This window comes from Lactuca sativa, chromosome 4 (assembly GCF_002870075.4).
Source record: "Lactuca sativa cultivar Salinas chromosome 4, Lsat_Salinas_v11, whole genome shotgun sequence".
Classification (NCBI taxonomy): Eukaryota; Viridiplantae; Streptophyta; class Magnoliopsida; order Asterales; family Asteraceae; genus Lactuca; species Lactuca sativa.
Window position 1 is genome coordinate 94,688,938 of NC_056626.2, and position 72,089 is coordinate 94,761,026.

At 34.7% G+C, this 72,089-nt stretch overlaps 1 protein-coding gene and 2 long non-coding RNA genes across 6 annotated transcripts; all 3 read right to left on the bottom strand.

Annotated features, from left to right (window-relative positions):
• Window positions 1–20,119: 20,119 nt before the first annotated feature.
• On the bottom strand, window positions 20,120–21,184 carry LOC111897145 (uncharacterized). The gene is made up of 2 exons (XR_002852100.3): window positions 20,877–21,184; window positions 20,120–20,634 (listed from the first exon to the last, which is right to left on the bottom strand). It is a non-coding gene; the product is annotated as an uncharacterized LOC111897145 (long non-coding RNA).
• A 9,427-nt stretch (window positions 21,185–30,611) lies between these two features.
• On the bottom strand, window positions 30,612–31,832 carry LOC111897150 (NDR1/HIN1-like protein 12). The gene has a single exon (XM_023893112.2). It carries the CDS (start codon window positions 31,417–31,419, stop codon window positions 30,706–30,708), a length of 714 nt encoding a protein of 237 aa, XP_023748880.1. The 5' UTR covers window positions 31,420–31,832; the 3' UTR covers window positions 30,612–30,705.
• Window positions 31,833–56,567: 24,735 nt separating this feature from the next.
• LOC111897133 (uncharacterized) lies at window positions 56,568–58,108 on the bottom strand. 4 transcript variants are annotated; one of them, XR_002852095.3, is made up of 4 exons: window positions 57,934–58,108; window positions 57,274–57,850; window positions 56,807–57,156; window positions 56,568–56,701 (listed from the first exon to the last, which is right to left on the bottom strand). It is a non-coding gene; the product is annotated as an uncharacterized LOC111897133 (long non-coding RNA). The 4 variants fall into 4 exon arrangements; XR_006191302.2 differs by lacking the exon at window positions 57,934–58,108 and having other exon boundaries at window positions 56,807–56,907; window positions 57,091–57,156; window positions 57,274–57,926; XR_006191301.2 differs by lacking the exon at window positions 57,934–58,108 and having other exon boundaries at window positions 56,807–56,907; window positions 57,086–57,156; window positions 57,274–57,926.
• Between the last annotated feature and the right edge of the window lie 13,981 nt (window positions 58,109–72,089).

Below are 72,089 nucleotides of genomic sequence, written 5' to 3' on the forward strand. Positions count from 1 at the left end.
ATATAATAAAGGAAGTGAATGTTAATTAAAATGAGATATATATTCCATAATTATTACATGAGTATATTAAAAAAAATTAATATCAAGGTGTAAACATTAAGCATTTTTAAGTGAAATTTCAGAATACATACAAACGATGATGTTGTACAATAAAATATAAAATTGAATAGACTGAATAAAAACACTATTAAAGCAGTCAATCTTGAAAATAACATAGTTATAAAAATTATAAAGTAAGATAAAAATTATAAGATATTAGGAGATCTGTAAAACGTACATTTAATAAAAGCGTTACGGTTATTAGAAAAAATAAGACCGTTAAGATTAGTGAAAATACAATATATAAACTAGATTATCACAATAGTAATGAATGTCATTATTTGATATTTCATATAATTGACAGATATATCAAATTACATTGATGATATACTAAAATTATTCAAAGTTGCGCCAAAACTAATGCAAAGTTCTTGCGAACACTAAATAAATAAGAACAAACATAAAAGCTAACATTTATATTTATAATCAATTTAAAATAAACCAATCATGATTTAGAAAAGAATCTCTATTGATGATATACTAAAATTAAATCTATATAACATTTAACATTTTATAAATTATATTACATAACTTTATTTGAATAAATGAAATAGTTGTCAATATTTAATGCAATAGAAAAATGGTATATTGGTTGTCAATATATGTTTAAATTAGGTAACATTATTATGCAAAGAACGTCTAATTAAAATGCTTATAAATATATAAATACCATAACTATATGAGACGAGGAAAGTCGTTCAACTAATAAAACAAAAAATGATGTCTACAAAGAGATCTTTCAATGATTATATATATTTATCGTTTTCAATGTATTTTCTACACATTTCAATAATACAAATAACCATATATTTTTTTATAATCATTATACAATATCTATAAATGATTATATGTTTTTTTATGCGTTTCCCGCGTTTAACGCGGGCTATAATCTAGTTAATTTATAAATTAAAATGTTATATTATTATTTGTGTTTTTAAAAAAATGTAATCTTAGTTCTCTTCTTTTTTCTTATCTCAAAAATACTAGCCATTCTCCAAAATCTTTTTGAAATTAATTATTTTTTATGTTATTTGATTAATTTATTCATATTTGTAAATTGTGATTGTGCTTTTTTTGTACTTTGAAATTTTATTTATGTTTGAAACTAATTTATATATTATAATCATTAGTTAATGTATTTAAATTTTTGATTTTAAATAAGTAACCCAAGTTTAACTCATTTATTTAATAAGTTAGATCGAGAACTATATAAATTGTTCAACCCGGTGGCAACCCATTTATCTATAAGGTTGGGTTGGATTGGAAATACCAACCCATTTAAATAAACAGGTTAGATTTAGTTGATATTTTCAACCCAATTAATAAATAGGTTGAACCCAAACCCGACGTAGGTCGACCCATTTACAGCTCTATTTCCACTTATACTTTAAGCTAAGACTCTCTTAAATTACATTTTTGGTCCTTAAGTTATGCTCAATATATAGTTGTGGTCTTTAATGGAATCGTATTGAATTTTTAGTCTTTATTTTTATGATCTCTAAGGATTATGGTTCTTGTACCAAATTAAATAACCATTTAACCCTTTATCTTATTCCAATACATATACAATGCATACAAACAATGACACATATTTCAATATATATGTAGTGCATACAAACAATGGCTTGCAATTTTGTGTCGTTTAACATGACTCAAAGCGTAGTGTTGTTTTGTCATCAACAATTGGTTCGCAGCTTGCACCGTTCCGCCATTAACAGTTGACTTGCAACATTGCATCATTTTGTCAACGACTCTAGGTATCTAGAGTCGCAACCTAGGGTTGTTATATCATCAACCCCTCCAACTTGACACATCAACCCAACATAAAATCAAGCAAATAACTCAATTCCATACCAAAGTTTATGCTAATTGTGATGAATTACTTCACAAATACATAGTTATACGTAGTCGATAATAAGATAGCCAGTCGAACAAATGTTCCTACTCAAGAGCAAAGAGCAATTAACCAGAAAAGGACCATGCAATAAGGTCAGATCAAGAATTCTCATGCTATCTAATTTTAATTGTGTACAACCCTATGATATTCACATAATCCTCAACCAAACAAACTTGACAGATGTACTCACACAAGACTATCCTAGTCTATCACAAAATCGTTTACTAGTAGAACACAAACATCATATAATCCTATAACACATTGGACATATAATGCCATACATTGTATATTGAGAAATCTCACCTCAGTCTAGCAGCAGAATCTCAACAACATCTGCAATGAAACAACTAGCACGGACCACCTATCGACAATCAAAGGTCAAACTTTGGTCCTTAATTCATATTCTCAAAGTTTGAACATACGTCAAATCGCTTAAAAAGTCAAGGGTCAAGGGTCAACTAGACAAAGTCAATGGTCAATGGTTAACATTCAACACACCACGACCCAGCACTTGGTCGCGTTGTAGACACCAAGAAAAAAACTTTTGCGACAATCCTTGAAACTTTGTGTCATGACCATTCCTTGGCCACATCCCACTTTGCATGTTAGAACTAACTTCATGTTAAACATTTAATCTCTTAATACCAAGGTCTATATTCTTAGATATAAATCCAAGATGGGTCTTAATGGATAAAGTTTCCAGCTTTATTTAGATCCATTGCTCAATCACTTAAACTCTAATACAAAAGAGCCCTAAATGATTTGATTCCTTTCCATGGCTCCAAGGGAGACCACACATATACTCCACTGACCCTAAAAACTTCTAAAAATCATCCTAATCAAGCATATTGTTCTACAGTTCTCAAATTCCTCAAACATCAAGAAAAGGGACCAAAACACATCCATAACCTACATCTATGGATGAAATACATAAAGGAAGAGACTTTTTTGCTTACAATGGTCCAAAAACAATGTAGAAGGTTGGATCTTCTCTAAAATGAACTCCACAATGCACCAAATGCTTGTATCTTCACCAAAACTCTCTCAAGGCTCAATAATACACTAAGAACACAAAAAGGGGCTAGGGTTTTCTTTTATGGAGGTAGAGGTTGGAGAAAAGATGTAACATTCAAGTTTTGGGTAAGTTCCTTTTTTAGTCCGTAATGTTAATTTGTTATCAATATGGTCTTTTACTATTATGCGGGGCGTACTCTATGACTACGCTTAGCGTACTAGCCTTCTGATTGTCGCGGATTCCACCCACATACGCGGGGTGTACGTGGAGTACACATGGCCTACGCCGATCTGGGACAAACCCTAATTCTTAGGGTTTGTGGCCTATTTAAATGTCTTAAACTCATCTCTTGGACATTTTCGACCAACTTCCTCCTCCCCTTGCCCTGAAAACGAAACCCTAAGTAGCTTAGTGAGTTTTTGAGCTTGATAAAGAGATTTTTGGTGTCTTAAAGTGAAGAAGAAGAAGAGAAACACTTGGAGAAGTAGATTAAGCTTGTAGATCCAGGATCACCTTCTCATTTGGAAGCTTTTGAGGTAAAAAGCTCACACTTTTATGTCCATTTATGTTATATATTCTATATGCTGTTTCTTGGGCATTTTTTAACCTTTTCTGTTAAAGGTGGGATTTTGACCTACTCAAGAAGTAATGGATGCTAGATCTTAGCTCCATTTAGTCCCCATAATCATAAAAATACAAACTTATGGAGTATTTTGACACATGCATGTATTAAGAACTTTGTTAAGCTATTTTTGAGCTCTTGATCCCCATTAAGCCATGCATGCATGAAAAGTTACCAACTTTATGTGATAAGTCACCTTTAGGGACCAAATCTGAGAGTTTGGATAAAGGAATTAGCAGGTTAAGTGCTTAATGGAGTAAGTTGGCATACTGGGGAGTATACAGGGCGTACCTAGCTAGTACGCTGCGCGTACTAGCCCCAGATCGAGTACGCTAAGCATACGAGCAGAGTACGCCCCACGTACTCAACAGATGGGCCTTTGGGCTTAATGTCCTCAATATTGCACCATAGTGTGGATTTAGAAGTTTGTGCCTAGTTGGGCCAATAAACCTTATTTTAGGCTTTGGGCTAGCATGTTGGGCTTCCTTGGATTTTAGGACCATGATGGATTTTAGGCCCAATTTGGAAGATTGGGCCATATATTGGGCTTTAGGATTTGGGCCTTTAAATGGTTGAGTTGGGCCTTGGTTTTGGGCCAAATTAGATAAAGGGTAAATTGGTCTTTTACCATGATGATGGTCTAAATATCTTAGACTTTTGGTTATGGATTGGAATCCAATTAATAATCGGATGTTATTGATTATGATAGCGCGGGGATTTTCCGAGCTAGCAGTCAGAGATTCATTCGAGTGATTCAGCAGCTTGAGGTGAGTTTTCTCACTATGTGAGGAGGTCGAAGTCCCCAATGTCGGCCTATGGTTTATTATGTTAGGATGCTAGATGTCTGCGTGACTCTTGCATGTGTTATGTGTTGGTATACTTACCGGGCAAGGCCCGATGCCAGGCGAGGCCCGATGACTGTATTGTATGCTATTATCTTTGTGATTATCACATTTGTTTGTATGATTATGTGTTTATATGTATACCGTACAAGGCTTGATGACTGACAGATCTGTATACCGAGCAGGGCTCGATGCCGGGCGGGGTCCGATGTCGAGCGCGACCCATTATGTGTTTATTATGTATGGTATGTGGTATTTTGCGGAACTCACTAAGCTTTGTACTTATGGTTTTCATTTTATGTTTCAGATACTTCTGGTTTGAAAGGCTCTGCTCGGGATGATTGTAGAACACACACCACCTTATTCCGCATTTTGTGATTTACTCTGACGTTTTGTGATGTATTGATATGCTTTGTTCCACCTTGGTTTCATGATGATGTTTTGGATTACAGTTTTGTTAATTTAAAAATGAAAATTTTTTGTTTTATTTTTGGGATGTTACAAAATAACTAACACTAGAAGTTAGTGTCCTTATGTAGGGCTCAAGGCCCGAGAACTAGGGTTTAGGTTGATTGTGCCTACACGTTGCGACCCTCACCTGGTCACATCGCTACTTATCAACGTGGCTTGCTCCGTGTCCTCCGTAATACGTGTTGCGAGTAAGGATTTTTCCCAATTATCAACTGAGTAGGTATGGAAAACATGCGTTACAGGTACACACAACAATTATGGCAACAATAAGCATATCAAGTGATCTCATACTCCAATATATATATATATATATATATATATATATATATATATATATATATATATATATATATATATATATATATGGGACAGTTCAAATAAAAACACTAAATAAAGTGAGAACGTGAGAACAATTCTCAGCCAATCATTTTCTTTAATTAAGTTATATTTCGTAATTAATAAAAAATATTAATAAAATCTGGATTAATAATACGTAAGGGTAAAATGGTAATTGTATTTGGAGATTATTATGGAAATAAGAGAAATTTGTGGGATTCTTATTTGAAATTTGAAATTTGAAATTTCAAAATTTGTTAAATTTCAAAAAATATAAAACACTGAACTTTTAAATTTCGAGTTAATATGCATTATGGAATATATTATGTATTACTAAATACCAAATTAACAATGTATATTCAAAATCGAATATATATATATATATATATATATATATATATATATATATATATATATATATATATATATATATATACAAAAAAAGTTATACAAATTAATAACATAACGAAATTCTTGATTGAACAATGATATAAACAGAAATTTGTATATACAAAAATCATAACAAAATAATAACATACATACAAAAATGAACTTATTCAAAAAATAGCGTATACATACAAATTCAAGACAAGAAAATTATATAAGATCTATGTATTCTACTAATATTCTTTTGTTGGTGGACTTTTCTTTTTTAGCTTTACTATTTTCTTTCTTCGAGTTCTTTTAACCTGTAAATACAAAAAACATAAACAATAAGTTGTATGCACAATTCATAATGAAATAACAACAAAAATATTAATATGTATGTAGAAATTCAAAACAGAATACATAAACACTAAGTTATATCTAGAAATTCATAACAAAATAACAACATAAACTGTTAAAGACATAAAATTTTATTCCAGGGTAGATTCGTTATTAAATAATGACATAAATCTTTATTCTAATGAAGATTCAACCAACTTTTCATTTGGATACTAAATTCATTAAAGAATAGTACATAAGCATCTATTTCAATGCAGGTTCATTGTTGAATAATAACACAAAGATGTATATATACCATTCATAACAAAATAATAACACATTATTTTCATTGTCAAGATAATAAAGATTTATGTGATGTAGTAAAAGTAAGGCTAATCTTAACGTTATGGATAATCTAACAATCATAACTATTATAGAGCTCGTGTAATTATCAATCCATTAATCGAAGTTCATTAGAAATGTCATTGCATAAATTAAATCGTCTGGAATTGATCAATCATCAAAACCATGTTACTATAAACAACAACAATAAAGAAATTAAGAAAGAATATGATGAGATTTACATGATGAAATAACCGATTACTGGAAATCGCATTTATTTAATTTTTTCAATCATTGAGATAATTGGGATTTGTGTACCCACCGGTTAATCTAAACTTTGATAATGTAATTACAATATTGTTTGTAAAAAAATTCAAATATCGATAAAGAATTAAAGAGTTCAAACTTCAAACACATATGTATGAAAGTATACAAAAATGTTATTGAAAACCAACCTGACATGAATTTTTTTGCATGGCCGATGGCTATATGTATTTAAATTAGATATTTATTTGTTTGCACTGCCGATGGATTACCTCTACGTATCAAGACAAAATAAGGATAGCGAACACGTAGGGGTTTAGACCCACTCCCATCGTCGACCCATCTGAGGCAAAATACGGCGACTCATTTAGGTAGAACACGGTAGTGATTTTCAGTGGATTTGGCAAGTAGATGATAAAAATTGTAACTTATAACGAGGTCTTTTTATTTGTTGTTTTTTTTATTTGTTCCAATATATATATATATATATATATATATATATATATATATATATATATATATATATATATATATATATATATATATATATATATATATATATATATATATATATATATATATATATATATATATATATATATATATATATATAGGGTAATGATCAAATGAGAACACCAAAAAGGTTGAGAACGCGAGAACACTTTTGCACCAATCATTTTATAAGGGTATATTAGTAATTGTATATTTAATTAAATTAAATCCAATTAAATTCAAATATTAATTTCCTAAAATTTAGCGATATTGATTACATTTACCTAAAAAAAGAGATTAACAATTTTTTTCATTTTTTTTATTAATGGATGATAAAAAATAATTTGTATTTATTTTTCAGTCAAATAAAAAAATTGTTTTTTTTTAAATTTATAATTCATTAGAATATTTTCAATCATGTATGAATAAAGCACATTTGTAATTATAAAAATATACGATTGTAATCATAAATGAGTAAAACATAATTTAGATATAAAAAAATTTCATTTATAAATGAATAAAAAAATCTACTAATCGTAAGTACTAACAATTAAAAACAATCAATACATTAATAATTCATTATATACTAACAATTAAAAACAATCAATACATTAATAATTCATTATCAAACACTATTATATTGATAAATAAATTTTCCAAAGACTGAGTTTATACAATTTTATATTTATATTCATAAATGAATATGTCAAGACTAATTTCTTACGTTTATACATGATTATATTCAATGATGATTAAACCACTTCAATGGAAAAAAATTAAAAAATTCATAATTGTGTCAACCATTTTCTTGAATCTGTCGCAACCTCATTCTTCTATTTGAACCAAATGGCTCGCGAGCTTGTGTAACGAGTAATAGTGATACCTAAAAAAATTCCAACATTTATTTTCCTTTGATCAATATCTACAAAATGAAAATACCATGTAACTACTATCAAATAATTAGAAAAATATTAAAATGAATCATTAGTAGCAAATCATATGGTGTTATAATCATAAATGAAATATTAAAATGAATGATTAGTAGCAAATCATATGGTTTTATAATCATAAATGATTATAACTATTACTCTCATCGTTTATGCTGCCGATAGTTATAATTATAAATGATTATTATTGGTCCCAATCATGGTATCACTGCTACACCCTCCCTCTTCTTGATCTAGTTTACCTATAAACATAATATCTAGCAACATATTTGATTTAGAAGCAGAATTCCAACAATAATATGTTTAGCCAAATCGGCGTACCAGAAACACGAATTGGAGCACCATAAACATGAATCGGAGCAACATATTGGATCGTCACTGGGTCGTACCAAAGAGCGTTTAGAACATGATTGGTATCATGAGATTCAAAGAGGTGACCAATAGTGAGAACCCTAGCCCAACCCAGAGGATTCGTCGGACTTGCTTGTATGCCAACACATCGATTTCTTCTTGTTTTGCTTGTAGCGTTTTTAGTTCTTCCTTACTCGGATCGTTTTTAGGCAACAGGGCAAGAGGAACTACCTTTCGAACCATATCCATTACCTGATTATCAACATTATATGATTACTTTGATAGATCATTAGATCTACAGACTTAATTTGATTTCCGGAACAATTCAAATCAATGGACAAAGTTTTATGAGTGTGTTCTTATCCAAACACTATTCAGAGCAATTGAGAGGAATGAATGTGTTCATAACAAACAAGGAAAATTGAATACTTGAGAAATCAGACGATTAATCAACAAATGTGATCTGATGATCAAATTCACTGAATAAGTAGACGAATGAATAAAAAATTTAGGGAAATCGGACAAAAATATTATCATATGCATACCTTATGAGGATGACGATATGCTTTATCTCTAAAGATGAAAATAACACAAGCGGTTTTGTTGATGAAGCCCTAGGTATACACGAAAGGAAGAAAGAGACGATAGAATAAAAGAAAATAGATGAGAGAGAGAAATTTTAGGAATCAGCTAAAGTAGAAATTACTGTTATATCCTTATGACAATTTTGAAGTTACACTTTAATGCAAGTAGTTTAAAATTTTTACAAAAACGACCCATTTGATAATAGCCTTAGATTTAGATATTTAAATGGTCCAGATCTGTTCTTGCGTTCTCAACCTTTTAGGTGTTCTCATTTGATCCTACTCATATATATATATATATATATATATATATATATATATATATGTGTGTGTGTGTGTGTGTTTGTGTGTGTGTGTGTGTGTATATATATATATATATATATATATATATATATAGAGAGAGAGAGAGAGAGAGAGAGATCATTTGAGAACTCATAATTTCTCGAGAACCCAATAACTAAAAGTGGGACGCTAGATCAATTATTTGGATGGCTAAGATAAAAAAATGGCATATTCATAATTGTCAACCATTTCAATGGCATCTTAGACTTTTTAAAAGATATTAGAAGGATATATTAGTAATTAAAATTATTATTTTCTAAAAATTAATAAATTGGTTAATTAAATAATTAACAGATACTCTTTCTATACCTCGTCAAATCTCCTCTCTCTCTCTCTCTCTCTCTCTCTCTCTCTCTCTCTTACACACATATATAACAAGACACATTCCCGTTTTCATGCTCAGTTACTATATCTACGCATAATCCAATTTTGACATGTTGCGTCTGAAAGGTTTTGAGCTTTACAACATTCCTATGGTGCACATGCAATCGTAACTGCTTTGGATCTAGGTTTTTCTCAAGTTATACATGCATAATAATTTTCCAAAGCAAAACCCTAATCTATCATACATATTTTCGGATTCAATAACTAAACCAAAGTTAAAAGAATACATTTTCCTTGTTGATTGGTTGATCTTGACCTTCAAGAGCTTAGTGCCTCAATTGTTGCACCTCTAATGGTGTCACAAACATCACTAGTAATTGGATGAACAAGAGAGAGTGGATGGAGGCTAAAGGTTTCGGCTAGGGTTCTTCTATCAAGCATTAGGGTCCGAAAACTAGTAGCCAAGAGGTCTATTTATACTTGTGGCTGCTAGGGTTTTAGGTGGAAACCCTATTTTGACTGCTTAAGCCTTAAGCAACCCATGGACACCTTCTAGAATACTCTTTTAGACGAATTCTATATGGGCTTCCCATAGAATTCGTCCAACCTTATTCCAAGGTGATCCATCAGCCCGATTCCAACTATAGTGATTTGCAATATCAGTCCCCATTCTTTTAATCAGTCTCTTTTAATCACTAAACTAATTCCAAATTAATTTCTGGTCAATACTAATTAAATAATATGATTTCTCAATTAATATATTTTTCTTATAATATATTAATGAATCATTTATCAATCTATTTCTCATTATTCATCCTGTCAAGTTGCTCAAGTGAAAGCAACCCAAAAGGACCATGCTACTATTGGGTCAAGTACATACCAATTATAGTTATGGGCTTAGATACCTAATACAACAACGTCGGCATGGTTGGTGTTTGGTTTGAGCTGACCAGGGTTTTGAAAACATTTTTGAATAATTTTGGAAGTTTTATCGAGTTGAGTTATGTATTGGTAAGATCTGTTTAGTTTCAATCAAGGTGTGGGATCTTGTATCGGTCATTCATGATGATGTTTATGTTAGTGGTTGAGGTTTGTCATTTTGGTTAGATCTACTGGTACCACTATTGGATTAGATGTCTAAGCCCATAACTATTATTGGTATGTACTCGACCCGAGAGTAGCATGGTCCATTTGGGTTGCATAACACCAGGACAATTTGTTAGGATGGACTCTTGAGAAAAGGTTATATATGATTTATTAATATATTATAAGTTATAATATATTAATATGAAATCATATGATTTAATTAGTATTGATCAAGAATTAGTTTGGAATTAATTTAGTGATCAAAAGAGACTAATTAAATCTATGGGGACTAGTTATGGTAATTAGTTATATTTATATGTGTTGGGCTTATGATCCGTGTTGGAATAAGTTTATGTATGGATACATAAAGAGTTGGGCCACATGAACCATGGATCATAAAACCCATGGGTATGGATTTGGGTTATACCTATGACCCTTGGAATCCTACATATAAATATGTGCTCTATAGCTAAAAAAAACGCCTAAACTAGTTCTTGGAGTTCTTGGAGGTGTTTTTGGTGCATGGAGATTCTCTCTCAAGAGCCACCTTTGTCCTAGGTGAGTTGTGAGTCATTTGAGACATTCATACTTTTGGTGCTAAGCGAGTCCACTCGGCGAGTCCACTGGGTGACTCGATGAGTTGCTTGAAGATTGTATTGGACTCGTCGAGTGCATCAAGGGGCTCGACGAGTTGGTAGTCCTGAATGCAGATTTTCGACTTTTTTTGGCCTGTTTTGGATTAGGATCATTACCACAAAATGTTTTTGTTCATAAAATTTGATTTTGATTCTATGGTAATGATTATCCTCATCCAAATAAAGGATAATTGTCAAAGTTTCAAGATTTGTATTAGTTTATGTGATTAGCTAATTTCTTGAAAATTGTTTATGTGAATTATCTTTACTTATGAGTTTAATCTTGTTCATAGAAAATTATTTGATTATTATGTTAATTGAAATAATTGATCTTAATGGTTTTTATGAACTCCATAACTTGTCCTCAAGTTATGGAAAATGAAGAGTTTTTCCTTTTAAAGGATTCATTTAAAGTTCATAGGTTATGAAAAATGAAAGGTCTTGTTTTTAAATGTTATCATAAAATAGTTTTATGTCTTCCATAACTTGTCCTCAAGTTATGGAACTTGAAAAGTCTTCTATAAAAACCATATTAAAATCGTAAGTTATGGAAACCAAAAGTTTTTGAATTATTCAAAACTTGCCCTAAAGTTTTGGAATTTGTAAAGTTATCCCCATGTATACTTTAATTCCAAATCAAACCCCTAGAATTTTAAAAGTTTAAAATTCAACCCTTGTACTATTATAATATTATAGGTTTAATATTTATACATATGTATAAGAACAAAGTCAGTCTTACCGTTAGTAGGCCTCATTCACGAAGCTGGTCTATAAGGGGGTATAAGGTTACTGCCTATAAAATGGCAGTTTAATGGGTGTCCACTCTCACCCACCGCTTCCTTGACTGGTGGAGGGTCGTTAGCTGAACTAGTAGGACAGGACATTAATTCTCTCATCATTAAAAGTATAATGATAAATATAAAGTAACTAAACTTTTATTAAATTCCTAATCTTAGTCACTTTAGGAAAATGTGAATTTGGTGTTAACCCATGAAATTGCACTTTGCACCTTGTTAAGTCGTTAGTGGAGCGTGTGTGGTTAACCGACACACTAATATGGGAGTGACAATGCGTAGCAAAGGGTAGCTTGATGTTAATCATAGAGCAATGGAGTGTGTGGTTAACCGGAACATTGATTAGGTGGTTGTAACATTAAGTGTACCAAGCTCATTTACATGACTATTCACTCCTTGTTTGTGATCTTCGGCATCCCAGTCACAAACTTGAAGGGCACAATCGAGATCTAAATAATCCATTGAATAGTTCAATGAATATCAAAAGATCTAGGAGTTTCAATTCATTTAAAATCTAATGTTAAATTTCGTTTTTCATGGTGGAAATTGGTAAATCGTCATTTATCTACCTTCAAATATTTTGTAGCTTGGATTACGGCATCCCTCTTCCAAGTTATAAAATATTGTGTTGGGTCCTAGCCTTAATATTTCATATTGGGTGTTATATTAAGGACTTAAATCAATTAAAGTTGAATTTCTCCCTCGTAGATGTCTAGTTATGACAACTATGGTCTTCCTTATCCTTTTGGATAAAGCTTTCCTAATGAAGATGATATCCCACATGGCGATCAAGGTGAAAGATTAATCCCTGTGTTGTGCAATAATGGGACTAGAAATCATACTTCACTTCCTCCACCTCCTCCGATTATTCTCCCTAACCCACCAATTCTTGAAAATTTCAAGTTCACTCAATCCCTATTGGCAAGAAATGTCTATATGTGCTCACATCTTGGAGATGAAGTCACATATTGACAAGCTGGGAGAGTTGGGTGTCGAAGTCTCGAGGAAGTTGGCTGTTGACTGGGTTCTTTAGTCACTCCCTGATGACAGATCACGACACGAACCTTATTGATCTTACTTATTTTCTTGTTGCTGTTGAATCAGCAATGATTTGGAGCACTGGTAAAGCAAATTTGATTGGAAGATCTACTTCCCAAACTTCCATGGACATTAACAATGGTAACATTAGAAGTCCAGAAAAGCTTTATCAACCCAATGGTAAAGAGAAAGGCTAAGTTAGTGATAGTCCCGTGTAACATTACCAAAGAGTCCATATTTTCTATTGCAAAAAAAAGAGCATTGGTTGTGAAGCTGCCCTATTTACCTGAAAGTTCACTAGGATTGTAAAAGTCAAAAAGTTTAACTATGCTTCGGGTAAAATCCACTATCTAACTCTATTAAGTTCTTGCTCTAGATTGATTTGAACTTCCTCTTAAACAAGAAGGTAGCGGTATTGGTCTTATAGGTGCTGACCAGGTGCTCAACTCAACATTGAATCCTTTCATAGCAGTTGAGTTTGATACTTATAGAAACGATTGGGACCCACCTGGTGATCATGTAGGTATCAATATCAATTCCATGGTATCAGTTAAAAATGTGACATGGTCAAATCTTGTTAATAATGGGCAAAGAAACGTAGCAAGGGTAAGTTACAACTCTAGTGCAAAAAGGTTAAGTGTTGCGTTTATTGGTTTTGATCAAACAGGAGTTTTCATACAGAGACTTAGCCAACTAGTTGATCTGAAAGAGTATCTACCAGAATATGTTAGTATTGTTTTCACAGCTTCAACCGGTGATTACTTTGAGATACACACTATTCATTCATGGGATTTCAATTCAGGCTTACCTACCCATGATGAGATCATTGGTCCGATTGGTTCAGAGATTAGTATAAATAGTTCTACACCCAGTCCATCAGTAGTGATGCTTTTGCAACCAGTACTCCATCAGTCACAAAGACAATTTAAAGTAGTTTTGGGTATTGGTCTTGGTTTAGGTTTACCTGAAAGTTCAGAAGGAAAATGTCGGGAGACAGGTCGTTAATGTTTCAGTTGTGGTTAGATGGGTCATTTTAGTCGGGATTGCACCCGTGGGTTGTCTCTGATGTGTTTTACTGTAATCAGGTGGGTCACAAGAACGCCGATTGTCCGATGTTGACGGCTGGAGCAATGAGTGCACCTTACTTTGAAGATCATTGACGGTTGTGAGGGTAGGGCAGGAGCCCCAACAACGAGGAGCCGAACATTGCACTGCCAGTCAGGGGAGGCCAGGGCTTCATCAGATATGATTGTGGGTATGTTGTCTTTTGCTTTCTTCTTATCATTATCAATATTTATATTGGTTTTCAATCTTTTTTGGGTTTGTATAAGCATTATCCTTTGTTTAGTTCTATACTTTTGCTAGGGCTATGTCATCAAGGATTATTATATGCCATTTTGCATGCCAAGAGTCATTAGTTGGTCATATCTTGCTGAGCGGAATTCAGTTTGTTTGGTTGTTGTTTTGGTTCTTTGAAGGGGTCAATTCAGGGGTATCATTTGGAAGGTCTATGGTCGGATCAACTAGTTAGTTCTTCAATGAAGTCAAAGTTCAGATATGATAGCATTTGTTCAAGTAGGATCGACATTCGTCTATGGCAGGAGCTTTGGGTCCAATCTCTACCGTTGCTAGGGAAGGAGCGGTAGCAAGAAGATGAAGGTTGCAACCACATAAGTTTTTTTGGTCATTGGAAGTACCTGTAGAATTTTATTATCGCAGGGGTGGAAGATGGTTACAATTCAGAGATTCTTCTGAGGATGGGAAGTTGGAGTGAAGATTCACCAGTTCAGAGCAAGGTTATGGTCTTTGTCACCAACATAAAGGACTTAAGGATTTGGTGATGTATCATGGGAATCGATTGGGGTTATCAGGTTTGCTGAGATTTCAGGGAGTATTCATCTGGATTTCAAGAATTGTGCGATCATCAAGATTGACTATTAATGGAACGCTAGTATTGGTAAGCGCAGGTTACTGGCGGTTCGAAATATAAGGAGGTAATATGGGTTGGGAATTCATCAAATTTTGTGGGTTGGGGGAGCTTCAATGAATCCAAGTGGGGGAGAATCGTTTAGATTTCCGGGAGCTAAATCAGGTGTGAAACTAGGATGAGTTTCACATCCCAGTCGGGAGGGAAGACGACTTAAGTGGTCGTTAGGATTGAAGTTGTGTAAGTTGGGAGTTCAGGAAACTTCCAACAGCTGGTTGGCGCCTTTTTTGTGATGTATAGCAGACATGTGGATGGATTTAGGTTGTGGGTTAACTTAGATCCTCTATTCCTGTTCTTGTTTGATGAAGGATTTTGGGTTCGAGGCATGACCCAAACACCTGATTGGGATTTAGTCGAATGCGGGTTTGACTCAAGATGATTATGGTTGATATGGTAGAGGTGTGGTAAGACCATGGGCGATGACCATGGCAGGATAGGTGTGTCGTAAGACTGCGGGGTGGTCGTAGCATTTACTGGATTGGCAGATAGTATGGAAGTGTTGTAAGACTACGGGGTGGCCTTAGCATTCACCAGGATATCAGGCAGTTGTGGAAATTTGTTGTAAGTCTACTATTGGATCGTAGCATTCAACCAATTGAGGTAGATCATCATTGGGGTAGTCTATAGTATAAAGGAGGATCAACTCGTGCCTTGGGCAAGGCGGCCAGTGGGGTCAGAAAGCATCTCTTTATTATGGGAGGAGGACCATTGGGGTATGAGGCAAGGTTGGGCCGATGTAGTCCTCGATGATGTGAGACTTGTGGGCGTGGCCCGTTCGTTGGTATAGACTGGGTGAGACTTATGGGCGAAGCCCGTATGATTATGGCAATGCAGGTGAGACCTGGTAGAGACCGGTTGGGTCAAGGAATTGGATTATGGTTTTAGTGGGATGGTCATGTGACTAGTGAGTGGCATATTGTGGTATATAGGCTAGGGTAGCCTTATCAGTTGGACCCTTAGGAACCTGGTGGTTAGACCAGGTGTGAGACTGGTAGTCTCAGCGGTGGATGGGGGATTTTTATATCCTAGTTTAGTGAATGGATGCCGTAAATAAGAAGATATCGAGTGAAATGCAAGTGTAAATCCTTGGATCTCAGCTTATGAGTTATGTATCGAGTTGGCTTTTGGTCGAGACTCGTATTGGGAGTTGTTAGTGTGTTTATGCAAGATCTTTACTTCAGTAAGTTATGGATTAAGGAATCTGTATAACAGGTTATCGGTTGGAAGTTTCAGGGTCAAAAGGATGCTTTCAATTATGATGGTAGGAGGAGACCCTTGTGATTGTGTTTCAGAATGGTTTTACCTGTGCAGAGGTCAGGCAAGTTATGGGGATTCAGAATTATAGAAGTAACGTATTGGATCAAAAATTATGGGATCAATGATTTGTTTAAAACTAGAAGGTTTGTTCGGAAAGTTGGTTTCTAGGAGGGTGGTAAGGAGTGATTTTTAGGACGAAATCTAATTTATGTGGGGGAGAGTTGTAACGCCCTATTCTGAATCGTTTCCTAATGCGGGGCGGTGACCTAAAGTTCGGGTATCATAAGGCTTAGAGCCTTTGGAAATGAGATATTTAGACCCATTTGGGTGTGGGTAATGTAATTTATGTGATCCGGAAGTTCGGTTTGTGTTTTGGAGCCAAGAGGTATATCGGTAAAGTGGCAGTTTGGGATTTTATGAATATTGGGTTTTTTTCGGGAATTTTTAAGGCAAGGATAAGTTGATAGAAGCGTAGAGCTTCTTGTTACCTTTCTGTGGATATAAGGATCGTCAGAATCAGAATTATAATGGAGAAGTTATGGATTTCGAAAGATTGGTGGTTATAGGGTGAAACCTAGTATGCGGGGCGTACATAAGTGTACGTTGGGCGTACTAGTGTTAATTCAAGTATCTAGGGCGTACGAATATGTACGATAGGCGTACTAAGCAGATGCATCGTTGGTGTTGTTTGGAGTACGTGGGTGTACCCGAATTACGCATGGCATACTCTAGTCAGGCCCAAACCCTAATTGAGGGTCTTGGACCCTATTTAAGCTCCTTAACTCACCACCAAACCCTATTATTATCTTCAGCCTCCATCCCTCAAAACCCTAGAAACGAAACCCTAGCCCCCATTTTAGTGGTTTTTGGCTTTTGGTGGTATTTCATGCTTTTTGGTGTTCATAGAAGAGGAAGGAACTTCTTGGAGAAGTGTGGGATTGCTTGAAGCCTTTGGATCCAGGCTTGTTGCATCTTGATCTACCTTTTTGAGGTATAAAGTTTCTATCTTGATGACTCTAGGTGTTAGATCTAGTTTAAGGAGTATTTTAGGTTCATTTTGGTCCTTAGAGTCATCCTTGTGAGTATGAGCTACTCCAAGAGCTTAGAATGTTGGATCTTGGCCTTTGGGAGGTCCCTTGTTCATAAAAATGTAATCTTGATGAATTATTTTGGACCATGCATGAATTTGAGTGTTTTCTATGGATTTTATTAAGGTTTTGGTCCTATTAAGCCATGCAAAGTAGTAACATTGCAAACTTTATGTTTTAAGACATCTCATTAGGGTCATATCTGAGTTTTGAATTCAATATCTTAACCATTAAGAACTTAATATGGATTTTTGTTCTCTGATGTGTACGTTGGGCGCACGTAGGAGTACGCTCAGCGTAATGGGTGTTTCGTGCCTCACTTAGTTGTACCTTGTGCTTCATTATTGAGTACGCGAGGTGTACGTCTCTGGTACACAAGGCGTACTCCCCAAAATGGTCATTTTGGACCTTGTTGGGCCATTGGACTTCTTATTTTGGGCCATGTTTAGGCTCTGGGCTTTCTTAGAATATGTCATATGATAGTTTTTAGGCCAAATTAGGAAGTTGGGCCGTATTGGGCTTTGGGTTGCCATTTTCGGCTTTTTGTGCAATTGGGTTGGGCCTTGGTTTTAGGCCAAGTAAGTAAAGGGTAAAATGGTCTTTTACCCATTAGGAAGTTAGTTTATGGAGTGGACCTCAGGTTTTGGGTTTTGGGATAATTATTGATTAAGTTTTGTATTTAATGTTAGTTGGCGCAAGGTTATCCGGTTCATCGGCCCAAGCAATCATTTGATTATCAACGGATCGAGGTGAGTTTCCTCAGTGTGTTTAGCGCGTCGAAGGCACCAATGACGATCCATGGTTTATTATGTTAGGATGTTAGATGTCTACATGACTCTTGTATGTGTTATGTGATGGAATGCTTACCGAGCAAGGCCCGATGCCGGCCATGGCTCGATGAGTGTATTGTGTGCTATTGTATTTGTGATTATCTCATGTGTCCGTATGATTATATGTTGATATGTTTATATGTGTACCGGGCGTGGCTCGATGCTAGGCGGAGCCTGATGATTGACAGATCTCAATACCGAGCGGGGCTCGATGACGGGCGGTGTCCGATGCCGGATGGGACCCGATGTTGGGCGAGGCCCGATGAAGGGCGGGGGCCAAGTATGTGACTATTATGTATGGTATGGGGTATTTTGGGGAACTCACTAAGCTTTGCGCTTACGGTTTTTATGGTTATGGTTTCAAGTATTTCCGGTTAGAAAGGGAAAGGTCCGACTTAATCTCAACACATCATGTTTCCGTATTATGATGATTTTGGGATTGTACTATGATAACTGTTTTTTTATAAAGTATTTTTGAATATTTAGAAAAAGGATATAGAATGTTGACTTAAAGACAATCAATGTTTTGGTTGAATTAAAAATGAAATTTTTACCTCATAATTTTGGAACGTTACATTTATGTTTCCCATGGCTTCAAGTAAACATATAATACCTTCTTTTTTCGACCTTGAGCCTTGACTTCAAGTAAACCACATGCTAAAAGCGAATGCTCTATCAATCCTTGCATTATGAGTTTGTGTATGGTTTGATTTTCATTTTATTTTATGGGTTTGATTCGGTTTGAGTTTCTAGGTTTGATTTGGCATCAGTGCTAGTGCTAAGGTTTTTTCTAAGTTTGATTCTTGTTTGTTTGATTTTCTGGTTTTGATTTGCATTTAACTTTTTGGGTTTGAGTATTTTTATTTGATTTTTTAGGTTTGTTTTGTCATCAACTATGACTCTTTTCTGGATTCCACATTATATATTATGATTTGAGAACTTGATGTCAGTTGTGCTTAGTTAGTTGCATTGGGTAGTTGAGCAAAACGTTGTTGGCAAAGTTGAAATCGCCGATATTGAAGGATGATAAATAAAATTGTAATTTATAAGATGTTTTCCAATTATACATTCAAGATCTGTACAAAATTGTAAAATTTTCATAACCACAAGCTAAGGGTAGGAAATTTCTAAAAAATGACACTCACATTTTTGCCAACAATAGTAGTGATAACAATTATAAGCACAAAATAAACCTAAAAACAATCATTTCAACAATATATAATACGTTTTTTAGTTTTATTTGAAGAAATTTGTTACCAAATGTTACCAAGTTTTTTCTGGTTTGGCATTTTTGGCTGGTATTACATGTAATTTTTTTTTATTAATTTAAAGATTAGAAAAAATAAAATGATACCACCATCTTTATCTCTGTTGTAGATGCTTCCTTTTAACCCTCTCTTTCTTCTTTTGAGGCTATATCTCCTTTTCATTTTCTTGCAATATGTTAATATTCCAAAGAAAATATGTAAAACATAAAACTAAAAGCATAGCTAGATTCATGCAACTGGTTAACTCATTTTTACAAATAAAAAAAATGCTATTTCTTTTTTAAGGAAATGTAAGGAACAAAAAAAAATGATAATGCATTTTCAAATCGTTTTATCAGATTAAAAAATAATAACACGTTTTTAGGGACAAAACAAATTCTACCTTACCAAATGTTTGATTCCTAGTTAAGTAATTTTCTAAACCATCTTTTGTGAAAAACAATTATATTATATGTTTTAAAGCAAACCTAGATTACACAATAACATATATGAACTTAAAAAGCTTGACTGGAAAGACAATCACTGAAATAGATTTGAAATGGTGGATATGATATTGCTTACTTTAATCCAATATCTAAAAAAACAGATCATTGCAGAAAAATGGAAGCTAAACGCTTGATTCATTAAAAGCATTCAAAGTTGAAACAGTCGGTGAATGTCTTACATAAATGGACATTGAACCTTCTTCGCCTCTTTAAGCGAGTTTGCATGGTATTTCGTTTTTTGCTCACTCACCAATAAAGAGCAGTATACGCTTGTACCCAAGGGAAAACCTCCAAAGGCATCCCGTTGGGGTCACAAATATTCTCATACAGGTGTCTTTTAAATATGTGAAGAACACTTTCCGATGAAAACCCACTTCAATTAATCATAACCCAGATTCATTAATTACTAACACAGCTTCAATCGATCGAAAAACAGGTGTTTTGTGCTCGAAATGGAAGTGTTCTAGCCTGATTCAAGTGTGTCGACAATTCTTTCAAGCATTTCATCAAGCACTTAATATGCATCTTCAAATCTGCCAAGTTTAAACAACAAAAACAATATAATAAGCCCCAAATTAATTTATTTTTAACAGAGCATGTTTGTCCGAAATTCGGAGCATACAATGGATTTAAGAAATTCATAATCAAAGTACAGCAAGCAATCATAATTATAGAAGAAAGAAACCAATTTGAAGGAGAATGTAGAAAATGAGAACATATACGGGAGACGGTTGGAGAAATAAATAGATTTTAGGGAAGAGAGTTGGAAGCTTACCTGTGACGTTGTTGGTGGAGGAAGACGCTAGATTTGTCGAGGAACTCGTAATAGTGGCGAAGGTGGGGTTTGCTCAAGTGTGGTGGTCGCAGGTGGAAAGCAAATAGAAGCATAGAAGGAGGCGATGGTGAACCGAGACGGGGGAGGCGGTGAAAAGATGAGGATGCATAGAAGAGGATCTGATGAGTTGGTTTCCTTTAACAGTTGACCTTTGAGATATTGATGACACTTTTATCATATGATTAAAAGTGATAAAATTCATAAACATAAAAAGTAAAGGGGGGAGAAAACAATATCAAAATGGTCAATAGAGAAAATAAGAGGACCAAAATAGACAAGAAAAGGGCAGGTTAACTGTTACTTTCCTTCATAACTTTAATATATATATATATATATATATATATATATATATATATATATATATATATATATATATATATATATATATACTGGGAAACTTAGGGGGGCCGTGATAATCACGGCCCTAAAGAATTGGTAAGTAAGCCAATTTTAAGTGATTATGAGAAAAATATAGATTTCAAAGCTAAGTTTGATCAAAGATGAATCCCAGAGCAACCTTCAAGTTAATGAAGTACTTATTTCCATATTTACCCTCATCAAAACAAATTGAAAAGCACATACAATAACACCTATAGTAAATCCTCCAATCATAAGTTTTACTGCTAAAAGGAAAAATTTGAAACCAAAGTGTGGAAGACAAACTTAATATCAATATTTTTGGCTTTATTTTTTATATTATTCCTTAAGTTTTATGAATGCACATGAATCTAAGTCAACCCTTGTGCAGGTTTGACCCCTAAAACCAACAAAAATACATCATATCAAGAAACACTAAAGAGTAATGAAGCTACTAATGGTAGTTTTAAAATTAAAACCCCTTACCTTTGACCTAACTACAATAGTTGTGAAACAACTATACTGCTACTTACCATTTTGTTCTTATTTCTTGAACTTCACAAGCCAGGCGTAAGAATCAATCTGTGAGGGAAAACTTGGGAAAACTTGATCAACCCAAACTTGGCTTTGTGTCCCCTTTTTGTTCCCATAATAGTCTTTTAGTTTATCAATAAGCATGAACATATTGCTATACATATCAAAGAACAAGCACGCCAGAAGCATCGACAAAATGCAAAAAAGTAGCAATGTACTGTCATTCGCTTGTCTAATATAGCATCTTATTTTCATTCTATTTCTTTAACTTTTAGAATTTTATTTTAATTTGCTTCTTATTAAACTATTGTATGATGAAAGTACAATTATATAATATTAATTACTTTAATCTCTATTTGTATAAGTTAATTTAAGTTATAAGTTAGTTATATTACTTTTCTTATAAAAGCATTTTCTTATAAAAGCATTGTAAAGCACAATTCTATAATTGGGTGAGTTTTTTTTTTTTTTTTTTTTTTTTTTTTTTTTTTTTTTTTTTCAAAATAGAGGCAATTATAGAATTGTAATTTCAAAGTGCAAAGCTTTAATGATAAAAATAAACTATGGTTAAGAAATGTTAAGAAAGTTAACTAAAAGGAAGAAGGTATGTTGTTATTTCTTGCTGAAAAATTGTCCCATGAATTAAGTGGCTCATTTTTCTAATCGTTCAATTAGACAAAAAGATCTTCAAATTCTCACTTAGTGAAGGATGAAATCTAGTTATGGAGGAATCCCCGAATTGTTTTCACCCGTTTAGAATACCAAACCCATTGTACCCGACTACAATCTAATGACACAAAATTCTAAGTCTGGTTCATTTGTGAAATCAGCTATTTTTCATTTCACATGTGATTGCATCATTGGATTACATACCAGAAAACATAGATTTTTCATTGAGTAAACGCAAATACTGGACATGTTCTAGGTAAGTCGGAATTAAAAAATATAACCTCTCGTTTACTTTAGTTGGCAAGGAAATTTTAATAAATGATCAAGTAGTATAAAAAAATTTGGGAAGAATTTTTTTTCTAGTCGAAATTACCTAAAAGAATACATTTTGAAAAAAAAAATAGTTGTGATAATAGTTTTTAGTTCCAATAAACAAAGTATGTATAACTAAGGTATCTTCTGTATGCTAATAGTTATGTTATTACGATTAGGATAATCTGCATGCATTGTATTCTTTGTTTTTAATTGTTTTTTTTTTGTATGTTTTATTGAATGATATACTATTAAAAATATTATTAGCATAAAAAGATCCAAATCTATGAAAATCACGCTAATTAAGCAACCACATTTCATCCGGTTAAACACATTTTCTAATATTTTACATATTTTAGGCATGGAATAAAATGTGGTTACATATTTCATCTACAAAAGCACTTTGTTGCATAAGTCGACAAAAGACTGGAAGTTGTAGCATATACAAGCATTTAATCCAAAACAAAATGTTATAAAAATAAGGAAGAAAATTCTACCACACAGTGTTGAGGAGGTGGAACAACATACATAGGTTGGTAAAGTTGAATATAAGATTACTAACATATTGACTTCTCTTGTAACGGTATTCCTAAGGTAATTGATACATCTGACATGATAATCCAAGATTAATTCATTACTCAAGAATAATTGAAGATAGATTAAAAAAGAATTCATTTATTTGTCAAGATAACATAGCAGATGGCACATCTAACAAGTTATGTTAGGTAGTGTTTGTTTTTTGTCTGTAGATCTGCATGACCTCTTCTGTCTGCGTCGCGCAGACCACACGCTGACATTAGCCTTCGCAGACTGTTTGTTTTTTTGAAGACTGCAGACCTAAAAATGTCTGCGCGCCCTCTTCCTGGCGCTGATGTGGATCAGAGTCTTCTAACATCTTCAGACATCTTCAAGCCTAAAAAAACATATATATCTTTATTTTTTTTTAAGCTTTTTTTAATTGATATTTTTTCCAACTTTATTAATGATAATCAATTTGAAATTTTTTTACAAAACTTAAAAAAAAAGTTTACGATACAAACATGATATTTTGACAAATTTATGAATAAAGATTTATTACAATAATAGTCGTTGAAGTTGTTTATATAAATATGAAAAAAAAATCATAATATATTCTTATATTTTTTTGCCAAATTTTGTAAAACATTATTTAATACAGTATTGTCAATTTCTCGAGAAAATATTTATGGTACGTTTTAAATGGATTTAATTGAAAAAATCGAAGTTTATTTCCATCCATTTATGTATCAAATTCTTTGATAACTAATTATAATGTTTAGTTATAACTTTGAAACCAAAGTTGTTGATTTTTATTAAATATATACGTTAATTCATATCATTTTTATTTTTATTTATTTTTATACAATAATACATAAAAGTTGATCTAGATTCATTAATTATTTATAACAAAGTCATAAAAATATTAAAAAATCACTTTGAAGTTTAAAAAAAATCAGTTTATTTTAATAGCCTGCAGATGTTAAAAAAACAAACAGTCTTCTTTTTTCAGACTGCAGACGTTTGGTCCACCTCTTTTACTGCAGAGGTCTACAGATGTGGTCCGCAGACTGCAGATATTTTGCCTCAGAAAAAACAAACAACACCTTACCCTTTCTGTTGCACCAGTGTTGAGAATATTTCATGTGAGTATACGCAAAAACCAACAAACTTATTTAATGAGATGATCTCCACAACCATTAAACTCAATAAAAACACAACTTACTTACCTGTTTAATATGTATAAAATGATACTTATTGAAACTCCCTACTTTATGGAGATATTATGGTAGGAAGTTCAAATAAATTAAGTTAGTTGATGCCCATTAGTTTACCTTAAGACTACCATGTGGGCCATGACTGCGTCATTCCTTGTATCACAATAAGGTTTACATTTTGATCCAGGGACAGGGTATTATTCTGATGGTATCCAATAATGTCAACCTGAATTCAAACAGAAGCGAATTAAATGGAGGATAACAATTAGGCATTTAAAGCTAATTAAAAACAAAAGTTGAATCACAAATTCCAAATTATAGAACAAACAATTGATCCCTAAGTATATAAGAAACGCCCTATATCATGCAATTAAACCATAGATCAAATACAAATTCCAATTGTCATAAAATTTTAGATTTACTTCATTTGAATTTCAACTTGAGGTTGTTAATATGGCCAAACCCCTACAGTAAATGCCCCAGAGCAAATAAGTCCTCAAATTTCACTAAAAGAAAAATGTTCAACACATAATCAAATATAGAAACCAAGAACAAGCTAAATATGTAATTCACATTACATCTCCTAGAATTGCACTCCATTAAGAAAATCAGGAAAAATGAAAACTTTTTTATTACCAAACCATTTAAGTTAATCAAACACATGAACCGATAAGATCTATCACATCGGAAACATATATTATTCCATCTTCAATTACTACTTACAACCATTACCTAATAAAGGGTGCATGTAGTACCTTGATTCCAGAAACAAATACTTGAGTCTTGCATTGTTGTACACTGTCATATTCCTACAACAAACAAATAAAACTTATTATCTTTCCTTTTTTTTCCATCAAACTTATTATAGGTGATAATCAATACAAGTGAGACAAGCATACCAACAAGTTATCTTTGTTTCCATGCGTACTCATTTGTTTTCTTTTCAATCTTATTTCAATCCATCTCTTCAATTACACCAACATGAATTATGATTTATATATTTTTTCATTAGTGAATATATATGTTCAATAACATGATATATGATATTGATTTTCAAAAATTTGTTTAAACCAAATAAGCACATTCGTTTGGAGTGGGTGGGGGAATTGTTAATCAAGTGAAGTATCTGTACTATTTTTAGAAAACACTTTTGTAGAGGGATTCGTTTTGATTGAGAATGAGTGGAAAGAAGGGATATTGATGGTGGTAGAAACATGGTAGGCAGGAATTAAATTGGGGTATAAGCCCTTTACCTAGGTTAACTTCAGACCTGCGATCATTAAATCTTCAATTTAATTAGCAAAATAATGCAGAAAGGTGACAAAATTTACATTGGATATGGTTTATAAACCCATAGAGTTAAGAGATTTAGGGCACATGCACTTGAAACAAAGCATATGTGTCGTCAAAAGAAAATGGTTGAACCATGATTCAGCCTCCAATCAAGCGTCAATTACTTGTGTACATGTATTTTAAGCATACAACTCACTGAAGCATGAAGCTTAAATGAGAACAGGATGCCAGCTGCCCCGAAATCAGGTCAGAGAAAGGAGGGAATAATGACTTCTAATTAGAGATGTAAATCACAAATCCATTTCGAGCTTCAAGATATATGCAGATGAAAGGCTTTTATTTAAAGCTCCACAATTGATTTAGGGCTTCAGAAATAAATTCAGTCTCCAGCGTTCACAGTGAGAACGAAAATTAATCAATAGAAAACCTAAGTTTTGGAAATTGTAAATAAAAGATATGAAATAATACATACCTTAAATACATAATAAAGATGGAGTCGGAGTCGGCAAAAGGTTTGAAATTGAGTAAAGAGGAGGTGGAAGAAGGAGAACGGTAAGGGGAAGAGATGGAGGAAATGTGGAGGGTAAAATAGAGGGTGCTGGCTTTAATAGGAAGCAGGTGGCAAGTAGCTTTGGAGGAAACGCCACCGACAAGAGAGATAAGCTCAGAAGTCTTCTGCTCAGCGTGAGGTCAGGATAACCGGAGAAGGAAGCACGCAGGCAAGGAGCTTTCCACCGTATATGTTAAGAATCGCCACCCAGCCTTATTGAGAAATCAACATGTTTTTTGACTTGGTGCTTGAAACCAAGCAAGAGCTGGCGAGCAGCTTTGGAGGAAATTTCGGGAAGGAAGAAAACCCAACAGTGAAGTATGAGGCCAGGAAAGATGATGGTGAGGCGGTGGTATGTAGACGCCAGCATGAGAAAAGTATGACGAAGATGACGATGAGGCGGTGATGAGCAGTTGCAAATGGTCGTATACGTTAAAAATGGCCTCCAAGCTTTTTTATTGGAGGACGAAAGCGGAACATCGACGTGGACATGAACGCAACTCTTGAACATATAGGTAATCTCTATACTAATAAAAGAGTAGCTCTTTTGGCATGTGTCACCATATTATAAATTTTAATTAATGTGTTGCCACTTGTCAATCTATTAGTTTTCCATTTTAAATTTATTAAACCTCATCATTAATGTGATTCTATTTTAAATTTTAAATTATTGTTTTCATTAATTCACAAATAAAAAATATCTAATATATATTAAAAATTAATTTTATATATTTATTTGAATCAATGATTATAATTTCATATAACTAATAAAAAATATCTCTTAAATTAATAATTTATTTAAAATAACTTATTAATAATTTTGAGTTTTTACTATAAAAGTTTGATTAATTTTATAACCGTGGTTCCCACGGGTTATAAACTAGTGATATATATATATATATATATATATATATATATATATATATATATATATATATATACACACACACACACTAGCCGTTTACCCGCGCAAAGCGACGGGTGCGGATCAACAAAATGACATAAAAAATTTATTAAATAAAATGACGAAAAGATAGAGATTTCTTATACCTGGGCTAGGATTAAACGTAAGACATTTTTGGGCTTATTCGATTTTAATAGAAGGAAAAACATAGGAGGAGGTAGTGAGCATGAGAGAGAACCAAAGTTTTGCGGTCAATGACAATGCATTCATGATAGACGAATACTAGATCAATGCGCCTCTTTCAGTTTATATGAAATGTTTTATAACGTATACATCGTATTAGACCGATTCAAATGGATATGAAGAACACTTGGTCAAAGTTTGACCCATTCAAAATCTTATCATCATCATCTTATTTGACTTTTTCATAAATGTTGACCGGATAAGATTTAATATTTACCGATTCAATTGGATATGAGGAACACTTGGTCAAACTTTGACCCATTCAAAATCTTATCATCATCATCTTATTTGACTTTTTCATAAATGTTACCCGGATAAGATTTAGTATTTACCGATTTAATTGGATATGAGGAACACTTAGTCAAACTTTGACCCATTCAAAATCTTATCATCATCATCTTATTTGACTTTTTCATTATTATTGACAGATTCAGTATTTAGCGATTCAATTGGATATGGGGAACACTTGGTCAAAGTTTGACCCATTCAAAATCTTATCATCATCATCTTATTTGACTTTTTCATAAATGTTGACCGAATAAGATTTAGTATTTACCGATTCAATTGGATATGAAAAACACTTGGTCAAACTTTGACCCATTCAAAATCTTATCATCATCATCTTATTTGACTTTTTCATAAATGTTGACCGGATAAGATTTAGTTTTTACCGATTCAATTGGATATGAGGAACACTTAGTCAAACTTTGACTCATTCAAAATCTTATCATCATCATCTTATTTGACTTTTTCATATTTAACCCATTCAATTTGAAGATAAGCTTAGAAGACCTATTCAAAATATGTCTTTGACCGGGTAAGATTTATTATTCTCCGATGTATAAAATTATTGTATATGATGCTTAAAAGGTTGTACCTCTTAAAATTCAGCAAAATCTTGTAAATGCTTTTTAAGGTATATATATATATATATATATATATATATATATATATATATATATATATATATATAATAGTCTCACTACAAGAAATACAACCATTACCGACGACACTAATAGCGGCGACATTACCTTTAACGGCGACAAATCGAAATGTCACCGCTAAAGGTCTTGTCGCCGCTATTGGTGTCGCCGGTAATACCTACCTATATGAATCCGCACTTTCACGTTCTGGTGAACGCCAACCGTTCGATCATTTTTCTAATCCAATGGTTGAGAAACTCGTGGAACGCACAAAACCAATACTGGCGACAATATGTCGCCGCTAAAGGTCGAAAAAAAACGCGCCTTCTTCTCCCTCTACGTATGTCACCGCTAAATATTGGATGTCGCCGGTAAAGATAGGATGTCACCAGTATTGGGTGTCGCCGCTAAAGGTCGACGCAGATTACACCCACTTGCTTCCTCTTTCTGCTTCAATCTACTCTCATTTTGTTTCATTTTCTCGATCATTTGCTCTAACGATTCTCCCTTCCTCCAACAATTCTCCTTCATTTAACAACATCTAGTAGAAGAGATACCATCGGCCACCGAAAACTTCCCCTGACACTGTTGCTGCTGTCGATTTCCTTCTCCTGGGTTCGTGTTTCCTTCCTCATCTCTTCCTTTCTTTCTATTTTAATGTCGATTTCCATAAAAATTTATGATTAATTGCATTTTTGTTTTCAAAAAGCTCTTTTCCTCTCCGATCACCACCATTACTGTCGACTGTTGCTGTCACCGACATCAACTACCACCACCACTGTTGCAGCACCGAAGACTACCACCACCAGTTGAAAGAGGGAAACGTTTTGGAAACCACAAGTGCATTTTTTGTAATTTGTTTTATATGTGTGCATTTGTGTGTGTATTTTGTATATATGTGTGTATTTCATATCTGTATGAAATATGTTATATGTGTGTGTATTTCAAATATATGTATGTGAAAATTGTGGGTATTTCATATATGTGCGTGTATAAAAAATACGTGTATATGTGTATAATGTATGTATGTATGTATTTGTATGCAATTTGGATTGTGTTTATTGTTGTTTTATGTGTATAAAAAGTATGTATATATGTGTATACTGTATGTATGTATGTATGTATGTATGTATGTATGTATGTATGTATTTATGTGCAATTTGGAGTGTGTTGATGGTTGTTTTATGTGTATAAAATGTATGTATGTGTGTATTTGTATGCAATTTGTAATGTATTTATATGCAATGTGTAAACTACAACGTCATAATGGAAAATGAAACAAAAAATAAGTAAAACGCTATTATTGAAAATGTTATTTAAAGTAAATTACTATAATGCTTCCTATGTAATGTATATTTGTAGATAAATTGGTAATTATTAGTTTATTGGTTTGTTAGTTTGATAGTTGGTTTAACATAAAAGGTTAATGTTAGTTGGTTTGTTAATTTGATAGTTTGTTGATATATAGATAAATTGGTAATTGTTAGTTTTTTTTATCATTTGGTAACTTTTAGTTTGGTTTAAGTTAATAGGTTAATTTACAAGTTTATATGTTGTTATTTACTATGTAGTTGGAGAATCTTCAATCATTGTCCAACGATCCGGAGTCAACTGTGGAAGTTATAGGATGGAACAACGGTGGCGGGTTTGATGACACGTCGTATTAGTTTTATCTTTTATTAGAGATTGTAATATGACATAAATTTATAAGAATTTTGTTATTTATTTTGGTGTATGCATGATATTATAAAACTTGGATGTTATGTAATCGTTTTTCTGCATTTAATGTTATTTTGTATCGGTTTTCGGACAACCGGGATTGACTACTTTTAAAAAAAATTAATGGTGAGCAATAGCGGCGATTTATCGCGGCTAATATCCTTTTTTTTCTTTTAGTGGAGCTAGATCTCAAATGGGAAATAGTCTCAATTTGGAATATATGATGCTAGTATCTTCTTAATAATGCTTTCATTGTTTGTACTAATATTTTGTAATTTGCTTTGTTACCTTGATAGTTGCATTGCTTTTAGTAATGATAATATCATCTACAGTTCTAAAAAAAATGTAACTTTTTAAATTTCCTAGTCAGTATTATTTTGATTTTCTATAAAAAAGAATATGATCCTTGTAGTTGTAGACACAAAACCCCGAGACTAATTACAATGAAACGAATAACAATTTTTACAAATAATTAAATTAAAATTTTCAAATTAAATAATAAGAAAGAAAATTGAACGACATGTATTATTTTCTAAGTGAAATAAACCGGGCATTTCATTTCTTTCTCACTTCCTATAATAAGCAACCCATCGGGTCCCACCTTGATTTGACAAGTCGCATGCATCTTGTGGTTCTTGCTTTCCCATGTGGCCACCTTAAACCTGATCGATGAAGCAACCTCCAGCCGAAAAGAAACACTCCCACGATTTCGATCAGCTATGAACTGTGCCCAACGTGCTTCATCTACCTGGAACGTAGACCCCTGTAGGTCGCCGTAAAGAATCGTCGTGTTCTTGGGTGATTGATAAAACGGAAACAATACTGGCTTTTCCCCAATGTTGAGATTATTCTGATAGTACAATGTTAGGTGCATTGTGTCGTAGTAAATCCCTATATTCAGATTAGCGTTTCTTACTGTTACATTGTAGGTTGCCATGGCAGCTGCAAAACCATTACCTTGTGCTAAACTGGGGATGGAGAATTCACGGATATGAAATCTTGGACGATGTGGGCGTAAACTGAGCCATAAGATGAATGTTATGAGGCCTACGATGAACAGAAGGCTAAGAAAAACAGAGCATATTAGCTTTGATACACGAGTGGTTAGACTTTCTTTGACACGGTGCACATAATACCGAGCGGTGTGATGCCGCCTTAACTGACGGCCATCGTTAGGAAGGGGGCGGTTAAGGCGGTCGTCAGGGGTGTAGTGAATTGGGATTTGCTGGTGTGGAGTGCTATTCATTGCCTCTTCAACAAGTGATTGATCGGAGGTTTTTGGTGAAGGTGATGAACAGAAGCCATCGGTGGTGTGGGGTTTCTTTATATGAAAAACAAGAATAAGGTGGCCGGAGATCAAAGGGATGCCAGTAGTCTTTTGGTTGTAGAAAGGAAAGAATATAAATCAGCTCATTGTAGTGTAGAATGGGTCATCTTTATATTCGAGGTGGTCTTTTAGGTTGCATCTTGAGGAAGTAGATGATGTTAGTCTTGTTCTAATTGGAAGTTATGCCACTCTAAGTAAATTTATATTGACACTTCCTGGATATAGCAACTTAGGTTATCATTTATGGCCGGGCATAAAACCTAAATTACGAAAAAATGTATAACGTGTTCTTCATAATTTATTAAAACATCTTTATATATAAAAAATTTCCACCGTTTATATTTCATTGCTAATTGCAACAACTGTTTAGCTTAAAGTCTAGTCGGTTTTTTTTTTTTTTTTTGATGATGTATCACACTTGTTTAGATGATATTTTCTTGAGATATTAACAAAAAAAAAATCAATAAATAAATATTTTTGAGCAATTTAAAATTCTTTTAGTACTTTTAACAAAGCTATTATATAACTTTTTTCAAGATAACAGAAAGAAGAATATTCCTCTTAAGGCTCAACAATGTATGTCACCATCGAACACTGTGGTGGTCGAGCTTAGGATGACAGCGTAGTATGCGATGAACACCATACCGATTGGGTGCGACGAGTTGTGGTGACCTCCCGTGCACGGCTACTTCACCACGTCTTTCTTTTCATTAGTACAAACAAAAGCTTATGTTGATGTAAAAAGTTTGTCACTATATGACGGATTTTTTTTCCAATCCAGCACGTCAGGAAAGAAAGGGCATGTCATACTTGATATGTTATGGCGACGTTTCGTTACGGTGATTATAATCCATTAAAAAAACCTTATTATAGGTAAAACCGTTATGGTAACAATTTATGTATTTTTTTAGATCAATTTTTTGATAAACTAATTTTTCCATCACATATTAATTTGTTTTCTTGACTATGGCTAATTTTTAGTGATGCATTTTTTTTTGTCATGACTATTGTTGATTTTTAGTCACACAGTTGTTTTTTTTTTTTTTTTTCATTTGTCATCATTATTGCTCACTTTTAGTTATATTTTTTTTTTGTTTGTCATTACTGTTATTAACTTTTAGTAACACATGTTTTGTCTTTTATTATGACGACTAACTGATTATTTGAAGTCACAGAAAATAAATTAAATTGTGACCTATGCAGTTTTCACGGTAAAAAATATAATAGCGGTCACCGGCCGCTAATTGAAATCACGGTTCTCGCAATGATATATCTATGATATAGCGTTTATATATATATATATATATATATATATATATATATATATATATATATATATATATATATATATATATATATATATATATATATATATAATAGCGGTCACCGGCCGTTAATTGAAATCATGGTTCTCGCAATGATATATCTATGATATAGCGTTTTTTATATTATATTATATTATATATATATATATATATATATATATATATATATATATATATATATATATATAGTAGTAAATCATACCAATTAATTAGTTAATCACTAAATCACACTTCACATATCATAGTTAGTTAATCATACTTCACATGACGGTTACTAATGTTACAGTTAATCATATTTTAACACAATCAACAACAAAACATAAGCAATACTTAGCATTCTATCATACTTGAACACAATTACAGTTATCAAATAAAATGATTAAAAACTTGAGTTAATCATATTGTAGTACTTCAAGTCTTCAACACAATTAACAAGACAACATATACATAGTTTCAATGAAATTCATATAGAATCAAATTCTTATTCAATGGAATTGCATAAAAGTTTTGGTTTGGGATAAAAAAAATCATTTTTGTTCAATTGAATGACATAAAAAATGTTTTGTAATATATAGTAGCCCAAAAATAGAATTTATTCAAATAGCGGTTATGATGCCACTATAGCGGTGATCATAATCACAGTGTAAATCGTAGTGCTAATAGCATCACCGTAATTTTGAAAATCATGGTTATTTACCTCTATTAAAAGCTACAATGCCACTATATTACCGTTGTAGAGTCGTGATTGAATACATCAACTGTGACCATAAGTTAATTTTAGCCATAGGTTGATTCATTTCTCACGAATATTATTTACTTTTATCACTCATAATACATTAATTTGTGACCGTTATATACTTAGGTTGTGTTTGGCGCGTCACAACTAACTGATAAGTTAGGTTATTTTTCGAGTTTTTTATGTTGTCGTGTTTGGTAAGCCAAGAAGTAGCCTATAAGTTAGTTTTTTTTTTTTTTTTTTTTTTTTTTTTTTTTTTTTTTTTAAAGCTACTTAAACTAGCTTTTTAGGAGCTTTTAAATTTTTTTTTTCAAATACACCTCTTAATTAATTATAGAAACATATACTCTTACATGTCATTTTATGTAATTTTATATATTTCAGCTAGCTTTTCAGCTACTTTACCAAACGTTATTTTTTATCAGCTAGTTTTTCAGCTATCAGCTAGCTTTTTATTTTATAACTAATTTTTTGGTTATCAGCTAGCTTGTCAACTAATAGCTAGCTTTTCAGTTAGTACACCAAACACAGCCTTATAGTCACAAGTATTGTGTTTTATCATACATACTATTTACTTTCAGTCACATCTAACAAATTAAATCGTGAGCATAAACCACATATAGTCACATGTTTTTTTTTTTGCAAAGTTTTTTATAGAAAAATACGATAAATAAAAACCAAATGCACTTTCAATCACAATGATAGTAAATATTAATATAAAAAATATTCAATACAAGTTCAACAAAAATGATAACAACTATCTAATACAAGTACTTGTCCATGGTTCAACCTCTTCGTCATCAGCCTCAACCCTAACTCGATAATAACAAATGTTGCTCCACCTCTCAAGAAATAACATGTACAACATTTTTTTTTGCAAAATTGAAACAAATCTAACCCTTTCACAAACAACTAAGAAGTCTCTTTCAGGATGTCAATCCAAAGAAAACAACTACCGTTGGAAAAGCACACCCAATCAAAGCTTTTTCCTCATGAATCGCCTTAACAACTTTCACCTAAAGGACATCATAGCTAAAAAGAAGCTGCAACACCCACTTGAATAAAAGAGCATGATTTAGGACAAAAAAGAATTGCAAACCATAAACCCCTATTATTTTTATACGCTAAGACTATCTTCTAAGTAATTCAAGTATTTTTTTTCTTCTACTCCATCTACATGCCAAGAAAAACTCTATTACGCAAAGCTTCGAGACCCTGCAAGACCTCCATACGAGATTTAGATAAAGACATATAAAAGTAGAAAGAACCCAAGACTGACTTGAGTAACGTCAACCTCTTACCAACCGATCAAGTCTTAACTTTCCATTTAGAAAGTCTCGCCACAACCTTTCCCACCACGTCTTTCCAAGCTGAAGCATGGTTCATCACATCACCTACAACTGAACCGATATATGGGAACATAGTGGACATATGACCACACCCTATATGGTTCGCCAAATGGGAAATCTGATCAGAGGGAACGCTAATACCAAGAAGAGAGTTTTTAGAAAAATTAATTTTCAATCCCGGGGCTAAAAAGAAACAGTGGAGAACTTAAACAATGGAGTGAACATTTGACTCCTTCAATTCATCCATAAAAACAACATAATCCACATAAAAAAGATGAGAAATACAAATATTAGTGTTTGAATCAAGAGAGATACTAGAGAAAAGACCTCGATCAATTACTCTAAGAAAAGCCACATGCAAGCTTTCCATAACCAAAATGAAGAGAAAATGAGAAAAAAGTATAACCCTATGTGTATGGGACCTCAAAAAATCTGGAACTCATCTATCGCCGACCCATTCACAAGAACCGAAGCCTTTGAAGAAGTGAGGCAAGATTGGATACAACCCCTCCAAATAGAGCTAACACCCATACGACAAAGAACATCATCAAGAAAGTCTCATCTCTTCGAATCATAAGCTTTTTAAAAGTCTAGTCTAAACACCATTGCTTTCTTTTTCTTCCTCGTACAACAAGAGATAATATATATATATATATATATATATATATATATATATATATATATATATATATATATATATATATATATATATATATATATATATATATAGAGAGAGAGAGAGAGAGAGAGAGAGGTACAAATGCAAATATACAACTATTATGCAGCCGTAGAAACAAATCAAATTTTAGAAAAAAAACAAATAATTAAATAATCAATAAATGATAGAAAAGTAATATTACATATAATTGAATAACAACCAAAACTAAATCACTTAAATCATGGATGAATAACATTTATATCACGTCTTCCATCCATAACCATATGACACCATTGAAATCCACGATTTTGTTTTAGGGTAGACCAAATCATATATTCAAAATATGAACGAGTGACAAAATTTTTTAAAGGATAACAAAATGTAACTACATATGCATTATTAACTAACTTTTTTATATTAAGTTGCACAATATATTGTCTTACATTATTAAAATAATTTAAAATGAAGTTTAATCAACATGGACAACAATATATTCTCTTCTAATAATCGACATAGACCGCAACCCTAATTTCTTTTATTTCAAATTCTACTAGAATATCTTTTACATTAACATTTTTACCATTAAAATGTTATGTTATTCAAATCATTATAGGAGAATTATTGAAGAACTATCTGAAATTGGTTTTTACCGGATAAAACCTCAAACTTTCAAAATTTAAGATTATATATTAGTTTATGGTTGTCATTCGGATAGAATATCATTCTAACAGAATATCATTTAACAAAATAAAACCGATAATTATTAAAATTACATTAGAATTAAAATTAAATTAATGGAAAGGTTATATTTTTTTAAATTAAATGAATCAGATATCTATTAAAATCCGAAAATTTTCTTTTTTAAATCCAGTTTAATTGACTAAAATATCCTTAAAATCAATTTATATGATTATATGGTATATTTTATTCCATTGTAATATCATATATCCTCGTGTCATAGCAATTCATTATTTTCATTTATTGGTCTACAATTGTCTTTACGGCCAAACAATAAATGACATCCACATTATAACACACACACACACACACACACACACACACACACACATATATATATATATATATATATATATATATATATATATATATATATATATATATATATATATATAGAGAGAGAGAGAGAGAGAGAGAAATGATCGGGTGATGATTTTTTTTTCGGTTAGGACTCTTGAAGATACCTTAAAAAAATTGAAAAAAAAATACAAATCATAAAATCGAGCATAGTACTATATCGTAGAGAAAAAAAGTTGGAAATTTTTTTTGGATCATTAAAATTGAAGCATTGATCATTTTTATGATCTATGATTTACTTTTTATGATCTATGCTTCAATTTTAATAATCCAAAAAAAAATTTCAATTTTTTTTGTCTCGAATATAGTATTATGCTTGATTTTATGATTTTTACTTTTTTATTTTTATTTTTTTTAAATTTTTTAAGGTGTCCTCACGAGTCCTCAACGAAAAAAGAGTCATCATCGGAACCGGACATATATATATATATATATATATATATATATATATATATATATATATATATATATATATATATATATATATATATATATATATATATATATATACAGTTATTACTATCTACTAACATTTATAACGGTTGTATTTCATTTTTAATTAACACATGTAAAGAAATAGTCAAGAGATAACTTATTCTCAATAGAGAATCGTCGCCACTATGCTAAAGACCCGGAATACCAAGTCCAACAATGTTCACGAAGCTTGTCATAGAGGATCCCGAGAATATTGGACATCTTGTTAGCTAGTTTAGATTATAAATTGACACATGTATCTCGTACAAGACACATTCTACTTACACTAAGCTTACTCTACGAACTTTTTCACTTGATCTTACTAAAATACTCTCTATAACCATCATTTTGTATTAATAAAATCTTCAAGGCAGGTGATCATTATCACCTCCCAATGTTCGGTGCCAGAGATCCTAGCAAGGGTCAAGGGCTTTCCTTGTAAACAATCGTGTCATTCTCTTTACCTTTTTCTATTGCACAATTAGAACATCACAACCTCTTATTAAATTTGGTTCATTTATACTTGTGTAATTTTTAAACAAAACAATTTGGCGCCCACCGTGGGGCCATGGTGTTCAAAATGCTCGAACGATCATGCCTACACAACCGATCCTTTCTTCATCGTCTGCTCCTTCCATTCCAACCAAAAACCTACCACCTCCTTCGAGTAGACCCCCTGGTCAGAGGAAAGCGCCTGACACTTCCAAAAAAAAACACCCATCCGATCACTAACCAAGGAAGTTTGGGACCTTAAGGACTTTAGGATCCGACTGCTCTGGTTACTACTACTGAATTCTTCGCTATGATGAGGAAAATGACGCAACATATGACTCAGAAACAAGATGAGAATAGAACACTACTTAGAGAAGTGGAGAGGATGAAGGTGGAATTTCAAAAATCCCAAGAAACGATGCCCACTGTTGTACAACGAAGGATCTTGAACTTCGACAATGCAGGATCCTCAGGAAATCAATAGGGGAACACAACTTCTGCTACTCCTATGTTACCCCGGGGGACAACTATGAGCAATCGTGCACCTATGATCAATGATCTCAATGAGCCTTTCAAAACTCCTAGAAACCTTGATTCTAGTAATTTCTGAAATAACAATACTATCAATACTAACTCTACAGATGTTGATGCAGGAATAACTCCAAACATGGCTAGGGAACTTCAATAGTTGAGACAGATGGTCATGGGAGATCAACAAAAGTGAAAGGAATGTTATAAAAACTCAATGAAGCCTACGACGAAACCCAATCAAGCATAGCAATTAAGACAGGGGGCACGACATGTTCTAGAAACGAAGGAGCAAGAAGTGAAGGAAGTGACTCTGAGCAGCGAGTATCCTGAAGCCAAAGTCCTCATAGGATCCTCAGTACCTGAGGAAATTGAGCAAGGCCTGTTAAACTTCATTCGAACCAAAAGCAAGACGTTCGCATGGAAAAACGAAGATATGACAGATAAAGAAAAAAGTATTATCACTCACAAACTTAATATTGATCCTTCTTTCATACCGATACATCAAAAGATAAGGAAGTTTGCATCTGAAAGGAATCAGATCATCCAAGAAGAAGTGGAAAAGCTCCTCAAGACAGGGATGATCAATGAAGTGACATTCCCGAGATGGCAAGCTAATGTAGTTGTCGTATAGAAGAAGAACAGCAAGTGGCGAGTATATGTAGACTACACGAATCTTAACAAGGCTTGTACTAAGGATCTTTTCCCTTTACCACACATTGACTCCATGATAGACGCAACAGTTGGCCACAAACTCTTAACCTTCATGGATGCTTCAGCAGGATTCCAATAAATCCAGATGAAACCATCTGATCAAGAAGATACAACATTTATAACACCAACATGTATATATTGTTACACTGCAATGCATTTTGGTCTTAAAAATGCAAGTGCAATATACCGAAGACTGGTGAACCGGATGCTTAAAGAATAGTTGGGGACATAATGGAGATCTACATTGATGACATGGTGGTGAAGTCCATGAAAGCTGAAGATCATCTCAGGGATATAAAAGAAGCCATCGACATCCTAGACGAATACAACTTGAAGTTAAATCTGTTTAAATGCCACTTTGGGATAAAGTCAGGCATGCTCCTTGGGTACATGGTTACCAAGAGAGGAATAGAAGCAAGCTCAGAGCAGATGAAAGCAATCATTGAGCTGAAATCCCCATCTTCGACAAAAGACATCTGAAGGCTAACCGGAAGACTAACGGCACTCAACAGGTTCATTTCAAGATCCTCAGAAAGGTATAAACCCTTCTATGATATCTTGACAAAGAACAAGAAGTTTGAATGGACCGAAGACCATGAAGAAGCTTTTCAAGAACTCAAAAGATACTTAAGTTCCATGCCACTGCTGGTGAAGCCTATAGATGGAGAACCACTTCTCCTCTACCTCTCGGTATCCTCAGGTGCGGTAAGTGTTTTCCTAGCCAAGGATCTTAACGGAAACCAACATCCTATCTACTATGTAAGTAAAAGTCTTCTGGATCCTGAAACCAGGTATTCTCATCTCGAAAAATTAATTATTGCATTAGTAACTGCTTCTACTAAATTAAGACATTATTTCGAGACACATACTATACATGTGAAAACTACCTATCCTATTAATAATGTGATGAGAAAACCAGAGATGTTATGAAGTTAAGCACGTTTGACATCAAATATGAGCCAAGATCCGCCACAAAGTCACAATCATTAGCAGACTTTGTGGCTGATATTAGTGATGATCTACAAAACGAAGTAGACGTTCAAGCTAAACAACTCCTAGAAGATGAACACTTGGGAAAATGGGCACTATTCACGGATGGAGCTTCAAACCAAAAAGGAACCGGACTAGGAATCATATTAAAATCGCCACATGGGGACATCATACCCCAGGCAGTTAGTTTTGAATTCAACGCAACCAATAACGAAGCAGAATATGAAGCACTCATCATGGGAATATAATTGGCTAAGGATCTTCAAATCAAGGATCTTCAGGTATTTTTTTTATTCTTTATTATTAACCAGTCACTTCAGTGGATCTTACGTAGTGAAAGGTGAAAGATTGGCATTATACCTCAAGATCCTCAAAAAATTAGTCTATGATTTTGAAAACTTTAGCCTAACCCAGTTTCCTAGGGAAGAAAACACAGAAGCAGATGCATTAGCTAACTTAGGATCCTCCCTAAGGATCCGACCAGAAATGAAGATCCCTATAACCCACATAATAACTCCATCTGTAGAAGCCCTTTCCAAAAACCCGACGATCCTGAACAATCAATAAGTGTAGCAGCCATCAGAGATCTTGACCCTTAGATCCCTCCTCAAAAGGATCCCGACGAACAGGATCCTCAAAGAAGTCCACGATCATGGATCCAACCCATTATGGAGTATCTCCAAAATGGAATGATCCCAACAGAAGAAAAAAGTGAAAGAGCATTCAGAACAAGAATCTCAAGATTCGTAATAATCCAAGGTAAAATCTATAAAAAGTCTATGCCAGGTCCATATCTCAGACAGGGGCGGAGCTTGACCATTTAATTTGGGTGGGGGGGGGGGGGGAGAAGTATAATTTTTTTTTTTTTGCAAATAAATAAGAAAGATACATAGAAGAAGAATTACAAACTTGGAATGAATGTTTTCAGTAATTTCTGTATCTATTTAAACCACCAGGCCTGAAATTCATTTAAACTTCCATTTTCTGATTCTTTTACTTTCATTAGAATAATAATATTTTTGCCAAAACAAAAAATTTACCTGTTTGTTTATTAGGAGGGCATAAAATAGGAGACTACTTGGTCAACAGAACGAATAATGAGATATGAAGCCAAGAGTATGCTGCCACGTAAACACCATAACATGTAAAAAATTACCAGATTTCAACAGCTGTATTCTGTGAGTCTGTGTTCCTCATTGCCCTATTGGCTTACTACTTTTCACCATCCAAAGGATAACATCAACTCTCATCAAAACCTGTTTTTCTTCTTCTGAAACCGCCATTCCTAAATCCTAATTGCTTTCCTTTTTCTGCCCATCTCGCACTCACACTCACAATCACACTCTTTTCTCTCTTATGTATTCTTTCTTTTCTTTCTCTCTCTAGCTGCTCTTACTGTACAGGTTGTTTTAAAGTTTTTGCATATAACCACAGGTTTAAAAGATTGCATCTTGCCTTATTTGTGTACAAGTTCTGGGTTTGATTTTCAAGTTGTTGGGTTTGGTGTTTCAATTTGAAGCAAATAACTGACTATTTGAGTATAGCAAGTAAAATCAGACATTCATTATGAAGAATTGAGGATCAAAACCAGTTAAACTTAATCAGGGGCTAATGGTTGGATGGATGAAGAGAAAAGAGAAAAATGAAGAGAACACTAAACATAATTGATCGATTCCAATGCAGAGGTTTGAGGTGGAGCTGTCAGTGGTGACTGCAGATTGTCGATTGGGAGGTGCCGACATGGATAGGTGCTCCAGCGAACAACGATGATCTGACTGAGCGAGGGTTAGAGGGTCGATAACTTTTATTCAGAGTTCGGAATAACGGAGAAGAGGGAGGCAGGTCAAACTTTTTATTTTTGGGCTTCATTTGTGTAAATTTTCTTGGGCTATGAATACTTCTAAGAAAAAAATCAAGGGGGGGGGGGCACAACCCCTCCTAGCCCTAAAGATGCTCTGCCTCTGATCTCAGATGCTTGGAAGACCCTGAAACTATAGAAGTCTTGAAGGACATACATGAAAGAGACTACGTCAATCACACTAGGGGAGATCCTTATGCTCCAAAGTATTGAGAATACGATACTACTCGCCAACCATGAAGATAACTTATTTTCCACATACTTATTAAACATAATATCTTGACCAGGTTTGGGATCCCCGTTGAAATCATATGTGATAATGGATCCCAATTCATAAGCAAAAGGACAAGAGAATTTTGCACAAGCTGGGGGATCAAAATGATAATTTCCACTCCTATTCATCCCTAAGCTAATGGTCAAGCAGAATCTAGCAACAAAATCATAGTAAACAACTTGAGGAAAAGGCTAGATAAAAAGAATGGAAGATGGGCAGAAGAACTTCATTTCGTCCTATAGGCAGATAGGACTAAGTCCAAAGTAGCCACAGGTCAGACCCCCTACTCCTTAGTGTTTGGGACAGAAGCAATGATCCCTACCGAAGTAGTGATCCTGACAACAAGATACTTTCTCCAAAATCAAGAAAACAATGACATGACCCAAGCCCAAGATCTTGACACTGTTGACGAACTCAGAAATCTTGCCAAGATACGCATCACTGCTCATCAACAAAGGATGAATAAAGCTTACAACATGAACATAAAAGTCAGAAGATTCTAAATAGGAGACTTGATATTAAGGAAAACATTCCAAAACACCAAGGATCCTAGTGTTGGTAAATTAGCTCCTAATTAGGAAGGACCATATCTCATAGATGCTGAAGCAGGAAAAGGAGCGTATTGGCTAGCAACACTCGAAGGACACATTTTACCAAGATTCTAGAATGCTATACATCTCAAAGCATACTATGTGTAAACAAGATCGATTGATCTTCAACAAAACCAAGGTGCACATGTTCTTTACCTTAAAATCTTCATCATTACTTATTTTCTCCTCGAATACACTACTAACTTAAGCATTGGAGGGGCGTTAGCTAGACTCATGCCCACCCTAGCTAACGTTTGCTATGCATAACAACGTAATGATCTCCATAAGCAATGATCGTGAAATATAAGGATCCTTAAGGTTGAAGATCTTGAAATATGAGGATCCACAATGTTGAAGATCCTGAAACATAAGGATCTTGATACACGAAGATCTCAACATCTTAGCACATAAAAAATTCCATTATATCAATTGTATGATCTTTAAACTATCATATACACAAGCTAGAGACTGATCATCTCTCCTATGCTTAAGGGTACTTAATCCCCTCTAAAGGTATAAATAGTATATTACCTCTTTCACACGGACTTAGGTTTATACACCTCGCTTGAACACACGATATCTAACTATGGGATATGAATAAGTGGATCACTTTAAGATGCAGTAGCTTGGCAACCCTCTTATCTTTGAACATAAGTTAAGATCCTTAAGGTTTATAAGATTTTAATGTTATCTAAAATTGGGATCTTACCCTAGAAATTACATAAGGTTTACAACATCTTCATGTTATCACACGTTGGGATTTCTCCCCAGAAAATACACACGAATCATAACATTTTCATGTTATCATAACTAGGGATCTTTCCCATGAAATATGTCACAAGTTGGGATCCTACCCAGTACATTAACATATTGAACTTATGATGTTACCCAAGAATTTTGTCAATGTTTATAACCTAAACATGTTTACCTCAGGAAGGAATTCCCCCATATGATCTCATCATTGAGGATCCTCATCATTAAGGATCCTCATCGGTATGGAACCTCATCAGTAAGAACCTTATCATCAGAAGTCAACAATGATCCAAAGTTCTTTCCTAAGCTGGGATTTATCCTTAGTAAATTCTAAGATTAAAAAGCTTCTGAAGCTTAAGGAAAAACTTGAAGACAATATGGTTCCATCTACCCTTATTCTTGAGAAACTCTAAGTACAGTTTAAGGATCCTTAAATTTCTAGTATCCTAAGAAAAAATCAATTGGTTATCAAAATTCAAGTATACTTCACTACAAGAATTTTATCTCAGGATTATTTGTCGTAACCAGGTTTTCATGGATCCTGATAAATTAAGGATCCTAGTATCATAACAATCATGCAGAGAAATCAAGATAGAGATATAAGAAGAAAACACAACCATGTCATTCAAAAAGTTGCACACCAACTGTGACATCCCCAATTTCACGGCCAGAAAAGACCGATTTGTTTATGCTTTGTTTTTTTAATTAGAGTAATCGTTTAAAGAAAGCTGTTGCGGAATTTGTTCCCAAAACAAAATATGATAAAAATTTATTAAATCATTTCTTAAAGAAAAGTATTTTTCATTATATAATAAAATCTTGGGATGTCATGTTCTGATACATACACATAAGCATAAACAGAACTTACATTTATTTACACTAATGATTTACATCTCCTTTAATCACTCAGTGAAATATGACTTCGTATTGATACCTGTGATACAAAGAAAACTGAGTGGGTCAAGCTTGGGAGCCTGGTGAGCATATAGGGTTTTCAACCCTTAATAATATAATTATTATATTTAATGAGCAAACAATCAACCCAATTACCCCTCCCTATTATCTTCTTTATTTATTAAGGTTCTACCCTACAAACCAACTATCCTTCATTCATTCGTTCCTAAGGATTTACCTAAGGAATTGGCACGAAGTCCATTGCTGCCAAAATTTATCTATCAGGCACTAAATCCATAGCTATCAGGTGCTAACTCCATAGTCACCAAGGTTTACTCAACAAGTGCTAACTCCTTAGTCGCCAAAGTTTACTCAACGTGCGCTAACTCCATAGTCGCTAAGGTTCATCAAATAGGCACGAAATCACATCGTCACCAAGGTTTATACAATAGGCGCTAACTCCATAGTCACTAACTATCTCATCTACCCATGTTCTACCCAACATTTTCATAGATATAAATACTTACACAGTTTAAATCATTTAACACTTGTATAAAACTTTAATTCCACACCCATCTCAAATAGACAAATAATATTTATACACATATCACGTATTTCATAGCAAATACTTCGTATTTATGTGTTAGAAGAAAGTAATACACACTCACTTGATTAGAAGATGATCGGTCAGCACTATGGTTTGCAGAAGTAGTATTCTTCGGTAGATCTGGAAGATCTTCACAAAATCGGCTTCCCGCGGGCAGAGCTTCGACTCGGGAATCTCATTTCTCGGGATCCTCGGGGCTTCGGAACTTGTTTCAGGGCTCGGGAATGATATCGGGGCTTCGGGATATTTCTTGCACGGAAATCGAGGCTAAACGGGAGAAAGAAGAGAAAATGAGCAAAGAAATAAGGCAGCCTCGCATTCTATTTATAGGGTGTTGAATCTGGGATTACGCTGGGTGTAAATCTAGGTGCGCTGGGCATACTAAGCCTTACGTTGGGCGTACGTGACGTCATTGCATGTGTATCTACTCGAGTGACGTCATTGCATGCGTAGCTGAGGCGGTTCAGAGCACGCTGGGCGTACTCCAAAATTACACTGGGCGTACTCGATTAAGCAGACTTCAAACTTGCGTAACTTTCGCATACGAGCTCCGTTTTTGACGTTCTTTATATCCACGCGTAGGTGAGACTATACTCTACAACTTTCATTTAGGCTCTGTCGGTTAATTTTGACTTCATTTTTATTATATTATTTTAGTAGGCCGGAACAGGAAACTATGTTATAAATTTATATCTTCTTCATTCGACGTCTGTTTTCGTCTGTCTTTTTACTGTTGCACTATTAATAACGAGATCTTCGATTCTCGTTTAGATTGTTTCGGCTAAAAACCGCACGATCTCAAATCGAGTATTCGGGCTGCATACTGCTAAGTCGAAACTTCGGAAAATCATAACTTCCTCATACGAAGTCAGATTTGGGCATACTTTTTATGCACACTCTAGGTTTAACATATTCTACGACTTATTTAGATTGCTAAGGCCAAATATCTCTCTAACGTAAATTCACTATTTACGTCGCGCTGTGTTGTGTCGGTTCTGTCGCGAAACTTCGACAGGTTATAACTTCTTCGTTACAACTCGGATTTCAGTGTTCTTTATATGTACGGAATCCTTGTAACATATACTACAACTTAGTTAAGATTAATCCTTCTAGATAATCTTCCATCAAAAGTAATTTTTGATGCTTATCGTCTCTAAATTGACTAGCCCTGGTCTACGGTCGTTACAATTATCACCCCCTTAGGATGATTAAGTCCCGGAATCATCAACGAAAAAGGACTTGTAAAATGATTCCAATTTTCTGACTTATGTCAGATGTTACATCAAACTTGGTTCTCACGTAACAAACTCATCGTAGTCGGACAAAATTTGATATGACCACTAGGGGTGGAATAACAATCATCTTACTAGTCATTACCAAAACAATGGTAATGACATACTTGAATAAAACGAGACCAATCACTATCTTCTTGGTAACCTTGTGAATTTCCCTGATCCAAGTGTGAGTCCTGTGCTTCCAGTAGTATAGATCTCTACTACTATTCACACCTACTCATACTCGTCCCAAGTATTGTCTCGCAGTCAACCAAGTCACCATACATACATCATATAATCATTCAACACATCAGATAACAAAACCAGGGTTTATATTATTTCTTGAAACGTTTACACAAAGGTTCAAGTTCACCCTATACTATGACTCTAATAGGCTACACTTCCTGCTGCAGACTTTATATATAGGTATGAAGTCTTTATCTTTTAATCCTCCCATCGTTTTCTGCTTCGTCGAGGAGTATGTGGAATGCCCTTGGCTGTGGAGGTGTGTTTTTCTTTGGGCAGTCTTTAGAAATATGCCCTTCTTCGTTACATCTGTAGCACACCTTCTTGATAGGTGCACACTTGTTGGCGTAATGCCCTGTCTTCCCATATTTGTAGCAAGTCATCTCCTCGCTACATTTCCCGAAGTGTTTCTTTTTACACTTCTCACACCACTTAGCTTTATCTCTTCCCCTAGATTTAGAGAATTCGCTTTCTTTGTCGATTATTGAAGATCCTTCACGTTTCTTTTTCTCTCCAACTTCAGCTCTTTCCAGACCCTTTTCTTTTATTTGGGTCTCAACATTCTTGGCTGCCCAGATGGCGGCTTTCAGAGTGGTTGCTTGCTTGACTATCAGACCAAAGTCTGCTGGTAATCCATCGGCAAACTTGTTACCTTTGGAAAGTTTAGTTGGAATTAGGTACGGAATAAGCTTCATCTTCTCCGTAAAGCTTGTAGCGTATTCAATTGCGCTCAATTTTCCCTTCTTCAGATTCTGGAACTCGTTGTTGATTTCCAAAAGATCCTGCTCAGAGCAGTTGTAAAACCCCATTTATTTATTAAATAAATAGATAAATTTTATGAAAGAGTAGTAGCCCTGAAATCCATATTATTCAAAGATGTTGGTTTTGGGAGCCAAATGTTATAATTTTAGAAGTTGGGGGTTAAAAGTGTAAGCTCTGGATTTAATTTGAAAATGATTTCAGAAGTCGGGGTGCGTTTGGTAATTACTGGGCTTGAATTGTTAAGAATTTATAATGTTGGGGGCTGTGTTGTAACTTATAGACCTAAGTGAGAAGAAATTGAGAAAGAGGGACTAAAAGTGAAATTTGGGCTTAAGTTGGAATTGGACGGGGTCATAACCCGTCACCTTTCTTCTTGGCATCCATTTAAAAGCATGGCTTCAAACAACCCTAACCCTAGGGCCATTTTTCAGCCGCCACATCTTGTCTCCAGCCGCCACCACCCCACCTTCGTGTTTTTTCGACTAGGTGAGACCGGCGAGTTCCAGCCGACTGCCGCCGCTGCCGGTGACGTCGTGGGTAGCCGAGGGAGGCTGTTGAAGATCGGAGATGGGATCGTAGGTGGCTGCCACTCCCATTGAAGACGTCGCAGTCGCCGGGCGTCGCGACCGCTCCTTTCCGACGTCACCCTCCGACCGTTTTATCGCTACCACCACTCCCAACCGTTCCACTGCCATCGTTACCTACTGCTGTTCCGCCGCTGCTTTTGTCGCTGGCAACGAGTAGCCGCCGCTCCGTCGATGCTGGGATCGTCGAAACCCTGACGCCGCCGCCCTACAGCCATTAAAATCGAAGACCGATAGCTGTTGCTGCTGCTGTCAGTTTACCTCGCGCAACCGCCGCCACCATCGCAAGATCTTGATGGGTGTGTTCTTTTTCATGCTCAGCTCAAGAGAGTGGGTATTTTGGTGTTGCCGGACAAAGGAGGGTGTGCTTGTTGGCCGGAAACCACCATGGCAGCCAACCATGGTGGCTGTCACCACTTACCACCACCGGCCACCACAAGGGTGGTTGTGTGTGTGTGTCTAATTAGATTAGTGTGTGTATGTGTTTATCGGATTGGCATTGTGAATTGTAACAAGAATGGTATTATGAATAGAAATGGAAAACCACCACCATACGGTGGTAGTTGCCGCCTCCTACCGCCACCGGCTGCCGTGTCGGTTGGCGGTGTGCTCGTCTTGTGAGTTGACTCGATTGGGGATGCTTGAAACCCTAATGGGCCTTGTGAGCCTAAGGGGCCCAATGAAGCCAAATGGGCTTAGTGAAAACCCTAATGAGTCTAATGGACTCTATTTGACCCAATAAAACCCTAATGGACTTGATGACATTCTAGTGGGCTTGATAAACCCAATAAAGCCCTAAATAACCTAAAAGTCCAATAAATAAATAAATGGGCTAGTATATGGGTTGGAAACCCTAATTACGGTTTAGAAAACCCTAATGCAATGAAACACTAATTTGGGATAATCGGGACACACAAGAAATTATTTAATAACTTGAGATATTAAATAATAATCATTGGTAAAGATTAATCTAAGCAATATTGGACTTAATGGATTAAGTCCTTAATGGATTAAGCCCTTAATGGATTAAGTCCTTAATGGGTTAAGTAGGAAACTTAACCCTAATCATCATTTTATGTGAAACCCTAATTTCACTTGGGTTTATTGTTGGGCCTTTCTATTGGGCCTAAATGATTGAGAAAATAATGGACCATCCAAGAGCAAGCAATTGAACTACAATAATTTAATGGGCTTAGGGTAAGGCCCATGTAAGGGGTTTAGGCCCAATTTGGAAAATTGGGCCATAATATGGGTCTTAATAATTACATGATGTTGGGCCTCAGAATAAGACCATGTATAGGCCTAGGCCCAATTTGGAAAATTGGGCCATGTGTTGGGCTTTGATTCCTAATTGACTTTGGGCCTACGGATTATGCCTTGGGCTTGAATAAGCCAAGTGAGGGGCAATGTAGTAATTACCCAAAGAATGTACTTATGGTTATGCTTTGGGACCTAATTATTAATCGGGTGTTATTTTGGTGTTGACAGTTCGGGAATCTGTCAGCCAGCAGCTGGGGTCGAGTCTGCGGGACTTCAGCAAGTGTGGGATTGTGTCTTCGGGACTTCAGCAGTGTAAGGTGAGTTACCTTCCAGTAGCGGTGGGTCTACGACCACAATGCCGGCCCACCAGTAGGAGTTGTATGTTAGATGATTGTCTTTGTGATATCATCTAGGTTTGCTACTACCCGATCTGTTACACGTTGGCATGATATGTTATATGTGATAGTGGTAGTAGGAGGGGAATAGTCCCCAAGTTCGGTTGTTAGGACCGAAGGGTAGTTCAAACACCCCAGATATGTCTGATAGTATGTTTGTGTTATGATATTTGTAATAGTAGTTGAGTATGGGCAAGGCTCGTATCTCAGAGATAGTGGAGTGTGGGCGAGGCCCGTATCTCCTAGCTATTTAATATATGATTGTATATACTTGTATGCTATGGTTTAGTGGCTGAGTGTGGGTGAGGCCCGTATCTCATAGATAGTGGAGTGTGGGCAAGGCCCGTATCTCCTAGCTAGCGGAGCGTGGGTGAGGCTCGTTCCTCCATGAGCATGGGCGAGGCCCGTATCTCCTAGTTGTTCATTATATGATTGTATGGTATGTGGTATGATGGGGGAACTCACTAAGCTTCGTGCTTACGGTTTTTAGTTTTGGTTTCAGGTACTTCGTGTTTAAAGGAAAGGAGCCGGCTTGATCGCAACGCATCACACTATGGTTTTCCGCACATAAGATCTTTGGGATTACACTCTGATATTGTTTTATGATAAAACATTTGATTATTCCTACTCGGTTTTGACAAGACATGGTATTAAAGATGTTTTATCACATTGTTGGTTTTATAATGACGTATTTAAAAATGAAATTTTTTGCCTGTACTTTTGGGATGTTACAACAGTATTACATTTTTAGTTGCACCACAAACTCTTCCTAAGACATCTTGCTAGCTTCCCCCTTGGGCATCGAACCAGCCAGTAACTTCCACCAGCCAGTACTCCAGATTTTAACAGCGGAATTGCAAGAGCGTTCTTCTGTCTGTTGCTACATTCGCAACTTTCAAACATTGTCTCCATCTCGGAGATCCTGTCCATAACTTGCATCGGTGTCGGGCTCCTAGAAAGACACGGTGGTTTGGATGCCATGAAATCCTTGTACTTGCACCCACGTCCGTCATTTCCTCCATCTTGGTTGTTTCGGCGAACTATTGGTGGGTTGGCTTGACCAACGGTCCCAGTGTAGTTCCCTCCTTCCGAATGCCCTCCATTTACTTCGGGCTCTTCCACTTGAATTGGCAGTTCTTCATGATTCTGTCAAAGCAACTGCCTAGTCTCCTCCATTTGACGATCCAACATCGCCTGCATCATTGCTTGTACACCAGCCATCGTTATTGGCTCAGGTGCTGCTGCTACAATAGCCACTTGCTCAATCACAGGCGGTTGATTCCTGTTTTCATTTGCGTTTCCAGCTCCACTTCTGGTTCTTGCCATTTTTGATCTATACACCGAATAAGGTGAATTTAGATCCTCATTCACGATAGATATTTAAACCATCCTTATCACTTCGAAACTTTTACATGCTAGTTCTAATATCGTAATCATACGCTTAGAATCCTACACACATAAGGTTTCTAGATCCGGTCGGCAACAAACCATAGATCCGAACAAATAATATCATATATGGCAAACATATAGCATTTAGCACATAAAAGCATTTAAGGCATCATTCCTAAAATAAACTAGTGTTTGTGTCAATTTAGGTGTACTACCTAACATATTTTAGACACACTGCTCACGATCATTACTTAGCATTCTAAGTTTAATTCTAGAAATTTCCTACAAATTCCTAGTTCGCTTAAACTAATGCTCTGATACCAACTGTGACATCCCCAATTTCACGGCCAGAAAAGACCGATTTGTTTATGCTTTGTTTTTTTAAAATCAGAATAATCGTTTAAAGAAAGCTGTTGCGGAATTTGTTCCCAAAACAAAATATGATAAAAATTTATCAAAGCATTTCTTAAAGAAAAGTATTTTTCATTATATAACAAAATCTCGTGATGTCATGTTCCGATACAGACACATAAGCATAAACAGAACTTACATTTATTTACACTAATGATTTACATCTCCTTTAATCCCTCAATAAAATATGACTTCGTATTGATACTTGTGATACAAAGAAAACTGAGTGGGTCAGGCTTGGGAGCCCGGTGAACATATAGGGTTTTCAACCCACAATAATATAATTATTATATTTAATCAGCAAAATATCAACCCAATTACCCCTCCCCATTATCTTCTTTATTTCTTAAGGTTTTAGCCTAAGAACTAATTATCCTTCATTCATTCGTTCCTAAGGATTTACCTAAGGAATTAGCACGAAGTCCGCTACCAAAATTTATCTATCAGGTACTAAATCCATAACTATCAGGTGCTAACTCCATAGTTACCAAGGTTTACTCAACAAGCGCTAACTCTACAGTCACCAAAGTTTACTCAACGTGCGCTAACTCCATAGTCGCCAAGCTTCATCAAATAGGCACGAAGTCACATCGTCACCAATGTTTATATAATAGGCGCTAACTCCATTGTCACCAACTATCCCATCTACCCATGTTCTACCCAACATTTTCGTAGATATAAATATTTACACAGTTTAAATCATTTAACACCTGTATAAAACCTCAATTCCACGTCCATCTCAAATAGACAAATAATATAAATACACATAGCACGTATTTCATAGAAAATACTTCGTATTTATGTGTTAAAAGAAAGTAACTACACCCTCACTTGATTAGAAGATGATCGGTCAGCACTACGACTTGTAGAAGTAGTATTCTTCGGTAGATCTGGAAGATCTTCACAAAAATTGGCTTCCCGCGGGTAGAACTTCGACTCGGGAATCTCACTTCTCGGGATCCTCGGGGCTTCGGAACTTGTTTCGGGGATCGGGAATGCTATCGAGGCTTCGGGATATTTCTTGCATGAAAATCGAGACTAAACGGGAGAGAGAGAAGAGAAAATGAGCAAAGAAATAAGGTAGCCTCACATTCTATTTATAGGGTGCTGAATCTGGGATTACGATGGGCGTAAATCTAGGTATGCTGCGCGTACTAAGCCTTACGCTGGGCGAACGCGACATCATTGCATGCGTATGTAATCGAGTGACGTCATTGCATGTGTAGCCGAGGCGGTTCCGAGTACGTTGGGCGTACTCCAAAATTACGTTGGGCGTACTCGATTAAGCAGACTTCAAACTTGCGTAACTTTCGCATACGAGCTCCGTTTTTGACGTTCTTTATATCGACGCGTAGGTGAGACTATACTCTACAACTTTAATTTACGCTCTGTCGGCTAATATTGACTTCATTTTTATTATATTATTTTAGTAGGCCGGAATAGGAAAACTCTGTTATAAATTTATATCTTCTTCATCCGACGTCCGTTTTCGTCTGTATTTTTACTGTTGCACTATTAATAATGAGATCTTTTATTCTCGTTTAGATTGTTTCGGCTAAAAACCGTTCGATCTCAAATCGAGTATTCGGGCTGCATACTGCTAAGTCGAAACTTCGAAAAATCATAACTTCCTCATACGAAGTCAGATTTGGGCGTTCTTTTTACGTACACTCTCGGTTTAACGTATTCTACGACTTTCATTTAGATCACTAAGGCCAAATATTGCTCTAACATAAATTCACTATTTACGTCGCGCTGTGTGGTGCCGGTTCTGTCGCATAACTTCGACATGTCATAACTTCTTCGTTACAACTCGGATTTCGGCGTTCTTTATATGTACATAATGCTTGTAACATATACTACAACTTAGTTAAGATTAATCCTTCTAGATAATCTTCCATCAAAAGTCATTATTGATGCTTATCGTCTCTAAATTGACTAGCCCCGATCTATCGGCGCTACACCAACCTACTAAGGCAAAAGTCAAAATGTCTTAAATAAAGCAAAAACTACTTAATTTATCTTCTTGCAGGCCTAGACCATAGTCTGATCTTCATTGTCCTATCTTTCTTTCCTCCCTCCAACGGCTGCGATGCAGGATCCATAGTGACAGGAATAGGCTTGCTAGTCAAATGGGCAAATACCTCATGCCAACCAACCACATTCCAGGATCCCGAATTTTTAAGATCTTCAGCAAGCTTGATATTAGCTTCCCAAATAGCTATCACAACACTACTCTTCACCTCAGCAATCACCTCCTCAAGCTATGCAGTATGCTTACCTTTTTTCTCAACCTTCTCCTTACTTAAAATTTCCACTCGTTTTAGAAGATCCTAATTCCTTCGACATCTTTTTCTATTCTTGAAGAATCTGCTCAAATCTCTCAGCCTGGAGCTTCAAATCGGCAGAGATATGATCGGAAACCTGAAAAAGATCAAATGATAATAAGAAATAGACAAATAACAGAAAATGAAAGAAAAACTTATAGCTTGAGTGAAAGTAGTCAACTTCCTGAGAGCTTCTTCAATGTCGAGATTCTCTAAACCAAAATCCACGACTTCAGAAGGCTTTCGCTTCCGGGATCCTGAAGCCTTAACTATAGGGTCTACGTGAGATCTCTTAGGAGGAAGAAGAGTGACACCTTTTTCTTGCTTAACCTTGATCAAACCGCTAGTCATATCATCTTCAAGATCTGCCAAACCAAAGCAAGCCTTGGACCGAGTAGTCTTGGAACCTGCCAAAGATTCATATCAACTCAGGATCCTTATCAATCTAAAAGAAGTATCCAAGCTAAATAATGTTACCCGTAGCCTTAGAAGCAGTACTAGAAGAACCCTCTTGGAGACTGGAATGTTCGAACCTGAACGACCTGTCAAGTGCAGGAAGTGCAAGAATTTTGTAAACCTTGTGCTTGAAATCACCAATAGCAGGAACAAGCTCCTCAAATCTGAATGTTGCATCAAAATAAACAAAATAAGGGAAGTAAATTTCAAGATCCTTAAATTCTAAATTAAAATCCTACCCATTTTAATCCATGTTTTTGGCAGGGAATCCACGTTGGGAATCGAATCACGTCTAAAGAAGAAGTATTTTTCCTTCCAAGCACCATCATTTTGTTTAGATTTCAGAATCAGTTGGGGTTTGTTTCTCTTAACTTTTAACAGGAAACGAGAAGAACCAAAAGTAGAAAGATCATAAACTAGAGCCAACTCAGGTAACCCGTTGTCTATATTCTTGGACTGATTCAAGCAATCAATACAAAACAGGATCCTCCAAACCATAGGCATAGCATGGATATAAGAAATTTTGGTAGTCGAAAAGAAATCATGAATGATACCAGTAAAAGGGTAAGTTAAACCTAAGGTAAATGGGTATTTGGGAAAGCAAACCCACGTCAGAGAAACAAAGTCTGGTTGAACGGTGGCCTCTAAAGGTAGAAAAACTATATTGGAAGGAAAAGCCCCAATGGCTTTCAGCGATTCCATTTCCTCATCGTTAAAGGAGCAAACCTCATCATAAGATAACTTGATCACTCAAGTCATTCTTGGGAGAAGTAACAACACTAGCTCGAGGACGACTAGTTTTCTTAGCCGTGACGAAGAAAATTGGAGGAAGAAGGCAATAAGACGATGACGACTGAAGAGAATAAAGAAGAAATTATCGGAAGCCCATATTTATAGAAAAAAAAGATAAGAAAGATGATTTGACTACTTCTCGGTTACCTAGAGATCGATAAAACTTATCCATTAAGGGAAAATTTTTAAAACTCTTCTTTATCTCCTCTTTTTAATTTTTAATTTAAGTTATCCTTTTAATATTCTCAAAATTAACTCCCATATTTTTAAGAATAACTTGAGGGCAATTGTTAGGGTTGGGATCTTCAAAGCATTCAGGATCCCCAAGCCTCATCAGATATTCAGGATCCTCAACTATCTCAGGATCCCGACTATTACCGTTATTATTATCTACTAACATTTATAACGGTTGTTTTCATTTTTAATTAACACATGTGCGGGAAATAGTCAAGAGAAGACTTATTCTTAACGGATTATTGTCTCCACTATGCTAAAGACCCGAAATGCCAAGTCCAACAACGTTCACAAAGCTGGTCATAGAGGATCCCGGGAATATCGGACATCTTATTAGCTAGTTTAGACTATAAATTCACACATGTATCTCGCACACGACACACTCTACTTACACTAAGCTTACTCTACAAACTTTTTTACTTCGTGTCATTCTCTTTACCTTTTTCTAAAATCCAAGATTTGCACCCCCTGCACGCAGGTAAGAATTGTAGCACAACCATAGACACAAGTTTGTAAGCCTTTCATGTATTCAATCTTATAAACCTTATTTGGTTTGGTCTTTCTACCAATGTGGGAATCATTCCCACATTCCTCTTTTTTTGCTAAATTTATTCTCAAAAATACCTATCTTTGAGTCTCGATATCTCATTCACATATACTCTATTTTGGACATATAATATATCGTTTCAAAGTCCTCGTGGAGGAGAGCACAAAACCACTTAGAGTTAATTATATATACAACATATGTATATATTTATATATGTCCAAAGTTAGTAAAAATATAAATATTTATACTAAATTTTCCAACCTTAAAAAATACAAAAAGTATTATCTACTAATAAAAATTAATGCGTGTTGTATAAAAAATAAGGATTTGTTTTTTTGTATATTAAAAGAATATAATATATAAAAAACTGTTTAATATATGTTAAAATTAAGTAATAAAATATATGAAACCTAGTTATAAATATAAACTTGTCTTTTATTAGAGATTAACTAGGGAAGATTCCCGCTTTACGGGATTGGATACGCCAAATGAATGCACAAAACGGAAACACTTTGTGTTATCTTGTATTTACCCCAATTTTTGACCAAAACAAATAACACAAAATATCCCAGCCATCCCAAAACTCAAGCCATCCCAAAACACAAAAATGGGACAAAACCAAGTCAAAAGGTTAAATCTGTCCAAATCCCAGAAAAACTTTAAAAATATCCAAATTTCCAGAAGAAACATAGATTTCATAATACCTTTGTACCCAAATCTCACCAATAAACCAATTTCAACGTTTACCTGCTAAAAAAAACCTAAAAAGTAACAACAAAATCCAAGAAAAAACCCAAAATGAAAGAATAAGGTAATGTAACTGTTAATAACCTACGGAATTGAGCTTTATTTATCTACTGATTGGTGCATTTAATATCCACTGCCACATTGAATTCTTCATTATAGAAAACATAGTTTCTTTTAACAATATTTGGAATTGTAAGATCACATAGCAGAATCTAAAAGCATATTACAACTAAACTAACTAATAGCATATGGTATTGGTATGGAACCTTACTGCTTGGATAAACCAAATGAAGGATGAGAAATTATGTGCAAACTCCCCTAAAAAGCATAATAATAGGTTACAAACTATCCATCCAAAGTTAAATTGGTTTTCATAAAATTTTACAATTATCATCATTTGTCACAATAATCAGGCCCAGTTCTGGCAACATCAAGCCTTCCTACAGTAAACAATGCAAAACAATTAGCTTAGTGCATTAAATATTTGAAGTAGAAAATAATATTTGAATGGGTTGGGCTGTAATAAAATTAGACACAAAACAAACCCTTTTGGCTTGTTGAGAGCAAGATAGACCTTTGGAGGCAGTTTCTTAGGAAGGCCATTACCATTTACATAAATCATATCCTTCTTAGGATCAACTCTAGTCTGCACATGTTATTGGAAAACAATATCAACTCTAACAAATGATTCTTTGAAGCTATCACTCAATGGCAATTGAAAAAATATACCAAGAATATGAATAAGCTAACTCGGGGAGTATTGCATACATAGCCATTAACAGTTACACAACCACATATTTGGATAACTAAACTCTAAAAAGCACCTTACTATTTGAAAATCTTCAAATGGTTTCATCTTTCAGGTCCCTATTTCATCGTCGTTACTTATGAGGACCTGTAAACACATACATAGTTAAACATAACAATTTTGAGAAGAATTGTTTACCCCAAAAAAGTAAAACACAATATAATGCTTGTAAACTGTGACACAGAAAGGGAGAGGAATGAATACCTGTAACAAATAGCAAACCATGGAGCAATTTATTGGTAAAAAACGATTTCACATATGAATAACTCGGCTTTCTAAGAGGAACCCCCATATGCGACCACGTCATGATGAGACCAACAGATAACATTTTCATCAACGCCAACTGTGTGGTAGATGCAAGCCGAAAACACGACGGATCAGGCAGTGGTCCCAGATACCAGGAAACGCAAAAGATCGATCATCCATCAAAAGAATCAGAAGGAAAATGTCGGAGAAAATAAGCTCCTATATCACCCGATGTTGTATAATTCCAAGGAATGAAGCGGTGTCGACGATGGGTGTGAGTAAAAAGCGAAAGCAGACGGAGGTGATCGATAAATATTGGCGTAGAGAAAGAAGTTTCCGGGAGGTGGAGAATCGGACGAAACTCAATTGCAAACCCTAATCCGTCGATCAACCTTTTAAGCCTCTGCTTCACGGTTTGAAATCTACAGCCACCATATGAAAAATCTTCTGAATCATCACCGGTCGACATCTTCTCATCATCACGATTTCATTAATCTATAATTCATGGACACTAATTTGACCCATGTCATACCCCCTTTAACCAACGAAAAACCACCATTAATAACCAAATCTGCCAAAAAAATAAGAAGAAGAAGAAGAAGAAAGGTGAAGAGGAACCTGTGATGGATTTAAAAAGAGAGGAGCAGGGCATACCGGTTGGACATCCTTGAAACTTACCTTTGGTGGAAGGTTCGGAAGGAAGAAAGAGATGGAATGGTGGAAGCATCGGAATTCCAAGGAATGAAGTCGGTTCTTTGTTGAGAAGGTAACACGTAATTGACAGCAATTTCATGTTTATTGGCTTGCACAGTATACGTGTATCCGTTAGTGAAAAGAGATAAATAAGAAAAAGCAAAGGAGAAAATTAATAAAAATATCAGCCAATCATATGAAAGTCCTGTTCATCAGGCACTTATGAATTAGTATGTATATATAGTTGTTTACGTTCATAGAACGGTGTATGCACGTGTGAAAAAAAATGATGATGTTACGATTAAAAATGCTTTAGTGCTAATACTAATAAAGCATAACAACATTAAAATTTCCATAAAGTTACAGGATAAATTATCATACATTTTTAAACCTCAATACACATATGGACAAAAAAAAGGTCATTTGGTTTCTATTATGTTTAAACGTTATAAGCCCTTCTCTTTTATTCGGGCTTAAAACATGTAATAGTAAATAAAAAAATTTATATATGGTGGAGTTAATTTTTTTTTATTATGTATATGTTTTTTATGAATTATAAAGACAACTACAAATGGAGAGGAGGCATATTGGACTAATTGGGATTTAAGATATATTAATATTGGGTTAAATTTAAAGAATATATACCCTTTACAATTAAGGGGCGTAAGCCTTAGCTTAGAAAACTATAAGGTTGAGTCGCCCCTCCCGAACACATCTTTTAAACATTATTACATAAACATTAGTTTTTTTTGAAAGATAAATATTCAATTAACTATAAAACAACATATATACATACATCTTTCAAAATAAAAGGACAAATAATACATAAGTACTTTTATTTCCCTATTTAATAAAAGACTTCATTTTAGCTACATGTTCATCCTAAAACATTTTTTTTTTCGAAAAAGTAAAATTATTGATATACCCCCTACTTCGTTTCCCTCTAACCTGCATTTGGAAATTGAATATGCAGTTACAAACGAAAATTATGATCCTCATAACAAATTGTTGATTTTCAACGAATTAAAGCTTAAACTAATTTCAAATCATAGATTTTTCAAAACTTTCAGATTATATCTAGAAACTATATAATGTCATTTTTATACACCCGATTTTTTTACCATAGATTTTGGGATTTGAAATTTGAATTCTTATCATTTTCACTGATTTAAAATAAGAATCCTTGAAATTATGGTTATTAAAGATTATCATAATGTCTAAGATCCCAATAATTATTCACTAACTAGTTGTGAGACCATGTAATACATTGGTTAATTTAAAAAAAAATTAAATATAGAGGTCAAAATGTTTGAAAACTTTGAGTTTATAAAAAAATAAGAAAAATAATGAATTATTATAGTTGAAATATTTTTTGTCTTTTTAAATTTAAACAAATAATTTAAATAAATAAACAAAAGAAACTAATGAGCTTTAATTTGAGAATTTTGAAATTAAAAGGTATGTTCATTAATGAAATTGATATCTATTTATTACGAAAAAACATCATAAATGGTTCCTATAGGCTATAGTTTCCCAAAATCTGAAGTTTAGTCCGCGTGGTTTAAAACGGTCATAAATGGTCCTTGTGTTTTCAAAACTTTCGATGATTGGTCCTTATTGCTAACTCTGTTAAAAAAGTCTGTTAATTAAAGGGCATTTTCGTCATTTCACTATCACAAGGACTATTTATGATGTTTTCTCTTATTTTTTTTAAATCTAAGAAACAAAAACATGAGACCCGACATAATTCTCTATGAATACACACAATCAAAGCTTTGAGTTCTGGGGTTTGGGGGTTGATTCTCCAAACCAGAGTCCATAAGACATTTAGAACACAATATATCGACACTTTGCTCCCTCGTGAATGAAGCTTCTTCTGAATCAATCTCAAATGATATTCTCAGAAGCTCTACATGTGCAGAAAAAACCGAAAAGATGATTCATAACCAACCTAAAAGACAATTCAGATTCAACACTCTTCCACATTAATCATTATCCCCATAAATCGACAATTCCTACCTGTTCTTGAATCCACAACTAACCCTACTTATGTTCTTGAGTGCTTTTTTTGAGCGAAGATCAGATCCATGGCCGCATTCATGTCTTTCTTAGTGGTATAAAAGCTTCAATTTCAGGATGACGATCTTGTAATTATCCCTATTAACCAAACGGCCATGTAATGGAGGTCCAGAGTGAGAATGATGAATAGAAGAATGTGAGTGATCTTAATATTACCTGAAATGTGTATGAAAGTCTTATTGATAAGAATTGATTCAGGTCTTGAGTAAAGGAACCGACAGTTTACAACAACAATTTCGTGAACCAAAAGAAACAAGCAATTGCAGTAGGTGTCGCCACTGCCCAGCCGCGGTGGGTGCAGCCCAGGCCGCCGTCACCTTCAGTTAGACTATCAAGTTGTAATTCCGTCATTATTTGGGAGAACCCAGCTGCCAAAATTCGAAGCTCTATTTCGTGGGTACTTGGTAATTCACAACATTAATTCATTTACTATAACAGTTCAAGGAAAGCATTGAAGGCACTGAAAATCACTAATGAAGCTTCAAGGAGTTGTGAGAGATTATTTGGTGAGGAAAGAAGCCGCACCACCGGCCCCTAGTCACAATCGGCAACCTCTATCGGAAGCCCTCAATCCAAAATTCTCGTAACAATTTTGCCCTCTTCCCATTTTTGTTTTAAATTTTACTTTCTCCTCCACCGTTACCCCCCCCCCCCCCCCCCTAAATTTGAGAACTACCCCTAATAGAAAACCCTAGACATATAAATATACACACTCACATATAGCTCATCTTCTGTTGACGAGATGAAGGGGTGGGAGGTTGTCTCAGATTCCAAGGGAGTCATCGTCCATGACAACATATTCAACTTTGTCCGACGACAACCTGATGAAATCATCCGCCGGGACATGGGCATCAACCACTGTGACGATCAAGGGAGCAAGTAGAAGAAGGATGGCATAATGATCCATTTTCTTCGTTCGTCGGAGAGCCTTTAAAGAGGTTAATGATCTTTTTTGTAGATATTAATTGAGCGATTTATATGTAAATAAGAGAGACCCTTTGTATATTTTTTTCATTAATTATAAAAAAATCATAAATGGTCCCTGTGGTATTGAAATGACGAAAATGCCCTTCAGTTAACGGATAAAACTTAACGGAGTTAGCAATAAGGACAAATCATCGAAAGTTTTGAAAGCATAGGGACTATCGATGACGTTTTTAAACCACGGGGACTAAACTACATATTTTGGGAAACCACAGGGACCATTTATGATGTTTTTTTATTTATTACTACATTTATTGCAATTATTACATTAAAATATTATGTTGAATTTAATAAAATAAAAAAAAAACTCATAAAATGACATGTGAAAAAAAATAATTCAAAATAATCACAAAATGACATTTGACAAATGGAATAATAATGTGACATGTGACAAAAAAACATTCATTTATTAGAATAGATTTGTTTCCTACATCTCATTCCTTCGTATAATATAAATACAATATCAAATATTTCTCACATTTTCTATTTTCTATATTGTTTGTCTTTTTCTTCTCACACTGATCATCTGTTGGAATAAGATTCTACTTCACTTTTTGTTTCTTCAAAGCTGTATCATATTAAACGAAACCATTTATATGCATTATTACATGTTCCATTTGTATTGTTTCTTCTTTGGATTTGATTTTTGTTTCTATTGTGTTATGTATGTATGTTGTGTGTGTATATGTTTTTTGTTCCTATTGTGTTATAGATTCATGTGTGTAAATGGATGTATATCATTGTACTTTCGTTAAATTCAAACACACAAAATACACAAATGGTACATTTTTACCTAAACTGCCATTCTACTATGTGATTTTATTACTAAAAAATGGTCCATTTTACTTCATATATATAAATTTTTGCATGCTTTTTAAGTAATACACATATGAAAGTACAATGCCGAGAGTATTACTTCACCATTCAGTTTAAGAAAAAAATTTCACTATAAAATTTTGAGATATTATTAGTCATAACGTTCTTTGTTAAATATAACATCATGTGATTTTGTAACATCGATGGTGATTAAATGAATATATGAAATATTGGTTGTATTCATATTTAATGCGAGTTCCATAAACATAGGTTTGAAATGTAAATCATGAAGGATTGATTATAGAGTTTCAAGTTGTTTATGCAATAAAAAAGTAAAGTGCAAGGGTTTTTTTGAGAAATTCTTTTAACATGGACAAAAGGCTACTTTTAATAGCAGCGACTTTCATAAATAGTAATTTATACATGTTTTTTAAGTAATACAATTAAATTACAATGTTGAAATGCTATTGTGTTTGTTGTGTGTCTTTTTATTGTGTTTTGTATCAAAGTATTTTCTAGAAAATCCGAAAATGGACAACAAACTATGAAACATATGCATACAATAACATTGTGTAAAACATTCTATTACTTAGTAAAAACCGATAGTCCTTAACATTAAACTTTTTGTGTAACAAATTGTAGCATGCATACACAAATACACACATAAGAACAACACACACATAGACCAACAGACATGAAGTCAAATTGCAATATTTGAAAAGAAAATCATTTTAAAAAAACTATTTTGGACTCCTAAAGATCAGTTATAATGTTTTTCTTTCAACTTTTTTCTTATTATGATATTACAATTTTGTATTTAATCGGGTAACATTATGAAAGTACATTGTCATATTAAGAAAATAGTTGGAAGTATAATGTTATAATTGTAGTGTGTTGGTAATGGAATATGAGAGAATTACCTTTTATTGGAAACTATGTTGCTGTATTCTGACTTTTTTAAGTTATGTTTTATATTAATAGAGTTAGTGGATGCTCAAAACATTACTTTCATACGTGACTTGAATAATATGAAAGATCATTATATACTAAAAGTTTGTATAATCCGGTTATAGAAAACAACCTCATATGCACACCCAAATATCACAAAGTCAATTGAAAAAGCAATTAATCCCAATTATAACATCTACGTTAAAAGCACATTGATATAAATTGTTTATTTCTGTTAGCGTATGTTTTTGGGTTATGTGTAAGTCTTGTGGGAAAAAAATTGAGGAATTACGTTCAATTTTTACCAATTATAGTAAATGTGATTTGATAGTACATTGCTATAATTGATATATCATATATGTAACTATTATACGTATTACCCTCCCAGATATTCAAATGATAAAACAAATTTAGTTTATGATAGTTTACTTAAAGTTGGGAGACGAATGCTAACATTACTAAGCTTTGAATCCATTCCTTTTGTCATTCCTATCCATTGCTCTATAATTAATTGTATTATCATCTGCAAAGTTAAACATGACATATACACACTTTATATGCAAAAAATTTATAGAGATTGGGGTTTATTTTTACTAAAAATATATACAAAAAACGAATTAAATGTTTTGGAATTAAAAAAGTACAAAATTCCAGACATAGTGCAGAAAAAGAGAACGACAATATTGAATTACAGACTGAATTTTATTTGGAAAAATGGATCATTAAAAATTTTCAAATATAATAGAGAAACTTATCTGGGATTATAGCATATCCAAAATTAAACATAAAAATGGAGAATCAACAAGAACTCATGAAAAATTTAATTTTTTTTTGAAAATGAACAAAAAAGAAAAAAAAACGTGTAAAAATTACTATAGTTTGTATAGTATAAATAATTCAGAAATTGCAAAAATATTATAAAATAAAAAGATGGAAAAATGTAAGAAATATATGTACAAATGTATGAAATATATGTACAAATACATACGTACACATCCAATTTTATGCGTGTTTCACCACGTATATACAAACTCATAACTAATTAACGAGTGATATATATATATATATATATATATATATATATATATATATATATATATATATATATATATATATATATATATATATATATATATATATATATATATATCATCCTCTGAATTCAAGCCTTCTTCGTATGTTTGGATACTCATAACTGATTAAAGGGTGACATATAACATCCAATGTATTCCATAAATAAAAGATATGCAAGAATTTTTATCGGAATTAATCCCAATATCCTATGTATGTATTGATTGTTTTTAATAGAATTTTATGTTTGACAAAAGATAAGCAGTAATTTGACCCAAAGCAAAATTATAGAAGCAGGAAATGCGAAATTTTCAGAAGATATAAAGACCAATTCAGTTTTCATTTTCGCATGAAAATCACAAGTTAAATAAGTATTATACATTTATACTCCAGATGTTGTTCATCTTCTCTAAAATAAACACTAATTATTTACCTCATACAATCAGTGATACGTAAGTCGAATCATATCCCTACAATAGCACCATTTGATACGATTTTTAGTCTGAACCCAACCATGTCTAACAATCTTTCTTTACAAGCGATTGACTGATTTTGATCTTCCTTCAGGGATTCTTAATTTTGAAGCGTGCGACATTCGATCAGGTAACGTGTAGACATAAGAGTGAAATGGAATTTTAAATATAATTAGGTTTTGTTTCTTTAAAGTTTAGATACTTTAGAATACCACCGATAGAGTACATTAGACAATTGATAATGACTTAAAAAGGTAATATATAGGTCACTGAGTTTTTTTCGTGTGCATTTACCCTTTCAACTTGTGTTAAATTGTACACATTCAGTTTTTATGACCGGTTACTCCAAGTTAGTTGGGAAAAATGACTTAATATGATAATATATTTCTCACTTTGTACACATTTAGTTATTGATATTTTTTTGCAAATTTATCCATTAATGTATTTTTTTCTTGCAAAATAAGTCTTTTTTTTTTGTACTCATTCAATACTTATGATTTATTTCTTCAGGTTTTTCTCACAACGTCTTACATGAGACAATCATTAATGAGGTGTTTGGGGTTCTTGATGCTTATGTCCGTCGCGATCTCGACTGCTTGGTTACTTAGGACTTGTGGTTTGGCTTAGGTCTTGTGTTTTGAACTTTGTAACTTCTTCATACGATATCGAAGTTTAACGGTCTTTATATACATATGTTCGTTTTTTGAGTCTACCACAATTTTCGTTAATATTACTCTTGTAAAAATGTAATATATTTTACTTACGATTTTATAAAAAACATAATGCAATTTTTTACATATCCAGTTAACACAATTGAAAAAACCAAGAAGTCGATTAAGTTATTCTCAAAATCGGAATGGTTTGTCACGTTTGAGGTTTGATTTTTTGGTTTCGTATGTTCTAAAAATGCCCTAATATAATATAAAACAACATATATAATTTGTATAGGATTAAAAAATGTTCAAAAGAAGTCTAGTAAAATGAAGTTTGTTTTCTGATTAACCTATATTCAAAAGTTGATTATTTGTTAAAATGATAACTGTAACACCCTGTTTCGAATTGTCTCATAATTCGGGATCGTGACCTGACGATCAACTATCATAAGGATTCAGGCTTTGGGGAAAGAGAGGTTTTGGACCCATTCGGATGTGGGTAATGTTGATTTTTTGATCCAAGAGTTTGGGTGTACTTTGAAACGAAGGGTATAACGGTAAAAGTGATGGTTCAGGCCTTTCATGAATTAAGGATATTAGTTCAAGGTGTTTTATGTCAAAAATAATTAGATAGGGTTGTAAACTTCCTCATTACCTTTCCGTGAATATAGAGATCATTGAAAACGGAGTTTGGACATAAAAGTTATGGCCATAAAACGATAGATTGATTAGGGGTTGCTGATTACTCTGGGCATACAAGGAATGTCCGTTGGGAGTACTTGGCTAGAGTAATCGCGAAGGCTCCTTTGTAGAGGTTGGGCATACCAGATATACGTTGGGCGTACGTGACTTAATCTCAAACCATAATTTAGGGTCTTGGACCCTATTTAAAAGCCTTAACTCATTCTCAATCCCTCTTATCTTTAGCCTCCATCCTATTTAACCCTAAGTTCGAAACCCTAACCTCTCTTATGTGAATTTCAAGTCTTGGTGTGCTTTCGAGAACAAAGAGTTCTTGTAAGAAGCATTGCTTGGCTTATAGCTTATGGATCCAAACTCTAATCATCTTTATCAACTTCTAGGAGGTATAAAGCTTGTAACTTGATGACTCTAGGTGCTAGATCTATTCTAGGGCTTGTTTTGGGTTTATTATGGTCCCTTGAGTCATCCGTATGAGTATGAGCTACTCCAGGAGCTTAGAATGTTAAATCCTAGCATTTTTAAGGTTGTTGGTGCATAAAAATGTCACCTTGATGGGTTTTGATGAATCATGCTTAAGTTGGTGTCCATATTATGGGTTTAGACGGATAAAAATGGGTTTTAGGTTCCATTAAGTCATGCAAAGGAGCAAAGTTGGCAGCTCTATGGATTAAGACCTTATTTAGAGGTTAGTTCTGATTTTTGACATTTTGGTCTTAAGTATTAAGTGCTTATGGAGAGTTTTGGTCCTTTGGTGAGTACGTTGGGCATACATATACGTACACTCAGTGTAATTCATAGATTCCCCATTTTCAACCTTTGGTGGGTTGTACATTATGTAACAACAGGCTGTACGCGAAGCCTAACCAAGTGGTAAGCTAAGCGTACTCAACCAGGAGCCATTTGGGCTTTCTGATTTTGGGCCACTTTTGCACTCTAGGGTGTTGGGCTCTTGTTGGGCCACCAGTATTGTTGAGATGGGCCTTTACAGAATAGAGCCTATATTGGGCCATGAGTGTCTTTTGGATTTGGGCCATCATTGGGCTTTAAGTACCATCGATTTTGGGCAACAGTTAATTAGTCCAATTGAGGGGAAGGTTAAAATGGTCTTTTACCCTAGGAGATGGGAATTAAAGTCCCGAATATGGGTTATGACTCAATTATTGATTTTAGTTGTATTTGGTTGGTTAGCGTGGGATTTCTCCGTTCCAGTAGCTCGAGCATCTATTGCATTTTCAGTAGACTGAGGTGAGTTTGCTCACTATACTATAGGACACTAGGGATTGTCTGTGCTTTTATTGTTTGTGAATCCTGATGTATATGTTGTATGCTTGTGTGCCTATTTGCTATATGTATATAGGGTGAAATAGACCTGGGGGTGAAATAGACTTAGTACAGCCTTGTGCTGACATATGAGTTAGAATAGAATTGGGGGTGAAATAGACCCGGTACAACTTTGAGATGACGTTTATGTATTTTATGTGGTATTTTGGGGAACTCTCTAAGCTTTATTCTTACAGTTTATGTTTATGGTTTCAGGTATTTCCGATTCAAAAGAGAAGGGTCCGACGTGATCGAAGCGCATCCACCTATCTTTCCGCAACATTATGATTTTGGTATTGTACTCTAATAACTATTTTTACTCTGATATACTTTTGAATGATTAAAAATGAAAAATAGTGTTTATGGTTGAATTAAAAATGAAATATTTACCTTATAAATTTTGGGACCTTACAAGTTGGTATCAGAGCCTTGGTTTTAGGGAATTAGGGACACTCTCGGGTGTGACTAAACTCAAAATGTGGAATTGATAATCTTTTGAAAGCAAAACAAATTCTAAAAAGAATTTTATAAAGAAACAGGGGGTGTGATACGTGCAATCATTCGAGCTCAAGTAGGTGATTCTAAGAATACCCATACATGTTAATTATTATATATGCTATGAGAATCGATTGCTAGAATAAGGCTAAGGATCTGCTCAAGATTTGATGATTAAGAGAGATGCCTTTTTATGCCTAATGTTTGTGCTTTTAGAACTGCATGCTAGTATGTATTTCATATGATTGGGATAGAATGACCTGATTAGGTGATGTGTTGGTTAGTTTTCTAATGCACGAATGTTGCTTGCTTTATGCTTTATGGAACCCTTAGTGACGTGAGTTAACTATTGAGTGAATATGTTAAGTGACATGGTGCAAATGTTAAATAATCTAAGAGTGATAGATTTGGCTTTATAGCACAGCTCTTGTTTGAGTCTAACCATTATAGGGATTGAGTCACTTACTCAAAGGATTATCTAGGCTTTGTTGCATGTGATTGTATTCATGAAGTCGTTAGATGACATTACTGGGAGTTCTGCAATAGTTGATGGCATGGTGAGAATGAGGAACCCATGAAAGCCTAGGAGGTGTTTTAGTGGGTATGTATGCGTTGTTCAACAGTATTTGGAGTACCAGCTTGAGAAGGTGACTTACAAGACTCGAGATAATTCTTGAGGAAAGTATGGATAGGTGTGGAAGGTAGTATAGGGCCCGTACTACTGGAAGCACATAATCTATACTCGAATTAAGGATGGTCATGGAGAATCTAGGAAGCCTATAGGATGAGGATTCTTTGAGTATGTTATGATTATTGTTTGGTTGCTTTTGAGAATGGTGATGAGCACTTGTGGAGGAGGTTTAGGTTTTGGTTCAGGCTCAGGTGCTGGTACTAAGCCGATGGATGAGCGGGTGCGGGAGTTCATCTCGTCAGAGATCACCTGTAGTATTTTGGAGCAAACTCCTGTGATCTTTGGTACGATCAAGGATGGGATCATAGACATTAAGCAGGAGCGTCAGGACGCATACCAAGTTGAGATTATGGAGTTGTTAGATGAGTAATTCGGGGCCTTTCGGGCAAAGATTGCGGCAGGACAGTTAGGAGCTCAAGCTCCCTCTTTTCGGGAGAGGGATTTGTTGGTTCCACAGTATTCGACGGTCAATTAAATGAAGAAGGTGAGGTATCATGATATGTTGATGGATGAAATCATTGAGTTTGTGAGCTTGTCAAGGCGGAAGACCCTGAATGATATGAATGCAAGAGCCCAAGAGTGGGGGATTGATTTGGAGCACCTCAGGAAGAGGAAGTCAGAGTAGATTTAGATTGCAGTGGTCCATGCGAAGGGGACCAAAACTCAATATTTGCGTCTAGGAAGCCATAAGAGTTGGGGCCATTGTGCAAAGTATAGGAGGACACATGAGAAAGATTGTTTGGAGACAGGAAGGGGATTTTTCAGTTACGGTCAGATGGGTCATTCAGTAGGGACTACCCTCGAGGATCGGTTCCGCTGTGGTTTCACTACAATCAGGTGGGCCACAAGAAGGCCGATTAATCGACGCCGATGAGTGGAGTAGTAAGGGAACCTGCTCCAACTACTTTGAGGATCACTAACGGTCGTGAGGGCAGGGCGGAAGCTCCAACAGTGAGGAATCGAGGATTACAACTTCAATTGGGAGAGGCCAAAGTTTCATTTGATGCTATTACAGATTAGTAGTATCAAGGGTCGTTATATGCCACTCTATATGCCAAGAGTTATGAGTGGGGCACGTCTTGTTGAGTTGGGTTTAGATTATCAGGCACTTTTTTGTGGGCCATTGGTGGAAACAAATTAGGGGTACACTTGGAAGATCAGTAGTTGGATCAGCATGTTAGTTCAGCAATGGGGCAGAGGAAGTTGTAGTGCAAGTTCGCTTGACTATTAGAATTCAAGATAGATGTGGTGTGTAAGGGATTGATCAAGATTTCAGTGTAGGAAAGTTGCTGCAGGGTCGATATTCCTAGGACGTGGAGGTGGTCCTTGCATAAAAAACTTGAGGAAAAGATCTCATGGAAGTTGGTTGTCCCCTCATGGGACAATGAAGTCAGGGTTTAGAAGTACTTGTGTCGCTCAATATGGATGTCAGTTGTTTATTGAAGGACTCTTGGGTTCGATCGTTACCGTTACTAAGGAAGGAGAGATGGCGAGTGTAACACCCCCAACTCGTCGTGTAGATGCGGGTTAACCCGCATGGATTATTGGATCTACTCGACGAGTCAGAGGAGCCGAACTCAACGAGTAGGAGCTGGAGATGAAACCCTAATTTATTAGGGTTTGCACCCTATTTAAAGAACCTTAAGTCCCTTCTTCTAGTCCTTTACCATGCCCTTGACGGCTAAGAGAAACCCTCATCGCTATTAACCTTATTCTTGAATGACTGTGAGGCTTAAAGATTGATTTTGGTGCTTTGTGTGAAGAAGGTGTGAAGTAAAAGAAGCTTGGAGCAAAAAGGAGCTTGTGGATCTGATTCTACTTCATATTGGCGTCATTTTGAAGGTAACAAGTCGTTACCTTGGTTTATCTTTAGCTAAATCTATTCATGGTTGGGTTTAGGGCTGTCTTTAGCACATTTGGGAGTCATTTTGAGTATTGGGGCAAGATATGAAGTTATAACATCAGATCTGGACTCCTCTTGGTCCATATAGTTATAAAGTTTTGAGATTTGTCAAGCTTGGGCCTTTCCCTTTGAGTTAACCTCTCCCTTAGTCTAGTTTTGGCATTTAGGACCATGCACGTACCTGAAATTTGGAACTTTACGTGGAAACCATGTCCAAGGAAGTTGGATTTGCAATATGGAGCTTTGGGGTGGCTTAAAAACATATGTAAAAGTGATGGACTGCATGACCTCGACGATTCACTTAGCCAACTCAGCGAGTCGGATGAAGGATTCCTATATTTGATTCTACATGAACTTGGCGAGTCACTAACAGGACTCGACGAGTTAGTTAGGGTTTTCCTCGACATATGGACACGCATAGACTCAAAACTCGGCGAGTCAATTAGGATTTTGGGTGACTTCTGAGTTCTTAAGAAACTCGACGAGTTGCTAGCTACACTCGACGAGTCGGGTCAACACGGACTGTTGACTTTGAGTTTGACCAAGGGTTGACTAGTTTGACTTCTGGGGGTATTTTGGTAATTGGGAATTTATTGAAGTGAACCATTGGTGGATGTAGGTGCTCGAATTGGATTTGCATTTGGTGGAGTTTGACTTTATCACTTTGAGCTACTTGTGAGGTGAGTTTTCCTCACTATACCCAAGGGTCTAAGGCACCAAGGACGACCCTTTTGGATTGTTATCCTGATATGTTATATGCTCGTGTATTGTATGATCTGTTAGATCGTATCTTAGTAGATAGGATGGTATATGCTGTTATGATCCGTTAGATCAATATCCTAGTAGATAGTATGTTATATGTTGTTATGATCTGTTAGATCGGTTTTTCTGTTTATAGGTTCTTATGTGATTATCTGGTATATGTGCACATGTTTGATTGGTGGTTGAGGCTTATCTGTGTTGTGTGAGAGCCAACAGACCTGGGCATTCCAACCCTATGGTTGTGGGTCGTGAGTATTCCATCCCGAAGATGATTGGACTCATAGTATGTGGGCATTCCAACCCGATGGTTGTGGGCCTCTGATATTCCATCTCGAGGATGACTGGACCCATAGTATGTTAGCATTCCAACCTGATGGTTGAGGGCCTGAGGTATTCCAACCCAATGGTTAACTGAACCCATTGTATCATGTTTGTGATTATATGTATATTGTTGTGTGTATGGGTATTTTGCGGGAACTCACTAAGCTTCGGGCTTACTGTTTCAGTTTTTGTTTCAGGTACATCAGATGATTGCGGGAAGGCGAAGGCGTGATCGTACAACTCCTCACATTTTATGATTTTGATTTCTGGGATACTCTGACATGAAAATATTTTGAAAACACTTTCTAATAATTAATGGTTTTAATTGGTTGAAAATGTTTAAAATTGGCATGATTTTTTATGGGTGTTACTAGTTTGTATTAGAGCCTTAGTTTAAGTGAATTAGAGGAACACTTATGTGAATCCAGCCTCAAACTAAGTAAAGATTTTCTAAAATGGTTTTAAAAATAATTAAAAGAGGATGTAGTGCGTACGATCAGCCGGAGCCTGTAAGTAGGCCTCAAAAATCCATATAGTCATTTGATTTTGTGATATGTTAGAACATCATGCTAGTACTAGGCTAGGGTTTTCCTTTATACGAAATTGACACCAATATTGTAGTTGCTCAGTGTATGCATCATAGATTGTAGATAATTAAGATCTTATAGCCTGAGAATTTTTGGTTCAACTTTATTTCCTATTCCTTCTTTGGTTGTGGGCTTAGAGTAGGACCGAGCATTCGGATGTCTATGAGGTCCAGCATTATGTATGGCTAGCATACACTAGGGTTGCTGGGTTGGTGGAAGTTTCATGGATGGTTGAGTTGTGCGGGGTCAGTAGGCCAGTTATGAGATAGTTAGCCT

Coding starts and splice junctions, on each gene's coding strand:
- LOC111897150 (XM_023893112.2), bottom strand. CDS start 31,419: ATGAATAGCACTCCACACCAGCAAATCCCAATTCACTACACCCCTGAC.